The sequence below is a fragment of the Cryptomeria japonica genome, chromosome 10 (genome assembly GCF_030272615.1).
Source record: "Cryptomeria japonica chromosome 10, Sugi_1.0, whole genome shotgun sequence".
NCBI classification, from domain to species: Eukaryota; Viridiplantae; Streptophyta; class Pinopsida; order Cupressales; family Cupressaceae; genus Cryptomeria; species Cryptomeria japonica.
This window is the reverse complement of record NC_081414.1, coordinates 809,055,749-809,127,837: the sequence shown is the minus strand read 5'-3', so window position 1 is coordinate 809,127,837 and position 72,089 is coordinate 809,055,749. Positions and strand designations below refer to the sequence as shown.

The following is a 72,089-nucleotide window of genomic DNA, read 5'->3' as shown; positions in this document are numbered from 1 at the left end:
ATTGATGAAAGTGCAAGTTCTATGATCACGGTGATGTGGTTCTCTATGTGATGATTGATAAGGATTGATTGATTAGATTGATAAGATCAAGATTTAGTCGGGTTTCAGGAATGACACCTCTTGTATAAGACAAAGATGATCAAAGTGTCTTGTTTCAGGAACAATATATCCTATGTAAGACTTGATCAGAACATCTGGCTCCAGGAAAGATACATCCTATATAAGACATGATAGAATAGATTATATGAGATCGATTGATAGAACTGATAAGGTTGAGTGGATAAAGAAATGACATTTTGTTGATATCAGGTTGTAGGAAGATTTAGATATGTTGATGTTGGTTATTTTGAGGGGGTAACATAAGATTTGTCTTGGGTCAACAATATCTGGAGAGAGATGCATCATCATTCTGATTGTGTATACACTTATGATGATGCTTTGATGATTCCTGTGATAGATTTAACCTTCGATAAGATGAGCTTTTGTGATCCCATGCAATAATGAAATGCAAGCTAAATGCAAATGTGAATGCTAATGAAATTCAAAGCTACGATCAGACCAGTCACTGGGTCATTGTGTTTTATCACCATTAAGATTTTTAAAATGTGGGAAGTGAGTGCAAACATCGATGGTATAATTAAACCATGATGACTTGAGCACTTCTTTTCTGGATTTTGATATTGGAAGTTAGCACAAAGATCATGGTATAATTGAACCAAGATAACCCGAGTGTTGCTTGTGTAAAACATGTAGTATTAACCATTGCTATACGTAAATCAAAAATGTCTTCGATAATCCTTCGATGATCATGTCCTAAGACAAATTTGCACATATTAATGATTAATTTATAGATAGCAGAAAAAAATAAATATTGTTCCTTCCTTGTTCCTCTAGTCAGAGACATTGTGGAGTTACTTAGAAATCATGATAGCGAAAATCAAGATAGAAAAGTTGAACCAAAGTGTTAAAAGCATTATCCAAAAGATATCATCCATTGAAAAGTGTGGGATGTGCTTAGACTGACATGTGATAGTTTGATGATTGACAATTTTATTTTGTGTTCAACATTGGATGTGTCTCATTTTTCTCTTGACAAGAGTTGCCTAACTATTATTCTTCATGTTTGATGAAGGCCAAAATGATCAAAAATTTTGCCCCCGGCTAGGTGCACGATTTTGCCCCAAGCCTAGAAACAAAGTCATTATGATATATTGAATGATCCAAACCATGGTGAGAAATCAATTGCGATTCCCTCGTATGTACAAAGGTTTTCTATGGAGATGAATGATGTTGATGGAAAATGCATTCAAGTGGAAGGATGCATGAACTAATAGATGGAAGAGCTAGCCGACATATAGCGCTTGTTTGCTAGGTTTTCACCATTTGTTTTTATTATGCTTTTTCTCATATTTGATTTTTTTTTATTTTTCACTATTTTTTACTGTTTTTGTATTTTTTTATTTTCCATTGTTTTTGGATTTTTTTGTTTTTTCAGTGTTTTTGGATTTTTTTGCTTTTTCAGTGTTTTTGGGTTTTTCTTCTTTTTCAAACATAAAACTTCTTTTGATGCATGTTATTGATGGGTTCCTCGAGCTGATCTTTGTCTTGTGTTGATAGTTGATATGCTCCTGACCCAAATACTATGGTGACCACAAATGGTCCTAACCAGTTTGGTTCAAACTTCCCTTTCTTTTCTTGATCAGACTAGTTTCCTAGATTTTCCTTTAGTACTAGTTCACCAACTTGAAATGCTCTTGGTTTGACCTTGTGATTGTAATTGCGGCCCATTATTTTCTGATATATCTTTAAATGATCAAAAGAATTTTGTCTTCGTTCATGGATGAATTCTAACTCTTGCAAACAAAACAATCATTGTTCTTCATCTGGGATAAGGACTTTTAATGATACTTATAGAGAAGGTATCTCTACTTCTATTGGTAGTATTGCTTCTAATCCATAGATAAGAGAGAATTGTGTGGCACCTATTGGTGTATGGATACAGGTATGGTAATCCCATAGAGCAGAGTTCAATTGAATATGCCAATCTCTACCATCATCATTCACTGTCTTTTTTGGGATTTTCAAAATAGTTTTGTTTGATGCTTTTGCTTGCCCATTCCCTTATGGATAGTAGGGTGTGGAAAATATGTGTTGGATCTTGAATTTCTCTCATAGCTCTTGTACATCCTGATTCTTGAACGGTCAGCCATTATCAGTGAAAATGGTCATGGGTATGTCATAGTGATAGATGATGTATATCAAGATAAATGCAATAATTTGTTTTCCTGTGATATTGATGAGAGGTACTACCTCAATCCATTTTGTGAGATATTCTGTAGCTACAAGGATGAATTTGTGACCATTAGATGAAGAAGGATTTATCTTTCCTACTAGATCAAGACCCCATTGGTAGAAAGGCCAAGATTTTTCCAAAGCATGAAGTTCTTGTGCTAGTGCATGAATCAAATACCCATGGATCTAATATTGTTTCCATGTTTTAGCTATCTAAAAAGAATCTTGGTCCATAGTTGGCCAATAATAGCCCAAGAGTATGAGTTTTTTCAAAAGGGTAAGACCACTTGAATGACTGCCACAATTTCCAATATGGAATTCATTTAAGGCCTTCTCAGATTCCTCTTGTTTGAGACATCTTAAAAGAGTACTGTCCAGACCTCGTTTAAAAAGGGTATCTACGATGAGAGTATAATGGGAGGATTGGCAAATAAATTTTCTCTTTTGGTTCTTTGATAGGTCGAGAGGGAGGATATTATCTTTTTGGTATGTGTAAGTTTGGTCATAGCAGGAGGAATTATGCCCAACAAGGTGACAAATAGTTTGGGAATTAGGACAATTATGTGCAGGGTAAAATAACTCTTCCACTAGGAATTCATAACGCTCTTGATTTTCCTGTGTCTAAAAGAGAGAAGAAAGTGTTGCCATGACATCTGCTACTTTGTTATCATTCCTTGGGATCTATTGAAAAGTTATTTTGACAAAATGTTTCTTGACATCATCAACCATCTTCTTATAAGGCATTATCTTTTCATCCTTTATTTGATATTCGTCATTGATTTAATTGATGACAAGTTGAGAGTCTTCAAAGACTTGTAGTTGTGTAATGTTCCATTCTATAGATATTTTGATTCTTGTGACCAAAGCTTCATATTTTTATCTGTTATTGATGCATGGAAAGCTTAATTTGTATGCCTTTAGAATTGTACAATCTTGTGGTGTGATGAATAGAATGCTTGCTCCTGGACTAATATTTGGGTGATGTATTATAAAGTCTGGATCGAACCCTGGAATGTCTTTATATGACCATCTTTTTATTTTCCTCCTTTCAAAGTGTTCCAAATATTTTTGCCTTTCTAGCTCTGGTAGAGAAGTTGTTGGATATAGATCAATTGCGTCAATGTTAACTGCCTCTGCTAGTTCGATCAAAATGGATGACCTTTCTTGATAGTGCTTAGGTAAAGGGTTAAATCTCCCATCTTTTGGTGCCTCAAGGAGGTTTTCATAGTTAGATGCATCCTTTCTTTTTACTTTTTCACAATCTAATGTTGCCATTTAATGGTTTTTCAGCATTAGACCTAATATTGTTTTTTTTATTTTCACTTTTACGACTAGGAGATTTGGCACCCACTTGATTGGAAGATGCACTGGCAAAATCCCTGGTGGAAGTTGTTGCAGGTTTGATTTCATTAAGATATAAGGATATGACATGGTCATTAGGAAATGTATCAGTTTCAGTAAGTCTTTGATTTTCCCTATCCATAAGTTCAGGATGGATTAAGGGTAAAGGATTCTCACGTTGAATTTTTTCAAAGATATTAGGGGTCATGATAGAGATGTCAAAGCTTTCATTATGCATTCCCATGTCTAGAACGATACTCTCATTAGAATGACCTCGTGCAAGTAGCTCCTAATCATCCTTGATTAAGTCCAAGTCAACCGAATGTGATTCTAATTCATGTGAGCTAACTCCTAACATTTTCTCTACATATGCATGAACTACATCAACACCTATATCTGCTTCTTCCCTTTCAATTTCAAGTTTCTCTTGTTTTTTTTTCCATGATAGTGAATATTCTTTGTTCCCTCGATCTCTTAGATGCATTTGTTTTTCCATTCTTGATAAAATTGATGCAAATGATTATTCCTTGGATGGTGTGCTTGAAGACGACGTCTCTTTGTTATGTGGAACAATAACCTCTGGGACTGGTTTTAGATTACTATGACATTGCAATGGATTTGAGTCTATTGAGATCATGATTTCCTGCCCATTGTATGGAAATTTCAAGCACTGATGACATATTTATGGAAGAGCTTGTATGTCATGTATCCATGGTCTTCGCAAGAGTATGTTGTATGGTAAGTCCAAGTCTAGAACCTTGCATGTTGTTTCTTTTTGCAAAGGTCCCACTCTGATGGGTAATATCACAATTCCTTTAGAGGAGCACTCTTCTTCTTTCAGGCCCAATATGGAAAGCTAATGTACTGAGAGGGGAGGGGTGAAAATGTACTCCAAAACTTTTCTTCAATAATAACTTTAATGTTATGCATAAACCAAATAGTGTAGTAACATAATATAAAGCTAAAACAAATAGATAACAATCATACATGATTCACTCCATAACACATATATTTTGGTTACGCAGAAACTCTTGGTTAGAGAAAAAAACTGCGGTGGGGATGGCACCCACAACTTCACTACTGCAATAATAAAGAGTGCTCAGTTAGAGCTACATGTTTAGCTATTTTTGATATCTTACCCTATTAGGAGTAACAAGATCTATTAGATCTACCTTGCTAAAGGAATTTACAACACTTAAACTAAATGCTACACCTGGTTAGAGGATTTACAATTTATAGACTTGATTAGAGTCTTTTACCCTGTTAAAGGTTTCTCTTACAACTTCAAAATATTACAATAAATCATTACAAATATCTGCAACTTTACATCTAGAATGTTATAGAAGATTCTATGTGCTCAGAATAGATTACCTTGCTTATAACATACCTCGGTAACCCATATAGTAACTCGGTAAACCCTTCTGTTTACTCTGTTCTTTGACTGTTCTCTGAAAACCTTCTCGGTGACCTCTATGTCTCTGAAATAGTCTTCTTACACTCATGCACACACACCTTTTTAATTCTTAACTCATGCTATATAAATAGATCTCTTATGTCAATGATCCATTCATTGCTTCGATCTTACAAACATGTTTTATCGAATGAATAACCATGCAAAATATTTCATTGGTTAGATGACCTCAAAATCATACACAATCTTGAAGTGCAATTCCCATTGTGATAAGGGTTAGATGTTCCTCGATCTTGTAACACGTTTTCATATGTAATGTCCTGGTTCAATGAATTTGGTAACATGTTTCACTCAGTGTATAACAACTCAGTGTGTCATCTTTGCTGCTTGGTAGACATGAAATGATACTTGGTAGACAACTCGGTGTAAACTACGTTCTGAGGCTACTTACATCAATAACCGACTGGACTGTGCATACCGATTATATATCTCGGTAGTAGTAACTGACTAGATTATATAAAATAACTTTGACATAAAACTAATGGCAACTTGATAAGTAGTAACAATCTCCCCTTTTGACATTAGTTGAGATGTTTGACAAAAACTACTTTCAAAGTTATAACTCAATAAACTATATACTTGCAAAATTTGACTATACTGACAATATATATAATAGTCAATGAAATAATATATCTAGATATACTCCCCTTATCGATATACTTGTACAAAACTCTGATTTTGCATGCTCGATGATTAATGTTCTATGTGCAGCTCTTGATCCTTGCTTACTGTCCTATTCACTGCTCGGTTCACTACTCTTGGATACTCTGCTTGCTCTACTCGGTATACTCCCCCTATATACTATACTCCTTTTGTTTGATACTTTGAATACTACACTCCCCCAATATTGTATCACTCCCCCTTTTTGACAAACATCAAAACTTAATTACCATTCGGGGGTGGTAACTAGTCAAAAATAGATTTGTAGTTGGTCTGTGCTTCGGTGAGAGTGACAGAGAGTGTAATCTTTACACTGTCCATTAAAGAATTATGTGCTTGAATATCAGCTAATAATGATATTAAGCCATCTAGAGTGCTTCCCTCTTGTGTAGTAGATAAGGAGGTGGCTTGGTTGATCTATTCTTGGATGGATGAAAGATGAGGAAGGAATAATGTCTGAAGTGTCATTATGTCCATCCTAATCTTGTGTTCTTCATTTCTTAGGTCCAATTGTTTAGCCATGAGCTGTTGTAACCTTGTATCGAAATTCTGAATTGAATTTGGCTCTATAGTCAACTTGTTTGAGAGATCAGTGATCTCTTTCTCAATCGCCTTTATTTTATTCTTAATGTCTTTAATGAATAAAGAAAATGTGCAGAGTTTTTGAAATAAATAAAGAATGTGCTTGAGTTGAGGAGTCAACTCAGCAATAAATTTGACAAGTTTAACTTTGCCAATAGCTATAGCTTTCTGTACCTCTTCTATCATTTTTGCAGTGAGCTCTTTGTCTTTTAGCTTGCTCAAATACTCCGATGCATCTACTCTAGATGTCTCTATCTTTGTTAGGAGTTCATCCAGTTGAATGTAGATGGCTGCATCTGTTGATACTGTAGCTTCAGGTAGCATATCTATTAAGAGTGCTTTCACCTTTTGAAGTACCTTATTTTTCTTTTGAATCTCCATTTGCTTCTCTTGTTTGGCCTTTGCTTTGCATAGTTCATCGAAATCAATGAGTGCTTGCCCCTTTAATTTTGATATATCTATATTGGGCAACACTATTGTTTTTGACAAATCAACTTTAAAACTATGCTTTTTCATCTTCTTTTCTTTACCTTTCACCGATGGAACTAAGACAATGGCTTGTGAGACTTGATGACCCTCGATAGGTTGCTCGGTAGAGGCAACACTTTGGTCGGTTTCTTTAGCCTTTGTAGAGTCCTTTGGTGTCTCTGTACTTGGTGTCTCAGTTGCAACATTCTCAGTGCTAGAAGGTGCTTGAGATGTCTATTCTTGAGTAGTACCTTCTCCTGTTATAGACTTGTGGCCTTTGGTGCCTTGCTCCATGTCCTGAGGGGTTTCGGTTGAGACAGGTTGCTTGATCGGTGGATAAGGCTGAACTTGTTCCAAGACTGATTCACTAGATACAAGTTTTACATATGCATTGCCTTCTATCATTTCTTGTTCTGGTGCCTCTGTATCCATGACATCTTCATCTATTTGAATGGTGTCAGCAGGGTCTTACTTGGTAACATCAGGATCTTGCTCGGTGACATCAACAATTTCAACTGTAGCTTGCTCACCGACATCCTTGATTTTAAAGATTTCCTACCACTTTGCTTTTGTCTCATTTTCCACTTCAATATACAGCCCATTCATCAGTTTTAAGGCTCTCTGTTTGACAAGAAACTTTGAGTTGTAGGTTGTCAGATGTTCTTTTATTTCAGCTATTGACATGTCAGGAAAGAGATGAACTTGACTTCTTTCTTTGATTTGTTTCTTCGAGTCCATTGCATACTTCCACCTATTATCAATATGCAAATAAAGTTTATTTGGAAGTGACTTAGCTAGTTCCAATGGAGCTAACCGGAATTTTAGAAGTGTGCAAATGACAGCTTCTTCAATTTGTCTCTTCTCATCATTATTTATGGTTTCATACTTGACATATCTAAATGAGCCAATTCCTCCATATTCTTTCAGATTAGCACAAAAGTTTTCAACACTATGTACATTTACCTTCTTGCTTTTGACAATCAGAAATTTGCTTGCATCCTCTGATTCGGTATCACTAGACTCTTTTGCCAAAATGAGTCTTTGAGTAGATTTCTTATAGGTCTTGGTTACCTTGGGAATAGTAACACTCTTTGTTTTCTTACTTGGTGAAGCCGCAGATGCTCTAGTGTTAGGTCGCTTTGGAGGTGGAGTTGGTGAGGCCTTTGATGTGTCTTGTTTCTTTCTCTTCAACACTTTTCCCTTAGGTATTTCAGTGCTCAATGTTATAGCTGCCTCTTGGGCTTCAAATTCCTCTTCGGTAATGGCAATGGTGCCTTTGACAGGTGTAGAGGAAGAGTCTTCTCTGAATTTCTCTGATAATGCCTTTATCATCTTTGTTGCCTTTCTTGTAGCTTTGGGTACTACAATGCTCATTTTTACTTTTTCCTTCACTTCCTCATAGGTTCCATACCTCAGCTCGGTAGCATGTCTTGGTAATGTAAGAAATGCATCAATTTGTTGTTGTGTGATGTCAAATTCAATCTCGTAACCCATCAGTGACAAAGATTGAGTTCTTGGTTCCACAACATTCACATAATAGTAATCAGTGTCAACTTCAAAACATATGTCATTTTTGTATTTTTCCACTAGCTGGGGTGGAATCCGGTACCTGTTATGCATTTTCTCTTGGAACTTACTGAATTAATCATCCATAATATCATTGAAATTATCACCTAACTTCTTAATGAACTCATTGATCTGATGGGTGATTTGGCGGTGTAGTTCCCAAACAACTTTACCGACTGATAGAAAGAATTTTTCAAAATAGAAAAACATGCATACAAGTAATGATCCAAACTTTAGTGTATTAGCCGAGTTGTTTTTCTTCGGCTTCCTGATGGTGTTCAGATTCTCAAATAGGTTCTTCAGCAACACCTCACATAGATTAATTTTCATTCCCTTTTTCACAATTTTGTATGCTAGGTCTACTGCTACATAGGGTACACTGTTTTCCCTTGCTGATTGCAGAAATAGTAACCTATTACTCTTATGGAAAATTTTAGTTCTTCATCTGTGACATTGTTCAATTTTAATCCTTTGCAATCTAATTCCACTCCGGTTAAACTGATCAATTCCTTTTGTGATATCATCTTTTGGGCTTGGGCATGATCATAAATAGGGTAACCGGTAATCAGATGAATGATTTCCTTAGTAATCTTAAATGGTTGCTCTTCTAGCCACTTGAAATCATCGTGAACTCTACTTAGAACAAACTTGACCCACTGGGGTTTGAACACACGGGGATAGGTTAGGGCTTTAGTTAGTCCCTTGAACTTAATGTTCTCATACTTACTATTCAATTTACCATCTGTGCATAATTCATCATAGGTGTCTTTAATTTCAACATGACCGAGTTCTTCAACATGAAATTTGGTGAAGAATCTCACATCCTCGACTAACAACACTCTATCCGGGATAAGTGAAAAAGTGGTTTTGTCATCTGGTTCAGATGCAACTTTGGGAGTCAAAGAGTATTTTAGTGAGGGCTTCTCTACATTCTTGACAATAATGAGATCTTGGATCTTAGGCACCATTTTAGATTTCAGATAAAAGCTAATAAAGAATCCTTAGGGTTTTAGGATTTCAAACGGCAGACGCTTCAGACTTAGCAAATAATAGCAACTTGATAAGATCGGTAAACTAGCTTAACAATGCATTGAGATTGATGTAAATACCTTGAATTTGCTTTGTAGGAGGTTTGATCGCCTTAGATTCTCTTTGCTCTGCTTTCTCAAAAACTTGGTGAGTTGAAAATGACCGCGAAAATGCCTTTAAGTACACAATATGCCTTATCGGGCTCTGTGTAGGTTAGGTCAAAAACATTAAATGCACTTTGTTCCACTAGCCTTCTTTCCTTTTTCCACTTTAACTGAGTAACCAAACTTCCTTCATTCACCGACTTGACAGGTTTCCTGTAAAGTGCTTCAAAAGACTTTGATAGAATTTCAAACTTACTATTACATCTTAATTATGCAGATTTGAAGTAAGTACATGATAAAATATGGACTGTTAAGATTTAACCTTGATAGAATGCAGTCCCTTCATACCTTTACCGATTAATTTGGAATAGGAGCACCTAACTTGGTAGGTAAGGTGCTTTCTTCATTTGACACAATTTCCTTCTTTTTCCAAATCATCTTTAATTTTTCTTTTATTTCTTTAGTGTCTTTTCTAGGTTGATCTTTGCAATCTCCAGCTAAATGTCCAACTTTGTCACAATGAAAACATGCCATACCAGGATTTCTCCATGATCTTTGATTGTACATCCCAAACCTTATAAAATAGTTGGCACTTATATGTCCATATCTTCCACAACATTCACACCATATCATTGTATTGTAATCCCATGGTACTGCAGAATATTATCGATAAGGATTTGTGTGAGTTCGGTAACCTCTAGCATTTGCTCGGTGTGCATACCACATATAGTTCTTTTGCTTAAACCAACACTTCTCGGTTCTATGTCCATATCTATTATAGTTTTTACAAAACCCTTTGAATTTTGCCTTTTGATAATTGTTTACAGACTTTGTCCTACATTGTTTAGATGTATGACCATATTTATTGCAATTGTAACAATAACCATTGGACTTAGTGACATTCGGTTGCTTACCTTTTCTGATTTGGCACATGTTGGTAGTATGACCTTGATTTCCACAGTAGTTGCAAATAGGATTCTTTCTTTTGATGTTATTCTTGTTTCTAGCTTGCTTTGATGATTCTCCTCTCTCGGTAGTATGAATTCCCTTTTCGGTAGAGTCTTTTCCTTTGTAACTGAGTCCTGCATCTTTGTTGGGTCTTGTTGTATTCAGTTGCTCATCTAACATCTTTGATTCTTCATAACTCTTCTTCAGTGTTTCTTTGGATTTCTTCTCTTTTTCAAGTTCATCGGTCAACCTTGATACTTCAAGTTTCAATGCTTGATTCTCATCATCCTTCAGAATTGCTTCATGATGTGCATAACCTAGTTGATCTGACAGATTTTGTTGAATTCTAGTCAACCTTGTGATTTCATCATTCTTATTAGATACTAAGACTTCAAGTTGTTGTTTCTCTCTTTGTAGATCTCTTACTTTATCCTCGGCTATCCTTAATGCATCAATATTTTCAGTCATCTGTGTGCTGAAATGTTCATGTTCTCTTTTCATTACTTTTAGTTGATCAGCCAGTGCTTTGTTCTTTTCTTTCAATACTCCAATCATTTCTTTAGTTTCTTCAGATATACTATTCTCAGATGATGTCTCAATTTGTTCCACTAACTCTTGAGAGTCCTCCAAATCATCGGATAATCTTCTTCTTACTTTCAAAGATTTTTGCATTTGCCTTTGCATGTCTGTGATCACTTGATTAGCATGATCCAACTCTTCTTGCAAATACACAATCCTCTTAGATTGTTTATAGCCTTCCATTGATAAGATCTTTCTCTTTAGGTAGTTAAACCCTTTTCCAAGATTGATGCTTTGATACCAATTGTTAGGCCCAGTATGGAAAGCTAATGTACTGAGAGGGGAGGGGTGAATCAGTACTCCAAAAATTTTCTTCAATAATAACTTTACTGTTATGCATAAACAGAATAGTGCAGTAACATAATATAAAGCTAAAACAAATAGAGAACAATCATACATGATTCACTCATTAACACATATATTTTGGTTACGCATAAACTCTTGGTTAGAGAGAAAAACTGCGGTGGGGATGGCAACCACAACTTCACTATTGCAATAATAAAGAGTGCTCGGTTAGAGCTACATGTTTAGCTATTTCTGATAGCTTACCCTATTAGGAGTAACAAGATCTATTAGATCTACCTTGCTAAAGGATTTTACAACACTTAAACTAAATGCTGCACCTGGTTAGAGGCTTTACAATTTATAGACTTGTTTAGAGTCTTTTACCCTGTTAAAGGTTTCTCTTACAACTTCAAAATATTACAATAAATCATTACAAATATCTGTAACTTTACATCTGGAATGTTATAGCAGATTCTATGTGCTCAAAATAGATTACCTTGCTTATAGCATACCTCGGTAACCCATATAGCAACTCGATAAACCCTTCTATTTACTCTATTCTTTGACTGTTCTCTGAAAACCTTCTTGGTGAGCTCTGTGTCTCTGTAATAGTCTTCTTACACTCATGCACACACACCTTTTTAATTCTTAACTGATGTTGTATAAATAGATCTCTTATGTCAGTGATCCATTCATTGCTTTGATCTTACAAACATGTTTCATCGAATGAATAACCATGCAAAATATTTCATTGGTTAGATGACCTCAAAATCATACATAATCTTTAAGTGCAATTCCCAATGTGATAATGGTTAGATGTTCCTCGATCTTGTAACATGTTTTCATATGTATGTCTAGGTTCAATGAATCTAGTAACACGTTTCGCTCAGTGTATAACAACTCGGTGTGTCATCTTTGCTACTTAGTAGACATGAAATGATACTCGGTAGACAGCTCGGTGTAAACTACGTTCTGAGACTACTTACATCAATAACCGACTAGACTATGCATACCGACTGAATATCTCTGTAGTAGTAATCGGCTAGAGTATATAAAATAACTTTGACATAAAACTAATGGCAACTTGATAAGTAGTAACATTCTTCATCATATGCTTTGAATGTTATTTTTTTCTCGAGATCAACTACATCTTCTGAATAACCTAGAGCATGAACAGGACTCAATGAGAAAATATTTAAGCTAGCTCCCCCATCTATTAGGACACGTTTAACAAGTGTTCTATGAATGAGGACTTCAATTTGTAAGGGAGCATTATGGCGATGTTGCAAGGAATCAATGCTTAGATATGAACGAGATGGGATTTGAACATGATCCTCTAAAATAGGGTTGGTGACCATTATGAATATCCCTTGGGAAATTTTTGTTAGGTCCTGGAGACAACTGAGGAGCGGGGGGGGGGGGGGGTGTGAATCAGTTGTCAAATAAATTCAAACCAAAAACAACTTAACCAACCTTAATGCTTAATACCGGTAAGTCAGACTTTATGTTGGTAGATAGTTTATCGGTTAATTACAGTATTGACAAAGATTAATACATGAAAAAGAAAGACAATAACATCCACTACACATAACACCAATATTTGTACATGGAAAGCCTGTAAAAGGAAAAACCATGGTGGGAAACCTTACCCACAATCAGATGATACTACTGCAAATATAGAGAGTAATCAGTCTCTCTCAAAGTAACAGTGTCTCCCCATGAGAGTAACATTTGTTCTCCTTGTGTTTTTCCATATCAATCTCTCTGCCTTTGACATTAAATGCCAAAGCCAATATAAAAGCAAGGTTCAAATACAAAATACCAATCAATTCAATATGCCAACTACTCCCCCTAAGAAGTAGCTCTCCTCATCAAAGCCAGAATAAAAGATTTCTCTATTAGTTCTGTCAATTGATGACAAACATCAACTGTCTAAGTCTCTACCGGTGGGGCTATGACCCCAAGCTAGTCTCTGAGATATTCAAAAGTCTCCTTAGGCAAAGGCTTAGTGAAAATATCTGCAATCTGCTATTTAGTATTCACATAAATTAGTTTTACTTCTTTTGCTTCAACATTCTCTTTCAGAAAGTTCAATTTGATAGAAACATGTTTAGTTTTAGAATGTAGTACCAGATTCTTAGATATATCAATTTCTGTAGTTTTATCACAATAGATAGTTATAGGTTCCTTGCATTTTACCTTTATGTCCTTCAACATTTGTTTAGGCCATAATACTTGTGTACAGTTAGTTGCTACTGCAACATATTCTGATTCTGTTGTTGATAAAGATGTACAACTTTGTTTCTTACTAAACCAAGAAATTAATCTATTTCCAAGAAAAAATGCTCCGCCGGTGGTGCTTTTTCTGTCATCTACATCTCCTGGCCAATTTGCATCTGTGTATGCACATAATTCAAATTTTTCATCTCTAGGATACCATAAACCAAGATTTGTAGTGCCTTGTAAGTACCAGAAAATCCTTTTTACTACTGATTCATGATTTTCTCTAAGATTACTTTGAACTCTTGAAACAATACATAGTGCATTCATAATATCAGGTCTTGTTTGTGTCAAATACAGTAGGCCTCCTATCATAGATTTGTACCTAGTCGTATTAATAGGTGTAGATTCATCCCTTAGTCATAATTTGTCATTTGTAGTCATAGGTGTTCTTACCAGTTTAGAGTTCTCCATCCCAAATTTTTTTTGTAACTCCTTCAGGTGCTTGGATTGACTCAAGAATATACCTTTATCAGTTTGTAAAATCTGCAATCCTAAAAAGAATTTTATCTCTCCAATCATAGACATTTCAAATTCATGCTGCATTTCAATAGAAAATTCTTTACATAATCCATCTTCTCCTCCAAATATTATATCATCAACAAAAACTTCTATAACCAAGATGTCATCATTATTCACTTTATAGTATAAGTTGTTGTCAGCATTACCTTTAGAAAAAACAATCTTCAAAAGATATTTATCCAATCTAGCATACCAAGCTCTTGGAGCTTGCTTCAACCCATACAAAGCTTTCCTTAGCCTGCAAACCATATCTTTTTTTATCTATCAAAGAAAATCCACCAGGTTGCTCAATTTAAACTTCTTCTTCAAGATCTCGATTTAGAAATGCACATTTAATATCCATTTGATATACTTTGTAGTTCTTGTGTGTTGCAAAAGCCAAGAATAATCTGACTGCCTCAATTCTAGCTACCGGTGCAAAGGTTTCATTATAATCAATTTCTTCTTTTTGAGAATATACCTTACACACTAGTCTTGCTTTATTTTTGATTACCTTCCCATCATCATTAAGTTTGTTTCTGAATACCCATTTTGTTCCAATTATATTTTTGTCTTTAGGCCGGGGAACTAATGTCCATGTGTTATTCTTCTCAATTTGTTCTAGTTCCTCTTCCATAGCTTTAATCCAGTGTTTATCTTCACATGCCTCATTAATTGATGATGGTTCAATTTGAGAAATAAGACACACTTCTTGATTTGCCAGTCCTCCTCTTGTCATAACTCCTTGATACTTGTTCCCAATTATCTAATTTTTAGAGTGGTTCAATCTTACATACCCGGGTGTCTTCATTTGTTGTTGTTCCTCAGTTATAGTGGAATTTTCAGATGATACCAGGGTAACTAGATCTTCATTTTATACCGGTGGATTCAATGTAGGTTTATTTGTCAATATCTCTGTTGTCGGTTCAGAGTCTATATACCTTGAAGTTCCTCTAAATTGTTCATCAATCTTCACCTTTGTACTTTCAACAATTTTCTGCAATCTCTTGTTAAAACATTTATATGCTTTGCTCTTAGATGAATAACCAAGAAATATTCCTTCATCACTTCTAGGATTGAATTTTCCAATATACTCATCTCTTCTAATATAGCATTTACTTCCAAATATTCTAAAATATTTAAGAGTATGAGTAATACCAAACTATAGCTCATGAGGGGTCTTACCGGTTTCACCTTTGATGTGAATTTTGATCAATGTATAGACCGCTATGCTTATTGCCTCTCTCCAATATACATGTGGTAGATTTGCTTCACATAACCTACTTCTAGCTGTGTCCAAGATAATTATGTTTTTCCTTTCTACAACTCCATTCTGTTGTGGTGTCCAGGGTGCTGATAACTGTCTTTTGATTCCATTCACTTCACATAATGTATTAAATTCCTTAGATGTGAATTCACCTCCTTGATCTGATCTTAGACATTTGATTTTCTTATCGGTTTCATTTTCTACCATTGCTTTGAATAGTTTGAACTTCCCATGTGCTTCTGATTTTTCTCCGAGAAAAGGAACCCAACACATTCTAGAATAGTCATCAATGATTAGCATGAAATATCTATCATGTTGTAGGCTTTTAGTTCTAGCTAGACCACATAAATCAGTATGAATTAAGTCAAGAGCATTATTGGATTTTTCTAGAATACTTTTAGAAGATGCACTAACTTGTTTTCCAAATTGATATTCCTTACATACCAGATTGTGAGGTTTAGCAATCTTAGGTAAGTCTCTAACTGCCTTAGTAGTACTGATTTTTACCATGCAATCAAAATTTACATGACAGAGTCTCTTATGCCATAGCCAAATTTCATCAATGTGTGCAATCAAGCATGTCTTTTCACTGTTATTTAAATGAAAGATGTTTCCTCTAGTTTGATTACTAGTTGCAATTTCCAAACCAGTTCTGTTCATAATTTTACATTTTCCATTCTTGAATTGTAATTGAAATATTTTCTCAACTTATTGACCAACACTCAAAAGATTATACTTTAAACCTTCTACATAGTAAACATTGTCAGTATTATGCTTACCATAAAGAGATATAGTACCTTTTCCTTTGATCAAACAAGCTTTATCATCTCCAAATCTTACCAAACCTCCATTATATTCCTGAAAGTTCAAGAATTTACCTTTATCACCAGTCATATGATGTGAACATCCTGAATCAATGATGCATTCATCCCTAACTTCAACTTTAGCTGCTAGGACTTGCTCTATCGGTTGAACATTAGGTACCAGTTGATCTTCTGTTTTAGCAACAAAAATCCATCCATTGTTTGTTGGATCCTCATCAGAATCATCAATGACTCCTTCATCAACAAAATAACAAGATTTATCTTTATTCTTCTTAAATCTGTGTCTCGAATATTCAGGGTTAGGCTTTTATGTTCTTCTAGCTTCTTCTCTTAGTCTAGCATGTCTATCAGGGTATCTCGAACCCATATGACCAATCTTATTACAGTTAAAACATTTAAAGGGTGCTTTACCTTCATACTTACTTCCAACTAGACCTTTAGGCATTTTCCTTGCAAATAGTGCTTCAAGTTCTTCAAGTTCTTCATTTTCTCTCCTGCTTTCCTCAAGTTCTCTTGCATAAAAGGATTTCCAATCAGATTTGTCAAAAGATGGTGTAGATGATGTTGATGCTTTAAAGGCTAAATCTGTCTTTATAGTAGCAACATGACCAAATTTCTCAATTTCAAAAGCTGAAAGTTTTTCGATCAATGTATCCCTAGTTACTGATGTATTAGGCATTGTTATCAATTTATTTATAGCACTAACTTTCATTTTATATGTTGGTGGCAATCCTCTTAAAACTTTTGAAACAATTTCATCTTCACTTAGGGTTCCTCCACAATATTTAATACCCAAAACAATTTCATTTACTCTTTCCATAAAAGCAGAAATCCTTTCAGCTTCTTCCATTTTCAGATTTTCATACCTGACCCGGAAGCTTTCAAGTTTTGCAATTTTGACTATGGAATCTCCTTCATTCAATGTTTCCAAATGATCCTGAATAGCTTTAGCAATTGATCTATCTGATAATCCCACAATTTGCTGATCTGATAATGCACTCAAAAGTGCTTTTCTTGCCTTGCAATCATTTTCCTCATCTTTAGCCAAGTTAGGTGGATTAGGTTGACTTTGAGTAGGAGCAATGTAGCCATTCTTTGTAACATCCCAAAAGTCCTTTCCAATGCAATTTAGATGTGTCTCCATTTTGATCTTCCCTATGCCATAGTTGGTTCCATCAAGTTTAGGACTGTCCTTCCTGAAATAGTTTGTAGATATTGGATCTCCTCAAGCGTTAAACTTCTACAAAAAGAGGACAATGCTTTGATACAAATTTTTAGGTCCTGGAGACAATTGAGAGTGGAGGGGTGAATTAGTTGTCAAATAAATTCAAACCAAAACAAACTTAACCAACCTTAATGCTTAATACCGGTAAATCAAACTTTATGCCGGTAGACAGTTTATTAGTTAATTATAGTACCAGTAAAGATGAATGCCTAAAACAAAAATACAATAACATCCACTACACATAAAACCAATATTTGTACGTGGAAACCCTGTAAGGGGAAAAACCATGGTGGGAAACCTTACCCACAATCAGATGATACTACTATTGATAGTATCTGTATACAAATGGTGTATGCACATGCAAAAAGGCCAAGTGCCTAGAGCTCATTGCTCAAACACAAATAGGAGTCACAATAACTACAATTGGATGATTAAATCCAATAATAATGTACTGCTCAAAATAACATCTTCATATGCTGGATTCAGTACCAGTTTAGTTCTGATATGCCTTCACAAAACTTTGCTTCACCTTAAATGATGTTTGAGTGTATAGCTCTGCTTATTCTCACATATACCTTCTTATAATTCTTTTCCCTATTGCCTATCGATCTTACAAATAAGATCTTACATATATACCATAACCTAAGACCAATTTTAGTAGGTCAGCTCTAAAAGATATTACAATAAAATAAATTTACAAGTAATTCAATAACCGATGCAATATCCGATTCAACATGTCGGCTTAATGCATTTACAATAACAAGAAAATCATCTCCAAAGCGTGTCGTGCTGATCTGGAATAGATAAGCTTGCCGATGCTTAATTTGGACCTATTTGCCAGTAATAGCAAATATGCAAACATGAATATACCAATGAACATATCTCCAAGACAAAGTGTCCAAACAATGTTTTCGACATAACCAGATGTTTTCCATGTCATTCTGTAATGCCTCGTCAGGAAACCCCGAAGGGATAAAGCTAAAACACACGAATGGAGTGCAACAATTTTTAAAAAAAAATAAGACACAACATAAAGATACAATAAGATATCAAAGTACAAAGTACATAGCGGAAGACATCAACTATCACCTAAAGAGTTTCCCAACGCGATTACTTAATTCCACATTTAACTTAACTTACACTAATTAATCCAATAAGCCGATTGTATTAATAACGAGAAAATTCTTAAACAAGGATAATTTCTTTCAACAAGACAAAATATAGATCACAAGATAAAGTTCATCCATTAAGGTTTATTCATACCCTTTGTCCATACTTTTCATTAAAATTTTAGTCATGTATCCAATTTAATAACACACTTGAATTTCATCATAAACTAACGAGATCTTTCCATGCATACTTAATTTCCTTAACAATTATAGAATACATTCTGCAAATCAACTACACTCTTTCATGAACCACATTACTGCATAAAGAGATGACTGAAAACATGCATTACAATTAATTTCATCTAATCCACTTACACATTCTATCAAAATGCCATCCATACAAGCTAACACTAAAACATGAAACATAAGAATAAAAGCAACACATAATACCAAAATGATCTTGGAGTTCACCCCTAGAGGGCTACATCTCTGGGTCTGCTCAACTGCAAGACCCCTCTGATAATTAAATAAGTTAAGGGTACATAAGTTTCATATCATTTACATTCCTGCCATCAAGGCGAATCATACCAACAAACAATCTACCACATCTGTCAATAATTACATAAATGATCTCCACAAAGAAACAGATCCAATGGAACATATCAAAACCTAATACAAGGTCCATTGCCCAACAGTACTCTAACTAGAGACTTGACCTACTATGGCCAAAAACAAATCACCACTTGACACCCGCATAAAGGATGGGACCAGTTAAAACACCATCACAAGGCAACAACCAAACTAGAAACCGAAGACATAAACAGGTACCCCAAATCAACCAAATGACAGGGTCCAAACAAACATATCAAGGCCTTGCCATTACTTTAAACAAAAGCGAATACAAAAATTAAACTTGCATAGGCAATAACCAAAAAAGGACAATCTTCTTTCCTATTGGTTTAAACAATAAAAGTCGATCAAGTTTTCTAAATGATCTAAGTTTTCAAAATACATTAACAGAAAAATCACCATAACGAGGAGAATACAATACCACAATTGCAATAGTCCATTTGTCTATGTCTCAATACAGAGGAAAAATATAAACTAACCATTTATTTTACTAAATGAAAATCTCATTAACTTACCAATTTTCCAAACGATACATTATTAAATTTCCAATAATTCCAATAGCATATCATATAATATATTCCTAAATAAAATATTATTTAAAAATTATCAATTTAATAAATATATTTCATTTCAACAATTTTCCAAATAAAATAATATTTTATCTTTTTCCCAAAAAGATACTTCCTCAATAAAACATATACCAAAATTAAATATTAATTATTATATATTTATTTATCCCCAAAAATATAAACAATTAATAATTTAATAATACACAATATTAACGAATTACGTATTAATTAATATTTAATAAAATTATTAAACATTTTAAAACCCACTTTAAATTTTATATGTTATAATATATTTATTATTATTATTATTATTTATTTATTTATTTATTTATTTTTAATTATTATTATTATTTTTTTTAAAACATGTAAATAATTTTCGAATTCATTAAAACCCCTTTGACAAAATTTACATAGAAATAAAATTCCCAATTTGAAATAAAATTCATTCACATAATTTTATTCCAATTACTTTTTCTTTAAACTAGATAAACCAATAAATATAATTCACAATTAAATTTATTTCTAAAGAAATCAACTAATTTCACAAATATTTATTTAAAGGACTATCAGAACAAATCAACAAGAGAGAATAATTTTAAATCAAAACCTGAATTAACCAGAAGAGGGTTTTGGATCTAACAAATAATTTACACACACCATTCAGAGAAAAATAGAATTATTTTCTTAAAAACCAACAAATCAAAGAAGCCACCCAACCTAGTATAGCTTTCGTGGAAGAAATTTGTAGAAGAGCCCTAATCTTTTCAATAAGCTTCCAATAAATTTCTTCACCAAAATTCCTGACCTGTTTCCCGTGTATCTAAAATAAAGACCTATTCCCTATTTAAACTAAAATTCTAGGTTCAATAGCTTTTTCTCAAAAATCTAAATTTAGAATAAAAGTAGTTTTATTTTATTTTCTAATTTTATAACAAAAGATAAGCTAACATGCAATAATTAAATATCATTATTTTTTCATTTCTTTTCTCATGCAAATTAGTTAATTTTCTAAATAAATAATTAAAACAATAGTTTAATTTCAATTAATTGTTTTATTCATTTTTTTTTAATTTATTCTTTTATTTATTTATTTAAAATACTAGGAACAATAAATATAATTAATCTAATTTATTTTTCCACTAAAATAAAAATATATTTCTAATATCATGCAACTTGCAACTTAATTTAATTAATTAATGTGCATCTCATGGAATGTAAGAGGGCTGGAAGCCCCCAATAGAAAATATGTTGTTAAACGTTTCCTTGACTCTCATAAGGAGATTGATCTTCTAATGTTGCAAGAAATAAAATCTATTAACTTCACTCTTGAAGCGAACCTAAACTACATTTGGAAAAATTCTATAAAGGTTTGCTCAAAGCACTGCAAAGGTAGGGGCGGTGTTGGGCTGCTTATCAGTTCTAGATTAGGCAATCAGATCATTGATAAAGGTTGTTCCCCTTGCAACAGGGCTGTCTGGGCCACCCTTAGCATTGACAACACCCTCTTTGGAGTCTGTTCTATATATGCTCCGAATGACTATAAAGACAGAATTACCTTATGGGAATGGCTCACCTCCTTACTAGACATTCCTTGGATCCTAGGAGGGGACTTCAACATGGTTGAAGATTGTGAAGATAAAATGGGGGGCAACCCCTTTGAGTGGAAAGGCTCGGAGAAGTCTTCCTGGGACAGAATGAAAGCCTCTAAAAACCTACTTGATCCCTTGCTTTGAAATAAGGCTGAATCCAAAGGTCTTTGGAACACATGGTGCAACTACCAAAAAGGTGAGCATAGGATTTACTGCCGGCTTGACCACTTTTATGCTGATAAAGATACCTTCTCCTTTACCCCTTCCAGCCAATGCAACCCTGTTGTTGTCTGCCCCTTCACCCTTTCTAACCACCATCCCATATCTGCTGAAATCAGACTTTTTGGCTCCCTCCCTGCTGTCAAGAGTAGGAAATTCATCCTTAATTGTGATTTGCTTCGTGACTCCGACACCCTCATGGCTATTAAACTCATTAGCATTTTTAATAAAACCCATAATCACTCGGCCTCCCAGATTGACAAATGGAATCTTAATGTTAGCTCCTGGCAAAAGCTCCTTCAAACTATTGGACAACAAAGGGCCAAGGATTATAGATTTGAAGAAAAATCTCTCACCTCTGAGCTGACTCGGCTAGAGAATGACCTCCAAGCTAACCCCTCCTACCCATCTCTTGCCACCCTGGTGGCCAATGCCAGAATTGCTCTCCGCTCCCACCAACAGGTCAAAATCAAAGGTGCTAAGATTAGAGCCCGTACCCATTGGCTATAGCATGGGGACAAGGGTTCCAAGTTTTTCTTTAATCTCCTAAAGTTTAAGCATGCGAGAGAGAGGATTGGTAGACTTAACATTAATGGGACTGAAGTTACTAACCTTGGGGAAATTATGGAGGCCTTTGCCCACTTCTACCAATCCCTCTTCACCTCTGAAGATTCTATTTCTGCTAGAGAGAATAGGTCTAAGTGTAGAGCTATCATCCCTAATATGATCTCTGAAGAAGAGTCCACCCGACTTAAATGTCCTCTTACCCTTGAGGATATTCAATCTACTATCAATTCTCTTCTCCCCGACAAGGCCCCGGGGCCTGATGGACTCCCCATTGAGTTCTACAAGGCCAATAGTGAGTGGATTTCCCATGATCTGCTAGACTTGTACAGAGAGTCTATCTATAAGGGCTCCCTAGGTTCCTGTATTAATAGGGGCATCATAAAACTCATCCCTAAACATGGGGACAAGGCTCTCATTAAAAATTGGCACCCTATTACTCTCCTCAATGTCTCCTATAAAATATTGGCTAAAATTCTTGCTACTCGGCTGGAGAAACTTGTTCCGAGGTTTATCTGCCCTACCCAAACTGGGTTTATCAAGGGAAGATACATCCTTGAGAATCTCATCACTAGTTGGGAAGCCATGGAGTGGGCTAGGACATCTAACTAAGATGCTGCCATGTTCCTCTTGGACTATGAGAAGGCCTACGACAGGGTGGAGTGGGAGTTTATCATCATGATGCTTGAATCCTTCGGCTTCCTGAGTGAATTTTGTCAAGTTGTTAAAGTGCTTCTACATGATGCCTCTGCTCAAATCAATATTAATGGATCCCTCTCTGCCCCTATTGTGCTATCCCAATCCATTAGGCAAGGGTGTCCCCTGGCTCCCTCCCTGTTCGTCATTGCTTCCGATGCCCTCTTTTACCTTCTTAGAGATAACACTTTCTCCCCTGAGGTGGAAGGTATTAGACTCACTGATAACAATGAGCTTCTAAACATTCAATTCGCTGATGACACTGCTCTCTTCCTCAATCTTTCCAAGATTAACTTGGATAATCTGAACTTGAAGACTCAGTTCTTTAGCTCCATCTCTGGATCCAAGATCTCCCAGACCAAGTCCACCTTCCTTAGCTGGAGCACTCAACCTCTTGACTAGTTTGATAGGTCTAACTACCAATGGGGAGGTCGCAACAAAATTGTTCAGTACCTTGGTGCTCCCTTCTCTGTCTCCCCATCGCTCAAAGATATGTGGCTCTGGGTCAAAGGGAAAATAGACCAAATGTTCAATAAGTGGAACAATAGGTTCCTCTCTCTGGCTAGTAGAATGCAAGTCTGCCAAAAAATCCTCTCTACCTATAGTATTTACTACTCTTCCACCTAGATGTTTAGCAACTACCAGATCCTGGAAATCCAAAAGGGCATTAGACAGTTCCTCTAGTCTGATGGCAAAGGAAATAATAAAGCCCATGCTGTTAAATGGAATTGGTGCTATGCTAAAAAGGAGCTTGGGGGTCTAGGCCTTAAAGATCTCAAAACTCAGGGCATTGCCCTTGCGGCTAAATGGATTTTTCATGCCCTTGATGGGCATGAACCTTGGAAAGTGCTTGTCAAGAATAATATCGAGAAGACTGTCCCTCAGAAGCCTAAATCTTGGAAAGGTCTACCTCTTACTAACCTAGTGGCTGGAAGCTTCCCTGTGTCTATCTAGGGCTCATGTGTGTTCAGATCCATCTGGAAGGCTTGGGAACATGTCAGAGGGTTCTTGGTCAACACCAGTGTCTGCAATGATGAACATATTCATGGTGAAAGATCCCTTTGGTGGAACTTGACCCATGCTGGTAAACCCCTGGCTTTGATCAAGGGGTGCTCGACTAGATCTTGGGCCAGTAAAGGGATCAAACTATCTCCCCTGAGGTGGAAGGTATTAGACTCACTAATAACAATGAGCTTCTAAACATTCAGTTCGCTGATGACACTGCTCTCTTCCTCAATCTTTCCAAGCTTAACTTGGATAATCTGAACTTGAAGACTCAGTTCTTTAGCTCCATCTCTGGAGCCAAGATCTCCCAAACCAAGTCCACCTTCCTTAGCTGGAGCACTCAACCTCTTGACTAGTTTGATAGGTCTAACTACCAATGGGGAGGTCGCAACAAAATTGTTCAGTACCTTGGTGCTCCCTTCTCTGTCTCCCCGTCGCTCAAAGATATGTGGCTTTGGGTCAAAGGGAAAATCGACCAAATGTTCAATAAGTGGAACAATAGGTTCCTCTCTCTGGCTGGTAGAATGCAAGTCTGCCAAAAAATCCTCTCTACCTATAGTATTTACTACTCTTCCACCTGGATGTTTAGCAACTACCAGATCCTGGAAATCCAAAAGGGCATTAGACAGTTCCTCTAGTCTGATGGCAAAGGAAATAATAAAGCCCATGCTGTTAAATGGAATTGGTGCTATGCTAAAAAGGAGCTTGGGGGTCTAGGCCTTAAAGATCTCAAAACTCAGGGCATTGCCCTTGCGGCTAAATGGATTTTTCATGCCCTTGATGGGCATGAACCTTGGAAAGTTCTTGTCAAGAATAATATCGAGAGGACTGTCCCTCAGAAGCCTAAATCTTGGAAAGGTCTTCCTCTTACTAACCTAGTGGCTGGAAGCTTCCCTGTGTCTGTCCAGGGCTCATGTGTGTTCAGATCCATCTGGAAGGCTTGGGAACATGTCAGAGGGTTCTTGGTCAACACCAGTGTCTGCAATGATGAACATATTCATGGTGAAAAATCCCTTTGGTGGAACTTGACCCATGCTGGTAAACCCCTGGCTTTGATCAGGGGGTGCTCGGCTAGATCTTGGGCCAGTAAAGGGATCAAACTCCTAGCCGATATTCTTGAGCATGGTTCCCTTATATCATGGGAGGATCTCAGTGCTAAGTTCAATATCCCCCCCGCCCAAAAAAGAACGTATTACCTAACCATGCATGCCTGTACATTGCTCGGTCTCCCTAATGATTGTGATATAGACTCTCATAGGTTCTTGGCTTTTGGATGGGCGGATGGCACTCTTCTAACCAAAATCAAAGCCCGAAATATCTACTCTCTCCTGGCTTTTGATACTTCTATTATTTCTCATGTGAATAAGATCTGGTATACTAACCTCTCTGTTTTGCAGTGGAAGAAAAACTTTCGCAGGTTATTGGAAGAACGCTATTGATCCCAACATCAAGTGCTTTAAATGGCTGCTCACTCTTAACAGGCTCCCTATAAGGGGGAACTACGACTCACATGATATTTGTTCCATATGTAAGATGCCTGATACTGGCAGGCATATCCTCTTTGAGTGCTCTATTGCTAGGGAAGTATGGCTGATGTTTGGTGTTTCCTCTCCCCACTTGATTAATATTATGGAAATTATTTCTGGATATATTCAGGGACTGACGAAAGATGCTAATATTTTCTGGCTTATTTTATCTGCATACATCCTATGGTTCATTTGGAAAATTAGAAATGCTAATAGATTTTTTGGCCAGTCTAGGGCTCTTACTGAGTCTTTTTGAAGACTCACATTTCATAATATTGCCACGCAGGTCTCAGTCATGCTGAATGTGGAAAGGAACAAACTAAGAAGATTCCTGTGGGATGGTCATGGTACCATGTTTTTCTTTGAGCTTAAAGGCGGCCTCGACTGGAGGCGCAATCTTGATGACCTTTCCTCTTTTGAGCATGCTTTGTGAATGCTAAACAATGAAATCAGGGAAAATAGGCAGTCGTCCTTTGAGCAATTGGAGATGTTGAGTTAGATCTAGAGCCTTAAGAACATCGTTTGGATGGAGGGACCCCAGGGATGGACCGCCTGGGTGGATTGTTATGATAACATTCTCAGCTAGTGCCTTTCTCTATAGTTTATCTTTTGTGGCTCCTTTTTGGTTTTACTATCTGCTACTGATTATTTTTGGCTTTAACTGAACTCGGGATAGGCTCGTGGTGGTGTCTGCTGTTCCTTTTTGCTGGTGAGGCTCTGCCTCTGTATTTCTGCTCCCTCTATCTTTAATATAAAAATTTAATTAATTAATTAATTAAGTTTATGGAATTATCTCATAGTTGAATTGTTTATGCATTGAGATAATAAATTTAGTTAATTAAAAGAAATGATTTTCTCCCTCATTTAATTTTTAATTAACAAAGCTAATAGTTGCATTTCACAATATTAATGAGGGTAAAATATTTTTAATTAAATTAAATTCTCAAAATCAATCTTACACGCTATATAAAATAAATATGAATAAAACTCACTTTTCTAATCAAAATTGATTTTCTTAAATAATTAAAATTAATCTTTCTATTCCAAAAATCAAAAGGGATTAAATTATTTTTATTTCAAATAATTTAAATCTTCTCTTTCAAAATGTATAACTAAATAAACTCGTGATTTAAAATTAACCATTAAATTAAACTTGCTACTAACATGAATAGGACAATTTTTAAATAAATGATTAATTATATAAAAGAAACCTATTTACCTTAGTTTCTTAATTACTAATGCGTAAATGAACACATTAAATCAAAATAAATACTTAGGGTTAAATACTCTATTTACCACATGCCAAACACACAAACCAAGTAAGCCAACCAATTACTCGACCCGCAAACCCAAATGAAAAGGAAACTGGCACAGGCGACGCTCACTTGAGCATGACTAGGGTAAACTGAGGGTTTTATGACCACCTAACCTAAATTCTAAGGACGAAAGAGGTATACTCAACCTTGCGAATCCAGGTGAAGACGAACCTTGCACCTAGACGGTACTGTATCTGCAATCTCCTGCAACCAAGAGTCACACAAGCATACATATATATTTAATGAAGATGTTAGCTCGAAATTAATAACAAGAGTCAGGAGGACAATTTAAACTTACATAAGAATCGATGTGAAAGCACATTAATAGATAAGCACAATAATCAGAATATTTGACTACAACATTACCTCATTGTAATTCAACCATTCAAGATTGCCACATAAAAAGTCAACCAAGGTCAAAGCAGTTTTACAAAGCTGACTAGGGTAGGGGTACTACACAATCCAAGTGCCAGTGAATAATATATCCTGCTAGTGTACCAGATATCGGTGATTGTGCATAAAGTCATTTGGTTGTTGGTGATCATAACCATTTCTCCAAAGTGCCAAAGTTGATAAGTGTTGATAGGTGTTGACATCAATGACAAAACATACCAAAATACCAACAATTTCATCCTTGGGTGTATTATTTGGTGATGATGCTATGGAAGTTTCTTGCAAGCTTTCAAGAGGTGTAGGAATAGATGCCTTTGGAGAGTCAATTTTATTTTGGGGGGATGAGCCATTGCTAGACATAGGTGTGTGATTTTGATCTTCCTCAAAAAAATCTCTTAGGGTTCTCTTTAAGAGTTGCATAAAAGAGCCACCTTTCTTTGGAGATGTATTTGAATCCTTGTGAGGTTTTGACATAGTTGTATTTTGATTTTAGACTTGTTTGATTTCTCTGTTATGTTGACCTGTTATGTCTTCTACTTGTATTTTGCTTTGGTATTCCATGTTTCTATGATCTTTAGCTATTTCGAATGTATATATTTATATTTTTGGGATTCGATTGTCTAAAACGTGTTTCGATAAGTGATGAATTATCAATGTAGATATGATAGAGTGATATGACATGAAAAGATAATTCAAGTGTTTGAAAGTTTGCAAGTTTTTTTGATCTTCAATTTTGGAGTGCAATGATGATTTTGATAAAACCAAGTCCATTAGGAATGATATATCCTCTGATGTGGGACAAGGTTATCCTAACCAAATGTTGTAGTTTCGTGATAGAGGATGATAGATCCTGATGAGAAACTATGTTTGAGTGATCAGTTTATCAAAGATGGTGATAATGCACTTTGAGATGTTAGATCATGAACTCAATGAAGGTGAATACTTGAAAATCTTGAGGTTTCTATTTCTAGAATTTGATTTGACGAAAGATAACTTGACCAAGTGAACCAAGAAGACAATCTAAGCACAAAATGACAAGTATTAGATGTTTATGCTCACTGTAAATTGACCAAGAAAATATGATAGATTTGAAAAAGACATGCAAGAAGATAGCTCTGGACTGACAGAGACAAAAATTCATACGATAGTTTAGACAGCCCTAGACAACAATTTAGATAGGCCCATATGACAAACTAGAAATATTGCATGAAAAAAGGTATAAAATCATACAAGCTTTCTCATTAAACCAGATGATAAAAGATAACAAAAAATCATTTGTTAAACTAACTCGTATAACAATTTTGATTGGACCAGATGATAAAATAGATTTCTCGTATGAAAAACTAGAAAGCTCGTATGACTTAGGAAAGAATAGAGACAAATTTTTTATTTAGACATATTTTTTATCAATGAAGTTTGATGTTTTGCTTCTGTTTTTCAGTTTTAGATGTCTGATTTTTTGTTTCAAGGATGAAGACATAACAAACATGTGATATGATAAGTGACCTCAAGCACAACACACTAAATCCTAAGGAAGTTGGCTGAGAGAGAAAACCTTTGCTTGGAAACTTAGGTACACACCCAATAGCTAATCAGAATACGACCACTGAGTCTCACGCAATGGATTGTCGACACCATATTATCCGACTCCAAATGCTAATGGGGGCACAATATGGCAAGTGTCTTTGTAGAGTTACTATCTCTCTTGCACAATCATTATCCCCCTGTTGGAGGTGAATCGGGTAGCTTCTATCTTAGGGTTCGTAGTAAGGGTTTCCATTTGAAATTATCCCTTGTAGTCATGCAAGTGTGATTGAGCCCGCAAGGCCTTACTAAATATACGATATGAGAGATCTCAAAAGAGAAAACTCAAATAATCCCATCCTCCGAGACTTTAATCTCGAGAGGCCTATTTTTTAAAGTGAGTTAGAAAGCTTAGGTCTAGTTGTACTCACTTAGGTCATTCTCACAGGGTGATTACTTTTTCCACTATGTCAAGCCTGCTAAAGGTAATCAAATAAAAAAAATAGAAGCGCTTCAAGAGTTGGTATTTCTGATTATCCAAATCGACAAGAGTATACTCTCCCACCATTTAGACAACTTTTCAAACATAGAAAACAAGATGCTCATTTACCATTAGCAAAATAAGTGTGCCTAGAAAACTTAAAGAAGACACAAATTTTGGTTGAGTTCTCCTTAGGCAACCTGCAAAACAAATACGTTAGTAGTCATGTTGTTTTGATGAAATGAAGCTTTGACTAGTGTAATATTCGACAATCATCCTGCGAAAACCAGTTATGCTGCTAGAAAATTTCACAAATAGACTAGGGTTAGCATTAGTAATAGCCAAATTGAAGCATGAAAACCCTAAAATGTAATTTGTTTTTAAAACATAGAAGCACAAATTCGTACGAGTATTCTTACCTGCTCGTACGAGTATTCTCACATGCTTGTACGAGTATTCTCACATGCTTGTACAAGTATTCTCACATACTCGTATGAGTACACAAATAAACTTGTACGATCCTGAAAAGGTACTCATATGAGAGTTTGAATTAGACTCGGCCAAAAACCCAGGAGATTGAAAATTTGATGATGCTAAGAGGCCAAAAATGAGATTTTCAGTCCCACGGTGGGCACCAAAATGTCGTGTGTGTGAAGTAGGGTACCTGCAGCTGCAACAGAAACACTCAATAGATCATTACAAGAATGGTTAAAAAATTAAAAGCAAATGAAAGATAAACCATGACAAAGCAACCTATCGCCTCCTAAGAGATGCGAGTGTGGATTTGCTCTCAAATCTAGATAAGCAATACCAATGACTTGACTACACCTAGATGGAGGATTTGAAATGATAATGATATGCAAGCTAGATGAGATTGATTATGAAATATTTATCCAAGAGTCTAATTAAGCTAATTATATGCATGATTAATCTATGATGATGATGCAATGAAGCTAGAAAAGAGATTGATTAAACTACATGATTCAATAATTATGCTCGAAAATGATCATATTAAACTAGATCTAAGATGCAATGCCTATAATAAAAATGCTCAAATGATATGCTAGAATGGATATGCCTATAGTAACAATACTTAAATTGATATGAGATGGGATCATTTGTGATCCAAAATGGGGGATATTTATAGGATTTTCAAGGCCAGGGGTGAGGTGGCAGGAATCAACGATCAAGATTGAGTCTGAAGATATCAAGGGTAAAATTGGGAGGTTGGAGGGAGGGACACTTGTCATCTCTGTGATGACATGTGTCAAGGAGCCTTGCTTATAAGAGGGCAAGTGTCCAAGGGAGGAGACATCTGGCGAAAGTGCCAGGTGTCTCAAGGGGAGAATATCCACACCATAGGAGGTTAGGATGTGCAAGATAGGATAGGGTTAGTTAAACCCAAGGTTAGGTGGAATGGGTAAGGTTAGGGGACTTTTAGGTTAGGTGGTTAGAAGTTAGGAGGCATGTGGATAATGTGAATTTAAAAATTCAAATAATAGGAAAAGACTAATTAATTTTCAACAACTCATAAATTGATTTGTTTTAATTAATTAGGGGATTAGAAGAGTTGATTTAAATGGGGGGATGATCAATTAATTTGGATTAATTAATCAAAGGGAACCATTGAGATGAACCTATTTAAATAAATCCTTAGATTTATTAATAAGTAGATGAAAGGGATTTAATCAAATTGCTAATGAATTGAATTAAATTAGGAAGGGGGATTAATTAAATAATTTCTTATTCAATTAATTATCTTTAGACCATTTTTAGGTGTATAAGCAAATGATTCATCAACCTGATACCCAGTTCAAAAGTCACGGCGTGTGGAAGTTGGGTCTCCTTAAATAGGAAATATAAAAATGTTTTAGGCACATAAAGGCACATAAATAAGTTGTGAAAGGGAGTCACACATGTTAGTGTGTTTTTTCATGCATAATAGGGCATCATGGATTGGAGATAAGTTAGGCATCAAGTTTTGGATGGTTTCATGTCTACGCATCCTAATCTCTTATTTGGAAAGTGGTGTCTCACCCTTGCATTTATATATGGTAACTTTTTATAGTATGTTTTTCATTTGAGCTTAGATTAGTCTACAAATTCCTTCAAAGCTTTGAATTGGCCAAATAAGCATGCCAACAAAATTTTGTTGTAAGATCATATCTAGATTTGAAGATAGACACTTTAATGCAAAATTTGCAAAGAAAATTCATCGACAAGTTACTTCAGTTAAAGAAGTAGCCGATATCATCCCTAATGAAGGTTAGTTATTATAACTAACCCTGTAACAATTTTAAGATATTCCATTAAATACATATCACAGAACTCTCTCAAGAACTTCTTAGCAAACCTAACTATCAAGATCATGGTAGGAATGAAAACAAATCCTAAGCCACATCTTTGACATGAGAGTTAGGCATATAATAACGAGGTGTAAAGGTGTAATAGATCATTCATAGATGCATATGCAAAATGTGAAATGATAGCTAATGTACCTCATTTGTTATACAAAATATCTTAAAGAGCCATCATCTCAATGATTGAACTTAAGTGATTGTAGTATGAACACTTGATAGATTCGGCAAGGGAAATCTCAAAATATTTGACTCACTAAAGCTTGCACTGGAAATAAAGTGATTGTTCGATAACTACAAAATGGATTTGTTGTAAAGGCTTTAAAAAGACTTTCAAGCAAATGTAATTGGTAGGTGCATCTCCAAATCCAACAAACTTGCCAACATTCTCATTGCCTGCACAAAATGGGAGCTTGTGAAAAGATTATGGTCATGCATAAAAACATAGTGGAATGAATATTTCTATCAGATATTAATATTATAAATATTTGGTCTAACATGTATATAAGTGTGGAAGAACAGGCAACGCATGACCCAATTGAGGCAAGATACATGCAAAATATGGAGCATAGCTAATACACTTGAATTCTTTCATAGATTTGCCCAATCAGTTGTCATCCTATCAAATACCATGATTGAAAGATTTGTAAGAAATGGATTCAGTGGAAAGTTTTAGAAACTTCAGACACATGAAATTGATAAAGGACACCGCAGGTCAATGTATCACATGGAACGTGACTGATTTGTCAGAATGCCTCGAGAGAGAAGAGTATTTTGTCAAAGAATAAAACAAGATGATCATAGATGATTGTAGGAGATGCTCGAATTAAGATGCAATTGGATGCGGTGTATGTGTGGATGTGCTCTCTTGATGCATGCAAATTTTACATGAATATGAACTGATGATGTTGAAAAAGCTTTAAAAACCTTCATGAAAGAATTTTCTACAACCTATGTCAGCATCCTTGGAGCCCTTGCTAAAATAAAGTATTGATATTGTAACGTCATAAATTGTACGCACTTGCTAAAGCAGTACAATTTAACACCTGGTTTAGCACCCGCCTTGGCGCAGTTGCATTTTGCATTGCATTTCCCCTTTAGCACTTAATTAATCAAATTAATTAGGTCTAAAGGTTCTATTTCATCATCTTCCACATCACAAAGTCGGGCCCTTTCATTAAAGCATGCCCCTTTCATTTTATTCCTCCAATACATCACTTAATCAAAAACCCTAATTAGGCCCTATTCTGAGCTTGGGGGCTTGATTTCGGGGGTCAAAACATCTCGAAATCACCTATAACTTCGGGATTCTCTCTAAAATCATCATATCTAACGGCCCTGAAAATTTGGTGAAAAGTTGTTGGGACAGTGGCGCCCGGAGTGCACACGGTCCCGGACATTTTTCTCGAAATTTTAGGAGCGTGATCCAATCATAAAATAAAGCTTAACCCCAAGGAATTGGCAGGATATTCGATCTCTAGGTCGGCCAAAAGATGAAATTGAGACCTAGGGTTTCATACATAAGAGCTCTCTTTCTTCATTTGAGAGGATGGGATTTTTGTTTCCAGGAACCTCATATGCAGCGAAAGAGTAGATCTTTGAAGACTTCAACATCTTACAACATCCCTCTATCAAGCATTCATCAATTCCATTCATCCATTTAGGGCTTGGAAGACATTGAAGAACAATAGGAGATTACCGACTGAAGATTGGCTTGTACCTCTCCCTTGAGGGTTGGGTATGATTTCATGTTGTTTTCATGTCTTTGCATAAAGCTTCAATATATCCTTCATTCATGCTTTAGATCACTTTGCATCTTGATTTAGAGCATTTACATTATCATTTACAAGCAATTAGGGTTTACTTTCTAGGTTGCTCTAGTTTGCTTTCTTGCATTTTAGGACCTTGCACACACACTAGGTCTGCACACACAATACATTTTACAAAACAACTTGGCTATTCGTGGAGGTAGAAATCACCGAAGCGGGGGTTTGACTAAGGCAAAACCCTATATAGCCGCCCATACCCCCTTTTTCAGATATAAGTGCAGGTTTCGGGACTCGGACGATGCCGCAGGATACAGATCCGGAGAGAACAGGTCGAGACAGCACTCTGTATCAAATTGCAGAGCAGAAGACTGGGACAGGAGCGCTGGGTGCCCTGGTCCTACCAGGACAGGGGCGCTGGGTGCCCTGGTCCCTGGGACAGAGGCGCTGGGTGCCCTGGTCCTCTGGACAGACAGCTTTCAGACAGCTTCCCGAGAGTGTTTCAGAGTGCAGAACGACAGTTTTCATTGCAGTTTTCAGGACAGTGGCGCCCGCGCCCCCGTCCCGCACATTTTCAGTCTGATTTTGACTCTGAGTACACATCTGCATTCTTATTTCATCCTTGTATTTACAGCTTTCCATTGTTTAAAGTTCAATTCTGTAATCTTGTTGTTAGCTCATACTTGCATTTTAGGGTTAGGAATTGAACTTGCATAATCTTACCTTTCAATTACAACAAAGGAATAGAAACCCTAATAGGTAGCCCATGGCTCTGTCTTTCACAAAAAGAAGTAGCCAATTGTGCAATACCTCTAGGCTCTTTCGTATTCCGTAATGTGTGACAAGAGGTAGGATTAAGGCATGATAACCTAGTCTCGCTTTTTCCCCCACACATTTTGGTGAACCCGACGTGAATCTATCATTGCTTCTTCTTGCATTGCATCTATTAGATCTAGATCTAGATTTAGTGTGTTTTCATTTCATTTTCATAGAAAAAAAAAAAAAAAAAAGAGTGTGTTGTGTGTTTAAATTTCATGCACTTTTTATTTCAAAATGTCAAACTTTTATTTGCAAAATGTTCATGCTTATGATGATTATTATGAGTATAGCCAAGATGAATTAGATGAAGCTTTAGATGAGTTTTTGAACCCTGAAGATGCCAAACCTTCATTTTACCAAAAACTCATAAACCTTGTTACTATGCCATTTCATTGTGATGAGAAGGATAAGTTGAATGAGTCCCCTCAAGGGTACATTCCTATCAACTCTTCCACCAAATCTAGTAACATGGTTGTTTTCAATAATCCCCTCTATGAGGAGATGTCTCCTTTTGAATCAAAATATGAACCTTTTAATAGATATGATCATGCTTTGTTGGATGATGCTCTTGATGACTTTGTGGCTTTATCAAAATCTCTAAACAAAAACAAGACTTCTAAATTAGTTAACATGATAAACTTAAATGAGCATAAAAAGCCTCTCTTTGAAGTCCAAGGAGCTTATCCTTCTCCCACCTTTCAAGGTCCTAAGACACCTCTCCTTACTATCCAAGGAGGGTATGATCATGATTCCTTTCGTACTCCAAATAAACCAATCATCACGGTGCAAGGAAGAAAACCTATAAGTCCTTATAATTATGCCAAGCAAATAACTAGAGAGAGTTATCATGCGGTTGCCCATACTTATCATACCAGAAGTAATAGGCAACCTAGTCCTCCTCCTGTTATCCTAGTTTCCCTTCCGAATCCTCAACCGATTCTTCCACAAGCTCCCCGTATTTTGCAAGTTCTTAGCAAGGAGTATGATCTCATAGAACAACTTAAAGCTACCCCTGCTAAGATATCCCTTTGGGATTTGATTCAAAATTCTTCCGCTCATCATGGAATGTTACAAGATGCCTTGAAAGATTTGAATGTTCCTCCACCGAATACATCTAGTAATATAGCATCTTTGGTTAACTCTGTGATGAATCCTAAAGCTCAGATTGTGTTTACCCAAGATGAGTTGCCTACTAGTGAAATCCAACATCAATATGATCCCTTGATGATTGTGGTTATCATGAAAGACACTGCTATAAGGCGAACACTAGTAGATAATGGCTCTGGTCTTAATGTGTGTAGCATTAATCTTTTGCATAAGATGAATGTGGATACATCCTTAATTGAACCGAACTCTCGTCCTATTTGAGGCTTTGATAATGTGGCTAAAACTTCATTAGGTACTATCACCTTACCCATCACAGTGGGGCCTGTTACTTTGCCTACACCTATCCATGTTATGTCGGGAAATCTAATGTACAACTTGCTACTGGGGAGACCTTGGATTCATAGTATGCAAGCTGTCCTTTCTACATTGCATAGACAAGTTAAATTTATTTATAACAATAAGACATATACCTTGATAGGTGATACTAATTTTCAAGCTTGTTTGCAAACATCCACTTCCAAGGGGGGTTCTTCTAAGACGTCCTCATCTAGTGATGACTCTTTAAATAAGATACCTATCGGTGAATCCTCGCTCTCCGATGATCAAAATTCTTTGGATGAGTCTAGAGCTCTTGGGGAAGATTCTTCTCGACTTGAAACTACACATAAGAAGGATTTTGATCCTGGGAAGATCCTCGAAGACGACGATTGGGGATCCCTTGATTTTAATCCTACCTTTGTGGGTGAATATAAGGTTCCTTCTAGAGAGCTTAAAGTTGAAAAGAAGGAAGAAGCTAAAAATCAATCAATCTTACCCAAACCTATGAGTAATAATTTTGTGGCCGCTTCTCAAATGTCTTCTCCTCACACGTCTAATTATGAAGAGTTTGATTCTTTGTCTTATGAAAAACCACCTCCTCTTCCTGAAATGGCTGATCGCTATGGTCATGGTTTTCGCATTTTTGCTAAGCATGGGTATCATGGAAATGGTTGCGGTGCTCATGAACAAGGGATAAAAGTTCCTCTAGAGACTAATTTTCACAGTTATGCCTTTGGACTTGGCTATAATCCCTGCAAGCGCACTAAAGTTTCTAAAAGACCATGCATTAGTGTTAATGTTATTTCTACTTCTCTATCAATGCAACACCCGGAGTACATTGATGGGGATCCTTCGTGTGCTTGTGCTTTTGACGTTTTCCCTACCGATGATGCTTTAGCTGAATTTTTAGGAGCATATGACACTCTTCCTCGTTATCATCATAGTAGGGGACTCCCTTATTGTTTGAACACTGAAGCCTACGTTGGAAAAGAGACGGATAACGATGAGATTGTGAGAGAATTCCCTCAGCTAAAGGATACTCCTCAACAAACTAACCTTCTCATAAGTGACACCACTAATGTTAAGATGGACCCTTGCAATAAAGAGAAAGTTATTAAAATTGGAAAATGTTTGGATGGAGAGGAACAAAAACAATATGAAGATTTATTGCATGAATTCCCCGAGATCTTTGCTTGGACATACTCTGACATGCCTGGTATAGATCCTAAGATTGTTACTCATAACATTGTCTTAGTTCCTGATGCTAAGCCCGTGAAACAAAAGATTCGAAAAATGAATCCTAAGGTGGCTTTGCTTGTTAAGGCTGAGATTGAAAAGTTATTGGAGGCTGGATTTATCCGCCCTATTGACTATTCCCCATGGATTTCAAATATTGTCGCTGTGGCTAAACCAGATAACAAAATAAGAATGTGTACCGACTTTCGGGATCTAAATAAGGCTTCTTTAAAAGATGATTTTCCTCTTCCAAACATTGACATGATAGTTGATTCTACGGCAGGACATGCCTTGTTATCCTTCATGGATGGTTTTTCAGGATACAATCAAATTTTTATTAACCCTCAAGATCAATTCAAAACCCCTTTCACTACTCCTTGGGGTACGTTTTGTTGGATAATGATGCCTTTTGGACTTAAAAATGCCAGTGCAACTTATCAACAAGCGATGACCCTTATCTTTCATGATTATATGCATAAGATTTTAGAGGATTATGTTGATGACATTTTAGCCAAATCCTTTCTTCGCATGGATCATATTAAAACCCTTCGTCAAATCTTTGAAAGGATTCGTAAATATCACATGCGCTTGAATCCCCGAAAATGTGTTTTTGGTGTGGATAGTGGAAAACTATTAGGATTCATAGTTTCGCATCGTGGGATTGAGGTGGACACTAAGAAAATAGATGCTATCGTCAACATGCCACCTCCTAGAAAGGTGTCTCAACTTAAAAGCTTACAAGGGAAGATTCAAGCTATTCGTAGGTTGGTATCTCAACTTGCGAATCGTACTTTTCCTTTCACTCAACTTCTCAAAAAGAATATCACTTTTCAATGGAATGAGGATTGTCAGCAAGCATTTGAAGATTTAAAAATGTATTTAACTAATCCTCCTATCCTTCGACCGGCCGAACCTTCTCAACCCTTCCTTCTTTATATGGCTGCTTCCTCTCATGCTCTTGCAGCATTATTGGCACAACCTGATAAAGATGGTAAGGAGTGTCCGGTTTATTATATAAGTCGTACCTTACTCAATTATGAGACCCGATATTCTGCAATAGAAAAACAATGCTTGGCCTTGGTGTTTGCGACTCAGAAATTGAGACATTATCTCTTAAATTTAGAAGTCCATGTCATGATAAAGTTTGATCCGTTGAAGCATCTTTTCTCTAAAACTGATTTATCAGGATGCCTAGCTAAGTGGGTTATGATGTTAACTGAATTTGACCTTAAATTTGTTTCACAAAGAGCAATTAAAGGGCAAGCGTTGACCGATCACCTAGCTAAGGCCCCTTCACCTTTCTCCTTCCCTAACCCTGAGTCTTTTCCTGACGACTTCATTCTTTCTATAGAGAAAGATGAAACTTGGGAGTTATACTTTGATGGCTCTAAGTGTCGTACGGGATCGGGGGCAGGTGTTGTTCTAATTTCTCCTACAAAGAAACCCATTCCCTTATCCTATCGTCTAAATTTCCTGTGTACCAATAACATTGCTGAGTATGAGGCTCTTATAGCGGGAATAAAAGCAGCCTTAGCTCTGAACATAAAACACATACATATCTATGGAGATTCGCAATTGATTATAAGACAAGTAACAGGAATATATCAAGCAAAACAAGACAAATTATCACAATATAAAGATCTTGCCATCTCTTTATTACAAAAATTTGATTCTTATACCATGGAACCTATTCCTCGAAAAGATAATTGACATGCAGATGCAATGGCATGTGTGGCTTCTCTTGTGTCTTTAGAGGACCCTGTGGTTGATCTTAAATTCGGTATTCACAACCTTATTTCTCCAGCTATTGTAGACGATCCTACTCTGGTAACATGTTGTGACTTTATAGACTCAGATGAATGGTACTCGCATATCGTAAGATATTTGACCGATGGTACCTTTCCTGATACTGCTAATAGAAACACTAGGGCTAGAATCCGCAAGTTGTCTGCTAGATATATCATTCTTTCTAATGTCCTTTACCGAAGGGGTTATGATGGTCTTCTCCTTCGCTGTCTTAACAAATCAGAAATCCCCGTTTCTCTTGAGGAGGCGCATTCAGGTGCCTGTGGGGGGCATTTTGGAGGCAAATCCTTGGTTCATAGATTGCTTCGTATGGGATACTATTGGCAAACTATGCAGAAGGATTCTTTTTCATTTGTTAAGAAATGTCATCAATGTCAACAACATAATAACCTGATTCATGCTCCTGCCCAAGAACTCCGTTCTCAAGTAGCTTCTTGGCCTTTTTCCGCATGGGGTTTGGATCTTATTGGTAAAATCTCTCCTCCTTCATCTCAAGGACACACCTTCATTATAACCACAACAGATTACTTTACGAAGTGGGTAGAAGCTATTCCCCTTCGCTCTACCACTGCTGAACTGATTTGTCAATTTCTTCTAGAAAACATCATTTCTCGATTCAGGATACCTTCTACTATAATCTTAGATAATGGGACATCATTTATGATCAAGGACGTGAAGAAATTCCTCGAGAAGTATCATATCAAACATCGATTTTCTACACCATACTATCCTCAGTCAAATGGTCAAGCTGAATCATCCAATAAGATAATTGAACAAATTCTTCACAAAACCGTGAATAAGCATAGTAAGGATTGGAGTAACCAGCTAATCTATTCTCTTTGGGCTTACCGAACGAGTGTACGAATTGCCACTGGAACTACTCCTTATAATCTTGTTTATGGTGCTAACGCTATTATGCCTTTAGAGCTAGAGATTCCATCACTTAGGGTTTCTCTCAAAGGTATAGTAGATGATGACTCTTATAGAGAACAATGACTTCAATAGCTTGAGATTCTTGATGAACAGCGTATAAATGCTCTCGAGCATATTCAAGCGTATCACAAAACTCTACAACGAAGCTATAATGATAAGGTTATTCAACGTTCCTTCTCAGTAGGTGACTTAGTCCTCTATGAGAATCAGGGCAATGTGAATGCCTTACCTGCAGAAAAGGGAAAATTCAGTCCTAATTGGCTTGGACCATACATCGTTATTGAGGATTATGGATCAGGTGCTTATAAAATAGCGGATGTAGATGGTACGCCTCTTAAAGAACCTATAAATGCTATGCACTTGCGTAGATATTATGCTTAGTTCTTCATTCCTTATTATCTTCTTTTCAGTTCTTCAACATTGGATAATATGTTAGTATCTCCTAATTAGAGCAAAATAGAATTAAATGTTATGATGTTTAATCTATATTGCTTCGTTCTTGACAAGCGTGTTTCTTTACTTCATGGTTTGTCTTGAATTCATTTATGTAAGTTGTAAAAGATTTACATTTCCATTGTGCTAGCATATTATACAGTGTCTTTATGTGTTAAGTAGAATCGTATCATGTTGTGTTTAAGTTCAAAATTAAATCACGTTAGTTATATGATTCTTAGACTTAATGCATATTTCTTCCCGATCATCAATGTAGTACTTGATTAAATATTTAATTAAGTCACACATGTATCAATTTAATCATAGTGCATTGAGAAATCAATCATATGGAAATTAAATTCTGAACATATATGTACATTTACCAAATGTATTAGATTTAATCAAAGCAAAACATACATTGTTTTAAGCATTAAAGGTAACACATTTGAAACAAAAGAGAAGCGTGTATATATACATATATATATGTGGATCGTATACAAATATAGGTCACTATACATCCAAAATGTGACCTCTCCTACATCATAAAATCATCTCCTATCCCTAGGACTAGTGGCTGGAGAGTGTCGACTGGACGCTCCCTCCTGATCTGGCCATGAAGGTGGACCCATGGGTGTGTAGCGAGATACAGACCGTGAGTGACTCCGAGAGGAACTCCTACGATCCCTATCCATAAGGATCACGCGATAGGTGGTAGCCTTGGCCTGAGCTGCTGCTAGATCTCGCCGTGCCTGCTGAAGGTCCTTTGATGGGACTCTCTCTCTCTCCCTCCATATGTCTACCTGAACTCGGAATGGGGAAAACAAGTCCTCGTGCCGACCCGTGTTCCCCTGAGGCCTATAGGCAATCTGTGAGGAACTGGGGATCTGTGCTATCATGGAAATGTCTGTCACTGCCTGCTGAATCAGGGAACGCCACTCTTGCACATTAGCTGTGGCAGTAGAATAGATTTTTGTATTAGTACCATTCTATATCATCAAAACATTAATAATCAATTTAAACCTACTATACCTGGGTCTCCCTCACGCCAGTAGGGATCATGATACGGTAGCATCTGTGATTGGGATCTACTAGGCTCCCCTTGCTCGACTAATCTGTGCACGATGGGTGTAGGCTGGATGGTACTAGGAACAGGTCTCCGTATCGCCCCATGTTCCCCCTGTTGGGGAATATGAGGAGGATCCAGAGCTATGGTATCATCCCCTGAATGGTGAGGAGCTGCATCTGACTCCTCCTCATCATCTCTATCCTCATCATCTCTATCCTCATCTGCATCTGACTCCTCCTCATCATCAGTTCTCTCCTCCTCGTCCTCATCTCCATCTGTGTCCTCCTCCTCCTCGGCGCTGGACTGATCGCCTGTAGGTGGATCAGGATCTCCCACCTCCTCATGACCCTCTCCCTCCTCTGGCTCCTCTAACCTGGATCCCTGGTCCTCATCTCAGTCTCCATGTCTCCATGGGCCCGGATGGCCTGTCGGGTGATCTGGTGGAAAGATAGGACCTGGATATGATCTCATAAACCATGAGACATACCTGCGCTATGCTCCAGGCTCTGCAGAATAATCAGTGACTACATCCTAATCAGATCCCTCTATATCTGTAGTCTCGATGTCATCTATCGTCGGTCTCGCTACTGCTCTAGGTCTAGGAAGGACCCGTGAGTGTCGAGTATAGATGGGCACATCGGCTGGAACACACTGCTCTAGCCCGAACTGCCTCTGTACTCGGTCAAAGTAGAAAGGGACTATGATGTGTGAATATCGTCGCTGTAGTAGGCGGTTCCTCTGTAAGCATGCTAACTGCCTCTCCATCCTATCCCATCTGTGCATCCGCAGGTAAGGTCTCCACACTGTCACCTCGGCTGTCAGTCTATCAAAAATCACTCTCCAATATAACAAATCTCCAAACCTCCACTCGCTGGTAAGTGGATAAGCAAACACCCTAGGTCGCTCGCTAGCCGTACTCAGCGGAAAGCCAATAGGCCTGGTGCATGTGAAGTGCTCTAAAATCCATACCTGCAGAAGTGTGCATGTCATCAAACTGCAACCCTGTCCAAATACATACTCCTCAAGGTCATGATAGAGATGTGCAAGCATACTCCAACCCCAAGCATATACTCTCCTGTGTCTCTCCATCACTCTGATGCACCATGTGAGACCCCCATGCATGTGCGTGCCTCGCCCATTAGGGTAGACGGCTAGTGCTATGATGGCGATCATAAGACATCTCAGAAGGGGTACCTCCCCTGTAGGATGTAAGAGCTAGCTGACCATGATGCGACCTCTTGTCTCGCTCGGCATGACTCTCCCTATGCAATACACCTGCTCCCTTTGATGATCCTCCGTGGACCGATCGGTCGTGTATGTAACAGTCGCTCCTCTGATAGGAAGACGAAGTATACGGTACACATCCTCGAGTGTAATCGTCAGCTCCCCTACTGGAAGATGAAATGTGCATGTGTCAGGATCCCATCGCTCCATCAATGCCATCAGCATCGCAGGATGGAACCGAATGGCTGGCATGAGGATCACATACCATAATCCTACTATCGACAGTGTGTCTCTCTCTGACTGAGTAAGCCGCGGAATCTGATCTCGCAATCTGCGAAGAATATGTCCCACTGTATGCTCTCTCATGTACGGAAGGCCCTGCAACACAAAAACATAACCGTAATCAGTACTCGATCATCAAAATCACTCATGAAAACTGTCAAACATCGTATGCCAAGCCCTGTCAAAGACCATGGCACCCTGTTAGGGACCATGGCGCCCTGGTTGGGACCATGGCGCCCTATCAGGGACCATGGCACCCTGAGGGGACCATGGCGCCCTGTCAAGGACCATGGCGCCCTAGGGGGACCATGGCACCCTGGGTGGGGCCCGGGTCAGCCTTCAAGGCCCGCAAACAATCACAGAAAAGTCAAAATGCAGAAAATCAAAAGTCAAAGTTCAGTCAACTCACCTCGTCCAGTGGCTCGTCGTCAATCACGGCCTGGCGCAGGATCTCAACCCTCGTGGGACGCTCTGGTCGTCGTGAAGGCATGATGATAGCTATGTGGGCTCCACTGCAATGAACAGTACTCAGAATCAACAAAGTGACAAATGCAAGTGTCTCTTTCAAGGTATATACGTTCATTCCTGTACCTTTATTTTCAAAACCCTAATTTTCCTCTTTCACTCATTTCATCATAACTTGAGTTTGGGAGATGCGATTTTCAAACTGTTTGTTGCGTAGGAATCGTATTTTCATTCCCCTACTCTCGGGATGTTCCAAAAAGTGCTCTGATGAATCCTTTTCAGTGAACATCCCTCATCAATACTCTCTTACACAATTTGTCGTAAGTAAACATGCTACCCTGTTTCACCTCCCTAATAAGCAAGTCGAAATAGGGGGGGGCATACAGCTACTCACAAATTTCATCACTTTCCTTAGTAAGCATTAGGTGATTTTTGTGATCTAACGTGTGTTTTGTAGGGTGCGGTTCCTAACTGTGTACTGCAGATACCGCTGGGGGCTTCGTCCGACAACTTATGGATATATCCTTTTCCAAATAATGTTTACTTTCTGTACTTTAGCTTGCATATGCACATAGTACTCATATGACCGCTAAAGTAGGGGCTAAATATAACGTCATAAATTGTACGCACTTGGTAAAGCAGTATAATTTAACACCTGGTTTAGCACCCGCCTTGGCGCAGTTGCATTTTTCATTGCATTTCCCCTTTAGCGCTTAATTAATCAAATTAATTAGGTCTAAAGGTTCTATTTCATCATCTTCCACATCACAAAGTCGGGCCCTTTCATTAAAGCGTGCCCCTTTCATTTTATTCCTCCAATACATCACTTAATCAAAAACCCTAATTAGGCCCTATTCTGAGCTTGGGGGCTTGATTTCGGGGGTCAAAACATCTCGAAATCACCTGTAACTTCGGGATTCTCTCTAAAATCATCATATCTGACGGCCCTGAAAATTTGGTGAAAAGTTGTCGGGACCGTGGCGCCCGAAGTGCACATGGTCCCGGACATTTTTCCCGAAATTTTAGGAGCGCGATCCAATCATAAAATAAAGCTTAACCCCAAGAAATTGGCGGGATATTCGATCTCTAGGTCGGCCAAAAGACGAAATTGCGACCTAGGGTTTCATACATAAGAGCTCTCTTTCTTCATTTGAGAGGATGGGATTTTTGTTTCCAGGAACCTCATATGCAGCGAAAGAGCAGATCTTTGAAGACTTCAACATCTTACAACATCCCTCTATCAAGCATTCATCAATTCCATTCATCCATTTAGGGCTTGGAAGACATTGAAAAACAATAGGAGATTACCGACTGAAGATTGGCTTGTACCTCTCCCTTGAGGGTTGGGTATGATTTCATGTTGTTTTCATGTCTTTGCATAAAGCTTCAATATATCCTTCATTCATGCTTTAGATCACTTTGCATCTTGATTTAGAGCATTTACATTATCATTTACAAGCAATTAGGGTTTACTTTCTAGGTTGCTCTAGTTTGCTTTCTTGCATTTTAGGACCTTGCACACACACTAGGTCTGCACACACAATACATTTTACAAAACAACTTGGTTATTCGTGGAGGTGGAAATCACCGAAGCGGGGGTTTGACTAAGGAAAAACTCTATATAGCCGCCCATACCCCCTTTTTCAGATATAAGTGCAGGTTTCGGGACTCGGACGACGCTGCAGGATACAGATCCAGAGAGAACAGGTCGAGACAGCACTCTGTATCAAATTGCAGAGCAGAAGACTGGGACATGAGCGTTGGGCGCCTTGGTCCTACCAGGACAGGGGCGCTGGGCGCCCTGGTCCCTGGGACAGAGGCGCTGGGTGCCCTGGTCCTCCGGACAGACAGCTTTCAGACAGCTTCCCGACAGTGTTTCAGAGTGCAGAACGATAGTTTTCGGTGCAGTTTTCAGGACAGTGGCACCCGCGCCCCCGTCCCGCACATTTTCAATCCGATTTTGACTTCAGGTACACATCTGCATTCTTATTTCATCCTTGTATTTACAGCTTTCCATTGTTTAAAGTTCAATTCTGTAATCTTGTTGTTAGCTCATACTTGCATTTTAGGGTTAGGAATTGAACTTGCATAATCTTACCTTTCAATTACAACAAAGGAATAGAAACCCTAATAGGTAGCCCATGGCTCTCTCTTTCACAAAAAGAAGTAGCCAATTGTGCGATACCTCTAGGCTCTTTCGTATTCCGTAATGTGTGACAAGAGGTAGGATTAGGGCATGATAACCTAGTCTCGCTTTTTCCCCCACACAGATATCTATCAAAGCATGAAAGGATGCCTACAAATTTTGCTGAAAGGAGATCCAAAAGATTTCATAGAAATGTGTAGATAATGAGTGTAAATTTATGTTATCTAACATTTTCCAGCTTGTAGCTACACTCTGTAGTGTAAGCAGAGAAGTGATGATGACATTGTTACAAAGATAAAAGATGTAGATGAAGACATGGAGGGAAGCTCAACAAAATCAACAACGAGTTCTTTCTTGAATTTAATGGGTTTCAAATTGCCTTTAAAAAAAAGTGACTTATGTCACTTATTGTAATTAAAGTTATCTTTTTGGCTTACTTTTGTAAAAGTTAGGTAAATCCTAACTTATCTTAAAAAAGGTAGTTATTTTGAGAATTGGCTTAGCTAGTTATCCGAAGTGATTAAGTTAGGTAGTTATTTTAAGTAATTCTCCTAAGTAGTTATACAAAGTAGTTACCTAAGGTGGTTATTCAAAGTGGTTATGAGTTGGTTATCAAGGTAGTTATTATCTCAAGCCTATAAATACAAGGCTATTTCATTTATAAAGGAGGAGTCATATAGAGGGGAGATGCTGGAGAACTTTTGGTTTTCACATTTTGTGCACAAAGCTTTTGGACTTGTATATTTTCAAAAGAATAATCAAGAATGCATTAAGTTCATTAGTGTTGAATGTATTCATGATTTATTATTAATAATTTATCGTATGTTAAATTAGTAATCCCTTTGTGTATCGGTGCAATCTATTGGTTTTCAGTTTAATAATCTATGTAATTGACTTGATGAAATAGGTCATTTCTTGGTATCTTTACTTGTTTGTGCTAGTATAGCCTACTCTTGGTATGTTGAGAGTTGTTGTGATTCTTTCATCATCATTAAATTTTTTATACCCATATTATGCTTAAACCCCCCTTGTAATGATTTTGAATTGTGAAATCTCAGTGTGTATTCGTGTGTTTTCCATTAGGGTTTCTGTTATCTATTTTCTTTCATTTTGTGTTTTCTTTCCTTTTTGTACTTTGAGGTCAAAAGTACATGAAAATCACAAATAACCCTATCATACAAGGGAGATACCCCTCTCAAACACAGAGTAAGATTGCATTTTGATTGCAATCTCACCTACTCTTTAAATGATTGTCACTTCTCTTTGGGCGAACAGGGTGAATTTTGAAGGAGAATTCACAATGACAAATATGTTTACCAACAGAGTTTTGGTGACTTTGTCGGGGAGAGAAATACCAGTGTGTTTTGTTCCTCAAAAATTTCAAGGTACCTTCTTCAGAATGAGGGTTCGCAACTCTATTTGAAAGATAAAATTTAGAACAATGGTTTGGTAGAAAGAAAAGTTAGAAAGTGACAGTGAAAGTGATGATGAAGACTGCTCATATCAAAAGAAGAAAGTTCTTAATGAGCCCATACAAGTTAAATTCTTGAAGAACTTTTATGGTGGCATGTGGTTTACTCCTGATAAGATTCACCCTACCTTACATCAGGTGTTGCAAAGCATTGAAGAAAAGTATGGAAAGGAGATTGGTTTTCTTGTTTGGGATGATTTACCCAAATCAACAACAAGCAAAGAGAAAAGTGATCTTTCTCGTATACCAGTTTCTCAACATAATCAAAGTCTTGATGATCCTGAACAAGTCAACTTCTTGAAAACTTTCTATGGTGGAAAGAAACTTGATCCTGACAAAATGCATCCTTCTTTGCTTCAAAAATTGCAAATGATTGAACAAAAAGAGGAGGGAGAAAATTATTTTCTTGAAGATGTGCACATTCCTAATGAGATGTCTTGTGATCCAAGTTTTGAAAAAGATCCATCATATTATGCATATGTTGAGGAAGATGAAGCCATATCGGTTCACAAGGATACATGTCAAAAGAAAGATCAAGAGAAAGTGTGTGAAGAAGAAAAAGAAGATTTAATCTATCTATGCAATGAGAATTATGAATATTACCACAAAAAATAAGAAGTCTTTCATCAATATTAAGAAAAGAAGCTTGAAGAAAAGGTATCAAATGCTTTCTAGACATGAGTGTAGAATTGTGAAGAAGAGATGCATAAAGATGAATCTCAAGAATTATTTATTCCCAGTTGGTTTCTCAATGCTTCAGATGATGATTTCCTTTGTGGAGAAGACATTCCTATTATTCCATCACCAATCAATGGAGATGACAGTAACATTGATGATGTCAAAGTTTCAGTAACTTTTGAGAAACCTTTCATTACCATGACTAATGGAGAGGCAACTGCAAGTGAAACTTTATAAATATCTTCTTTTCCTTCAGAATTGGAGGCCTTTACTTTTGAAGATATTGATGAACTTCCATATCAGCCCCAACTGAAATAATATAAATCACCAAGAATCCACTCTTTATCATAAATACAATCCGATTTCAAAAATTTCAGATTTCATGAAGAGTTTCATATAGAAGAACTAGTGAATCAAGAGAATATAGAAAACTATACAGATATTGTTAAGCAAGATGAAAGTGAAAGCTATGTAGGTGTATCAACCTTGGTGGAAGTGAAACCTATGCCTTATGGAGCATTCAAGGTTCAAAGCAATCCTCTTTTCGAATCTCTAGATCAAGAAGAATCTCCTATAGTAGATAATATCTTTGGGATTTGTGCCAAAAGTAAAGCAAGGAATGAGGTAATGGATGATCTAATGAAATAGTTCATGAAAGTTAACTCTCATGATGATTGTATCTCAGGTTGGTGCTTGAAAGGTTATGACAATGATTCCCTTTGTGGCCAAGTTATTTACTTCAACCCTTTATTTGTGGACTATCAGAGGGATATTAAGATAGAGGATATTGGTATGCTTGAGAATATTCCAAAAGTTGCCAATAATGTTTAGGATGGTAGCAATTTGATTCAAGAGAGCCCAAAGATTTATGATGAGAGATGGTTGTTTGGTTCATTGGTCAAAGATATTTCTCATCTTATACATGTTGATTTACTCCACCTATCCAACTTATAGGTGTCACATGGATTCATGTCACTTTTCCGTAGAAGCACCTATTTCTCTCAGCCTATAAATTGCTTTGTATGACCATATTAGAGAAATTTGAGGTAGCCCTTACCTACAATGTACATATTTAGTTAGAATTTTTGTTGTGTTCGTTTCATTTTTGGTTTGTGTCTGGTTTCTCCAGTTAGTCCCTTTTGTTGTCCCCTCTTTGTGTCACTCTTTTTCCCACTGGATAATGCATTAATCTCTGAACAAGATTTTGGGTTCTTTTTGCATCCCTTACAGTCCTTATTTCCAGTCAGAGCCAGCTGTTAGCCCTATTTTTAAACTTTAAAAAGATCAACTCTTGTCTCTTCTCAGTCTTAGGCTCATAGTATTATTAATAGTGTGACAAAGTTTCAAGGAAATATGTTGTGTTCTCAATTTATTCACTTATCTCTAAGTGTTAAAGAAAAAGTCATTCCTAGCTAGTGGCACTTTCATATAAATCAGTGAATTGCGTAAGAAGACAAAAAGACCAATACCATCTCGCAGATGAAAGGAAAGAATCACTAATGTGGAAATTTCATGAAGATTTTAATATAAAAAGCTTGATGAGAAACTTGGTATGTTTTCCAAAGTAGCCAAAAATGTTGAAGTCATCAAATAAAAAGGAGGTGAGTCTCACAAGTTCAGCAACTTGTGAGACTCACTGAAGGAGGATTTTTTAGTGTCATTTATAATTGTCATTGGCTGTCAAAATTGCCGTTGACAAATTTGCTAACTTTGTAAACTACAAAAAATCACTGATGTATTCTCGCTCATGGAAGAGTTAGTCATTCGAACTCATACATCGACAAGTTGATCAAGTTGTCTAAGACATCGATGGATGAATACAAATGATTATTAAATCTAGTATATTGGCCCTCTAACCTTGTTAGCCAAATAAAACAAAATGTCGACGTACTTGTGGGTGGTAATTGGAATCAGGAAATCCAATTGGAAAGATAGCTAACTTTAATGCAAAGTTTCCAAAGAAAATTCATCAACAAGTTACTTCAATTGAAGAAGTAGGCGATATCATCCCAAAGAAAGGTTAGTTATTATAACAAACCCTGCCACAATTTCAAGAATTTGCATCAAATACATATGATAGAACGATCTCAAGAACTTCTCAGCAAATCTAACTAACAAGCTCATAGTAGGAATACAAATAAAACCTAAGCCACATCTTTGACATCAGAGTTTGGCCTATAACATCGAGGTGTAAAGGTGTAACATATCATTCATAGATGCGTATGCAAAATGTGGAATGATAGCTAATGTACCTCATTTGTTATACAGAATATTTCAAAGAGACATCATCTCAATGATCAAATTGAAGTGATTGGAGTATGAACACATAATAGATTCGGCCAGGGATTTGTTGTTCCACAGCTACAAAATGGATTTGTTGTAAAGACTTTAAAAATACTTTGAAGATAATGTAATTTGCAAGTACATCTCCAAATCCAACAAACATTCCAACATTCTCACTATCTGTGCAAAATGGGAGCTCTTGAAAAGACTATGGCTATGCATAAAAAAATAGTGGAATGAAGATTTCTATCAGATATTGAAATTATAAATATTCGGTTTGACATGTATATAAGTTTGGAAGGACAGGTAGTGCATGGCCCGATTGAGGAAAGATGCATGTAAAATGTGGAGCATAGCTAATACACTCGAATTCTTTGATAGAATGCCCCAATGAGTTGTCATCCTATCAAATGCCATGATTAAAAGATTTGTAAGAAATGGATTCAGTGGAAATTTTTAGAAACTTCAGGCACATGATATTGATAAAGGAGACCTCAGGTTGATGTGTCACATGTTACTTGAGTGATTTGTCAAAATTCCTTGAGAGAGAAGAGTATTTTGTCAAGTAATGAAAAAAGATGATTATAGATGATTGTAGGAGATGCTCAAATTAAGATGCAATTGGATGTGGTGTATGTGTGGATGTGCTCTATTGGTGCATGCAGATTTTACATGAATATGAACCGATGATGTTGAAAAAGCTTTAAAAAAATTCATGAAAGAAATTTTTTTAAATGTAAAGCTCATCCTACAACCTATGTTAGCATCCTTGGAGCCCATTCTAAAGTGAAGTATTAATATCTATCAAAACATGAAAGGATTCCTACAAAATTTGATGAAAGGAGATCCAAAAGATTTTATACAAATGTGTAGATAATGAGTGTAAAGTCATGTTGTCTAACATTTTCCAACTTGTAGCTACATTTTGTAGTGTAACAAGAGAGGTGATGATGAAATGGTTACAAAGATAAAAGATACAGATGAAGACATGCAGGCCACCTTGACAAAATCAACATCGAGTTCTTTCTTGAATGTAATGGGTTTCAAATTGCCTTTCAAAAAAAGTGACTTATGTCACTTATTGTAATTGAGGTTATCTTTTTGGCTTAATTTTGTAAAATTTAGGTAAATCCTAACTTATCTTCAAAAAGGTAGTTATATTTAGCATTGACTTAGGTAGTTATCCCAAGTGATTAAGTTAGGTAGTTATTTTAAGTGATTCTCCTAAGTAGTTACACAAAGTAGTTACCTAAGGTGGTTATTCAAAGTGGTTATGAGTTGGTTATCAAGGTAGTTATTCTCTCAAGCCTATAAATACAAGGCTATTTCATTTATAAATGAGGACTCATATAGAGGGGAGATGTTGGAGAACTTTTGGTTTTCACATTTTGCGCACAAAGCTTTTGAAGTTGTATATTTTCAAAAGAATAATCAAGAATACACTGAGTTTGTATGTGTTGAATGTATTCATGGTTTATTATTACTAATTTCTTGTATGTTAAATTAGTAATCCCTTTGTGTATTAGTGGAATCTATTGGTTTTTAGTTTAATAATCTATGTAATTGACTTGTCTGTGCTAGTATAGCCTATCTCTTTGTATGTTGAGATTTGTTGTGCATCATTCATCATCATTGCATGTTTCAAACCCATCTTATGCTTAAACCCCCTTGTAATGGTTATCAATTGTGGAATCTCAACGTGTATTCATGTGTCTGCGATTGAGATTTTTGTTATCTACTTTCTTTATTTTTTTGATTTCCTTCTTTTTTGTACCTTTAGGTCAAAATTACACAAAAATCACAAATACCCCTATCATACGAGGGAGCTACCCCTTTCAAACACAGAGGAAGATTGCGGTTTGATTTCAATCTCTCCAACTATTGGAATGATTGTCACTTGTCTTCGGGTGAACACGGTCAATTTTGAAGGAGAGTTCACATTGACAAATTTGTTAACCAACAAGAGGCAGATTAGGTTGGAGATGTTGATGATTGGAAGAGTACATCCAGTGGAGCTTTCTTTGTTGGAAAGACACTTGTTTCATGGATCAACAAGAAAAAATCATGTACTTCTTTATCTACTAGTAAAGCTGGGTATGTTGTTGCTCAGATACTAACTATACACAAGTTCTATGGATGAAACAAATGTTGAAGGATATAAGGGTAGATTTTAATGAACCGATAGTTATTCACTGTGATAACTCTGCTGCTATTGACATATCAAAGAATCCAGTATTTCATTCTAAGAAAAGACACATATCTATCAAGTATAACTTTTTGAAGGAGAAGGTGGAAGAAAAGGAAGTTAGAATGGTTTATGTGAACATTAAAGAGAAAATTGCAGATATCTTCACTATACCTTTGCCTAAGTAATAACTTGAGTACTTCAGAGATAGATTGGGGGTCTCTGCCCATCAAGTAGAGACTTGAGTGATGTTGATTGGCATCAGTCCAACTTGCATCTATTAGAGCTTCTATTCATTCTAGATTGATGTGTTGCTGCTACTACTCAAGGGGAGTAGTCAATTGTGTGGTTTAGTGGATTAATGATTTTTCTTTGATGTTTATGTCAGAGTTTTGGCATTGATGTTAAAGGGGGAGAGATATTTGTGAAAAATAGAGCTTAACAAAAATATCAGTCAAAGGAGAGAGATTAGAGCTTAACCAAGATATCTTTCACAGGGAGAGTATGGTCTATTGGTTCAGAACTTCATTGTTATATCAGTTTGGGGAGATTGTTGTCTATCTTCCTTTGGGGGGCGACTAGTTTGGCATTTCTTGGCACTTGAATGTTTTTCACATCTAGTGTTGCCATCAATGCCAAAGGGGGAGATTAGTTTGGCATTTCTTGGTAGTAGAATGTTTTTCACATCTAGTGTTGCCATCAATGCCAAAGGGGGAGATTGTTGGCGAATTGGAGGAATTAATTATGTGTTGCATTGATGTTTTTCATGTATGTCAACACTAACTATTTTGGTTGTTTATCGGTTTCCTGTAGGTTGCGGTAGAGCTGTTGGATTATGATATTGATCCGGTATGCTCCGATATTATTTGGTTTATGGAATTGGTTTGGATATATCATTCATTCTATTGAGATGTATATCATGATCAGTTGGTTTGGGATTTGATGACTTTGAGGCTATCATTTCCTCTAGTAAGCCTCTTGTTCACCGGTAAGGGTTTTACCGGCAGAGCTTTGTTGAAGATATTTTGATGCAATTGATAAGTGGTCTTGGTTTGGCTTCTAGATGGTTATTGAGATGTTGTTGGTTATCATATTCATGTTCCTGTTGATCGATGGTGTTCGATTTTGTTTATGGCAACCTATTTTTGGTCTGGTCTTATTCTGCTAGGTTATGGACCGATTTATGTAACCTTTTGGTGGATGATCCCGATGCGTTATCGATTAGTTTTTATTGATTGGATTATATTGTTTCGGGCTTAGGCCAACTTGGGTTATTATTGGATTGCAATTTTATGTTATGAAAAACACTAATGAAGATTTCTCATCCCAGCCAATGAACAACTATAAAAATGGCAGAGTTGTGGTACGTGATGTAAGAATGGATGTTTTGAAAGAGTTAATTCATCAAGTGATTGGTCTAAAGTGTGATGGAAAAAAGGTACCTCAACCAATCCAAAAATAGACTTATGAGAAGTATATTTTGATGTTTCTAGAGGATGGTGAGAGGCTAAAGAGGCACTAGAATGGATTTTGTAGAGATCTTCTATCATCATTGGGTGGGTTAGCTACCATCTCATAAAGTACTCCACACTAGAGTGTATATTTGAAACTATCTACAGGTGTCATTTTTATCTTATTAATAACTTAAGACATCATAAACTTGTAATATTTTTGTTATTTTTATACTCTTCCATGGACAAGTGTGCTTCTAAAGGGGTTTAACCACCTCTAAACCAAGCCTTAATTCATGCCATTTATAATTACAACTTAGAGAACACCCTACACTCAATTCCACTCTAACCTAAAATTCTCATTTGGGCCATGAGCAGAACCTTCCTCCTCCTCCTAGAAAATCCAAGAGGAAAATAGACTTTAAAAATGAAGCCCCATCTTCCTCCCATGCCATTTCTCTGCGCAATGTTCTCCTCTATCCTCCAAAGAGGCATAATTTTCCCTAGGGTATAGTACACCCCTACTTGTGGTTGACATTGGCCCTAAATAGACCCTAGATAAGGGGAAAAACTATGTGAGTGCCTCTAGTAACTTAGGCCCCAAGTTTACGTGTGGCAAAGGAAAAAATGTGATTAGGTCTCTAAAAAATTAACCCTGCTACTTTCCCCTCCCTTTCTATTGACATATCTGATAGTGAGGTAGCTAAAGAGCATAGAACCACCTCCTCTAGTGAGGAAGGTAAGCTAGGTTGGCTAAAATTTTGGCTGTTGCTAAGATTGTTGAAGCATTAGAAAAAATCCTTCTAATGAGAAAATAGAGGAACAATAAGATTCTACTTTTAATAGTGAAAAAATATAGAGCAATGAGGATACTCGGGGTGATCCTCTCAACCTAGTTGTTTAATTCTCTCTCTAATTTCCCTAACTTTAACCCAAATGCACTTGAGGGGTTAAATAGTCTTAAATATTATGGGGATGATGAATCTCTAGAAAAAAATGTTGTTGGTAGTATTGAGTCCAATAATTTGCATGTGTTGGCTATAGATCTAGAGGATATGATTGCTAGGGTTGATATCTTGGAGATCTCCCATAACTATGTGGGATCCGAAAGAAATAGTTAATAGATTAAATACCTAGAGAATGGTGTGTAGAACCTAGTAAGCATAAAAAAAATATTGATGTAGAAAGTAGTTATGGAGGTGGTGGCAATAGGCAAGAAGATTGAGAGAAAGAGAAAGAATAAGGCTCTTGGAAAGGTGGTGGATGCTCAAGCCAAAATAAATGAGACATTTGCCTCATACACCAAGAGATTGGAACTAGAGAAGAGGCTTGATGGATGGGGCTATATCTCTTAGTGCCCCATTTGTTGTTTCCTGGTGTTGTTTTCTACTATTAATTATTTTTTAGGTTGTTGTTCATAAAATTTTCTAGTAGTAGTTGTATCATGAATATTTTATAAACTCTCCATTTGTATGGTTCGTCGAAATGATTCTGAAGCCCCAGTTTTATTTTTTGAATGATGGTTTTTAATGTGGATGTATAATGGGTTGACTCCCTTCCCCACTTAATCTAATAAAAAATAATTCACTCATAATCCAACTGCAGTTCTTAATATACACAAGAAAGTTGAGAAATGCAACTACTAAGTTAATAAGCCCAATAATAATTACCAAAATTATCCAACATTACTACTAGATACTTATTACTATCATAAGATAGATAAAAAAGAATGTGGATGTAAAGAAGTAAGATGTATCAATTATCATATAATTATTTGTCAATATAAATTGAATAGACAAAGTAAAGGAGTTTGACTTTATATAATATTGTATCATGGTTATGTATAATTATTAAGATATACTTAAAATATATACAAAATTGAATGGAAAAATGCATCAAAATGCATTTGTAACAATTATAATTAGTACATGGGAACATCTACTTGAAAATAAGGTTTCCAATTAGGGGACCCTTGTGAATAGTATCTAGGAAATTATTGATTATTGCATGGATTTTGCCAACAACATGACCACTGCCATTTAGGTCTTCTAGCTAGAAATCATAAGAAGAAAGGAGTTGTGGTTGAGAAGGGATGGAGTTCTCTTGGTCCAAGGTAGCCCCCACCAACAAGTGCACAAAAGATCCAAACACTCGACAATGATCCCTGCTCTCCTCATAGTCTAATAGCATTGTTGGTTCTTTCATTTGCTTAGGGAGGTGTCTTTTGAAAAACATCTCGAGTTCATACAAAAAGAATGGAAGGCCATTAAGGGTGTAAAAGTCCCTCAACAATAGTTTTTTGTCTACTGGTCTTTTGTTGACCTTTTGTCTTTTTATAACACATCTATTTAGCCGGTTTTTTAGTTTTTAGCGTTTTGTTTATACCTTGATGGCTGTCATGTAATAAGGTTTTTTAAACAAAAATATAAATCTTTTATTCAAATAAAAATATATTATTGAATAAAACTAAATGATGTAATTACATAATTTGTTGGTCAGAATATAACTGTATATACTCCAAAATTGAATGTGATAATATAATTCTTGAAATAAATGCTTAAAAAAAACTTTGGCATGTCAAACACATAAGTTACATATAATACAGTAACAATATTCAAAAAGATGATATCACTGTGCATTTGACCTATTTTATAAACCCTCATAAATTTCTGAGACCAAATATTATCTTCACAGATTGTTTTCTACTTTGTTGAATATCAGTGTTTTTGTGGGCCACTTCTGCTAACGGTCCTCCTTGCTTGAATCGTTCTCCCGGTGAGAAGTAGAGATAATGTTTTTATATTTTCATTTCGAAAATGATCAAAGCCCAACTCAAACCCAAGTGTTTGAACATCTTGTTTCTCTTCCGCTATTTGTTCCTTTGAATTCTCATTAGCATTGTGGTGAGAATGGTGGGAAGGGGAGGGTGCATCCGCTTCAATATCATATTCAACCTGCTCTAAATTTTGGGCACTTTTTAAGTCTCCTGAACTTAGATACTTGCGAAGAAGATGAACCGGAGAAGATCCTTCATATGGAGTAGTTGGTCCACTTGACAGATCATCATGTCCTTTTTGTCTAAGGTTCTTCTTTGCTCTCTGGTGCCACTTCTTCAAAGCTGTAGCTACTCTTTCATCAAATATAGTTGTTTTCATGTTTGTTCCTAGCTGCAAGCACAAAACCCATATTTCATCTCACAGTGGTATTGAAAAGACCATAAATCAAATGTGTTTGTTTCTATCTTAATGCATACCTGTGTAACAAGAGCGTAGAGAGGGAGAGTTACATAACTACCGAGTATTTGAACTGCAACCTTAATGTAAAACAAATGCATGTTGAGCTAGCAATATTGTGGATCTAGAAATAAGTATAATATTGATGATAGTGGGTCTTCTAAATATTGATGTTAAAAAATCTTATAATGATATCAAATTTTCACAATCAATCAATATGTTTCATGCTTTCATTTCTAGACTCAAAATGTTGATACAAAATTTCACAAACAATCGAAAACAAAATCAAGAAAAAAAAATTCTTTTCAACTTTTTCTTTGATCTTATGATACTGTGAAACCATTTTCTTGAGATTGATATTGCCTTTTGAAAGCAATTTAACACGTCAATAAACTTACCCATAGGTTATTCTAACTACAATATCTGCCACCCCATCATGGAAGCACGATTGCAGACCATATTCATACTGCATCAGTAATGACATGTGAATTTACGTTTGTTAAGCCAGGGAAAGTTCTATCAAGCCAAGATTTCAAATGAACTAAAAGTAGATATATGAGGACATTTGGATGATGATTTTCCTTCCTTACCCATGCCCAAAAGAAGAAAGCGAACTAGAAAGTGCTCTGGAAAATGAACGTTCTATGATTACAATTTGTGAAGCATAGAAAGATAAACAAAAGATTGGTATAAAAAAGTCTTGTCTAGCTTGAAATAGGGTAAAATGAATAAGATATAGAATCAACTTGGGTCGACCAAACCAGAATAATTGATCATTGGGCTTCAGCACTGGAGCTCCTTGCACAACAGGATTTCTATCTTGGATATATAATGCCATTCTAGTTATTATGACTTGCAGCTTTGTTCCCACTATCAAAAGAATCTGTGAATCAAAAATATTTTAGCCTTTCTAAGTTACTGTTCAAATAAAAAATTTGATACGTTCACATTGCATATTGTTAAAAAAGAGGTGAAGCAAAGTATTCCTTTCACTTACAATCAATGGAATGAAGGAGAGCCAATTAAACGAGAACCACCCTGCACAGTTAGCTTTCATGCTTATCAGCCTCCTAAACAATTAGAAGTAATATAAATTAAAAAAGAATGTACAATGGCATCAAGTATTTAAACAATCAATTTTAATTTATGGAAATGAACAATACAAAATATGCTGTTCTAATTTTTAAATTAGAATTATGAAGCATACTCATCATCCAATGACGACCTTATATATTTTTGAAAATCAAATCTCTTATGTGGAGTAAAGTGAGCCTACAAAATTAAAAAATATGCATAATAAGAAGTCTCTTATTAACTATACAATGTTACAAGTCTGTTATTAACTATACAATGTTAAATTTTAAAAGTATGGTATAACAACTTAGCTTACCAGTATGAATCCATGGCGCAACGTTAAGTAATCTACTTTTGAGCACAGATCTAAAGAATTGTCTGAAAAAACATACGTAGAAATCCAAGAGTTATGACTTTAGTACATAGAAATTGCACTTAAAATTACTCAGTTTATTTACAATCCAATTAAGAATTGGTGTTGTAGACCAAAGGCCATATGCCTCCTTTCAAAAGTTTGATGAGTAAATCTAAATCTCGAAGGATCTGCAACATAATATTTATATGTCTATTTACTTTCCAAATCCAAGAATGATCTATAACAAACATAACTAACAAACAAAAAACAAACAAAAAAAAATAAAATAAAATAAAAAATAATTTATCATTTACAGTCTAATTTTGACAGTCAATCCAGCATATCAAGTGAACTTTTGTGATAATTATTCATTTAGTGTTTCCTTTCATATCTAAAATATATTTTATGTTAAAAATTATATAATGAATCAATCTATATTTTAGATTGACCTAAAATCATTTGTTTTACATGTTCAAACATTTTTTTTGTCTTATATGATACAAGTTTCCCAATTTACAATAGAAATTATTAAATGCAATCATACTTATTCGATTTTCCTTATTTATTCTACATATTCAAACTTTTCTCTCTTATACCACACAAGTTTCCAAATTTACCACAAAAAATATTAAATGTAATCATACTTGCTGAAGTTTCCTTATTTGTAGGACACGCTGGTAGTCCTCCAAATCTATAAAACCAGAGAAACCTCCCTGTTGAGTAATAAAGAAAATGGAATTTCTTAAACTAACCGGTTGAAAATTCATAATCCAATGTTTTAGTCTCTTCCTCCCATGCTTTCCATTTCTTCGTCTGCCCAGGGATTCTAATTAATAATCCTGACTATTTCACACCTTACAACAAATTTCTTTTGCATATAACAATAACAGAAAGAAACTTATTGACTCCTACCTTTATCCATCCTAGCGTCATGATTACAATGCAAGACAAGACATGAAAAACAGCCAATACAAAAATGAATATGTGCAGTTGATGGAGTCAATCTTGTGATATCAGAGGAACCTTCCCCTGCATCAAAATAACACATGAAATAAAACACTTAATCTCTTTTCATTAGAAATAGCCCCATTTCGTATGAATATCAAGCACAAATTCCTACCTTATCATCACAATGACCACTTTGAATGTCGTATGTGGCCAAACTACGCCTTAATGATATTTCAGGAGCTAAGAACATAAGCTTACGATGGTGCACAGGCAATGAAAACTTTTCAGTCTCTTCAACTTCTGAGGACTCCTCCTTTGGACAGGGAAGCAAAGAGTCTCCTAAGCTCTCAGATATACAAATCTGAGAATTTTTTGTCTGCCCAACAGTAAGCAGAAGCGAGATAAATCTCAACAGCATCAATTCTGCATACAAATCAGAAGAATCAAGCTAAAATTTTCCCACCACCTTTGATCTTATCTAATGCTTTCCCCAGGGATTTCTTTCGGCGTTTCTTGAGCCACTACAATCCAAACACACAAAAAATGCATTCCAATTCATCAATTATTTGAAATTTCCGCAATTTACTGTGGTGTGCATATCAATTTTAGAATCGATTGTGTTGAAGTTTTTGCATGTGATTTCCGATCTATCATCAAGATATCTCTTCTAGCTCTCTATTATTCCAATTCATTAATGATTTCAGATTTCTACAATCCGTTACCCTGTACATATTATTTTTAGATTGGATTGAATTGACGGTTTTGCATCGTTATCTATTGTCTATCGTCAAGATCTCTTCTAACTCTCACTTATTCCAATAACGAATAACAGAATGTGATCCAAAACATCAATACAAATATTTTTTTTAACTAACATATGATAAAAGATAGAAGAAAAGAATACCCTTGAAAGGAAATGTATAGCTTGTTCAAGTAATATAGAATGGCCACAGCCCAGGCAAACAATGGCGACAGCCCAGGTGGGCGTTTGTTCTAAAGATCTAGAATCTGCATCGCTGCCTCCTGCCATTCTGAAATAATTGTTATATTCCTTCTCTGATTGTATGGCCTGTTTTTATAAGCTTGTGGCTATTATTGAATGCTTTGATAGATGAGTCTTCCATAGTCAAAAATCAATGCATTGACTATAATGCTATGGTGAAATATAATTTGTTTTCAAATTTAATAAAAAATAATTAAAGTGTAGACTTAAAGAGATACACCTGACTTGGACTACGTCAAATGAAAGTGATTAGAATACATGCAAGTTACATTTCCACGCAGGCGTTATAAATTCAACAATTCAAGCCGTATTTCAAGTTGAACAGTAATAAAGTTGGCTAGTGAAGTCGTATGCGGAGTCTACTTTCATGATAAAAAATAGTTGCACCAAAAAATTAGTAGGAAAAACCATGCGGTCTTTGGGACCCGTTCGTGCATTTTAAACTGTCAATTTTGGAATAAACGAGTGCCATTGATTAACACATCGTTATCACGTTGTAGGAAAAGTCTGTTTTGGAGTCAGAATAGCTTCGACCTGGTCTTATAAAGTAGCGAATAGAGTCTTATAAAGACAAGTTTATAATATAATATGTGATAAACTTTGGTTTTACATTAGGGTCTTATAATATAATATCAATACTACCTTATTGTTATATAATACTATCTTATTTTCAAATGACTTTAGAAAGTAGCATTAGGAAATTATTTACGTGTTAGAAATTCTAAAATTTTAATCTTTTTATAATAAATGTGTAGGTGTTTATCAACACAAGCTAATTGACATATCAAAAATCAAAATGGGAATGTGAAATTTAGTGATAGGTTATTTTATATTACATATTATTTTTATACATATATTAACAAATATTATAATAGGCATACTATAAGGAAGCAAAGGTGTGCGGAAACGCTTCCTACACTAATCTTGAGAGGACGATTTTGCAAATTTCAACTTAACTATCATAGAGATCACAAGAATCAAATAGAGTAGAAATAAAACAAGAAACACATAACACAGTGATTATCGTGGGGAAAACCCATACGGGTGAAAAACCCCACACTCTAAAACCTGCATAGTATATTAACAAATCAACAAGAGATTACAATACACTTGCAATACAAGTTCTTACAAGAGCATCGCCTCAACTCAAGCTTAGAGAGACTTCACTAGCATCCTTCCAGCACCCAGCCTTGCAAACCAAACTCCATCATACAAACTCCTCTCCAAGCCCTCATTATATAGGAATTTTACAACCTGGAAACCATTTGTGGTTTTACAATACCATGGGCAAAACCTCCATGACACGTGTTGCCCACCCTTGACATTTGTTTTTCCAAGATAAGAAAACCAGGTAAAATATAGTTACTCACGTCCAAACTCTTATCGGCTATTTTTGGCCCTCATAGCTAACATGAAATGTGTCATATAATCTCTAAAAAAGGCTCTCCTATATTATACTATGGACAGGGCATCTTTTGATAGCTCATATACCTTTTTTCAAGGCACCGACACACAGAAAACCTCCCAACTACATTTGGAACAATTTACTAAAAATTGCAAGGTTGAGACACATGTATCTCAACATTCTCCCACTTGTTAAATACCTTGCAAGAGTCAGGGGATTCATATTACCATGGACTCAACAGTCAGGGGCCAAGAGGCCCATAGACTCCGAACACCATCTGAACTTCTCTGTGCTCATGGGCTTAGTTAATGAATCAGCAACATTCACCAAAGTTTTTACCTTCTCTAGCTTCACCCTGCCATCCTCAACCATTTCTCTCACAAAATGATATTGTACATCAATGTGTTTGGTCCTGGCATGAAAAGTCGGGTTCTTCGCTAGGCAGATTGCACTCTAACTGTCACTGCACCCTTTTTAAACTCTATATCTGAACACAATCTCTTAAGCCAAATGGCTTCTTTGCAAGCATGATTAGATGCCATATACTTTGCCTCTGTAGTGGACAAAGCGACCATAGCCTGTCGCTTGCTCATCCAGCTAATTGCACCACCAAATAATGTAAACACATATGCACTGGTGGATCTTCTTCTATCAACATCACCTGCCTAGTCTGAATCCACAAAGCCTCTAATATCCAAGGAATGTTCATTTCCTATTCCATGAAAACATATAGAGTACTCTGAGGTACCCTGCAAGTATCTAAAAACTCTTTTTACTGCATCCCAATGTGCTCTTCTTGGATTAGACATGTAACGGGAAAGTACTCCCACTGCTTGGGCAATGTCTGGTCTTGTACAAACCATAGCATACATCAAACTTCCAACAACACTTTGGTATGGTACTTGACTCATCTCTTCCATCTCTAATGGGGATGTAGGACACTGTGAACTAGAAAGTTTTGTTCCCATTGTAACAGGAACACTCAATGGTCTAGAATCTTGCATATTAAATCTTCTCAGAATAGTACCAACATACTTACTCTGGCCTAGCCAAAGCTTTTTGTTTTGTCTATCTCTTACAATCTCCATTCCTAGAATGTGTCTTGCTGCACCAAGATCTTTCATATCAAATTTTGCTGAGAGTTGAGATTTTAATTCAGCAATCAAACCTTTTCCTTTCCCAATAAACAACATGTCATCAACATACAAGGCAATAATCAGGAAATGATCACCATCAGATTTGAAATATATACAATGATCAGATTTAGACCACACAAACCTCAAACTCAATACATATGTATCAAACTTTTGGTACCACATCCTAGGAATTTGTTTTAAACCATACAAGGATTTCTTCAACTTACAAACCAAATTACTTTTACCTTTTACCACATAGTTCTCTGGTTGTGTCATATAAATTTCTTCCTCCAAATCTCCATGAAGGAAAGCAGTTTTTACATCCATTTGTTCGACCTCTAGATCATAAGCTGCTGCAATAGAAAGCAAGAAACGAATGGATGTCATTTTGGCTACAGGAGAAAAAATCTCACCATAATCTACTCCCTCAACCTGGGAGTAACCTTTTGCAACCAAACGTGCTTTGTACTTCTCTATTCTTCCATCTGAACCTATCTTCCTTTTGAACACCCATTTGCAACCGACAGGCTTTTGTCCTTCAGGCAATGGTACAAGGTCCCATGTGTCGTTCTTCTTAAGAGCTGCCATCTCTTCATCCATGGCAACTTTCCAAGACTCTGAATCATTCATACCAAGAACCTCTTCTACAGATTTTGGTTCATCAATATTAGCATTCAAAGCAAATATACATCTCCAATCATCAGGAGAATATCCATACCTTTTAGGTGGTTTTCTTTGTCTAGTAGACCTTCGAACAAGTTCAGGTTCAGGTTCTTCTTCTTCCTCTGACGATTCAGAACTCGTAGAGCTCTCATCAACTTCCTGTCTTTCTAAGGGCCTCGGTTCAACTTTTTCGGGTGTAGCAGGCAGTTGAATCATATCTTTCTTTTCTTCCTTTTGTTTTGGCTGTACTGTAACAGAAGAAGACTTAGTTTCTCTAAAAATAACACTTCTGGAATAAAATACCTTTTGTGCAACAAGATCCCAAAGCTTGTATCCTTTCACACTATAACTTTATCCAATGAATATACATTTAACAGCTTTGTTATCCAATTTTGTCCGCTTCTCCTTTGGCACATGAGCATATGCCTCACAACCAAAAACTCTCAGATGACTAAGTGAAGGCTTGTGGCCTGACCACGCTTCCATTGGCATTTTATCAATAAGAGCTGATGTAGGAGACCTATTTATCAGGTAGCGGGCAGTGGCTACAGCTTCAGCCCAGAAATTTTGTTCTAGACCAACACCACTTAGCATACTCCTAGCCTTCTCCATCAAGGTCCTGTTCATTCTTTCTGCAACTCCATTCTGTTGTGGAGAATACGGAGTTGTCTTCTATCTCTTAATACCACAATCTTTACAAAATGTGTCAAAATCATTGGAGCAATATTCACCGCCATTATCTGTCCTTAAACATTTTATTTTCTTTCCAATCCGCAACTCAACCATTGCTTTAAATTCTTTGAAATGACTAAAAACTTCAGCTTTACTCTTAAGAAAATTAACCCATGTTCTTCTATTGAAATCATCAATGAAAGAAACATAATAAACTGATTTACCAATAGAAGAAACATCAACTGGACCAAATACATCCGAATGGATTAGATCCAAAACACTTGAAGACTTATAAGAACTGGAGTAAAACTGAATGCGATTTTGTTTTCCATAAATACAATACTCACAAAAATCAAATTCAAGATTGCAATCATTCAACCCATTAACAAGGTTCTTATTTTTCAAAGTTTGTAGACCCTTCTCACCTATGTGACTGAGTCTCAGGTGCCACAACATTGTCTTCTCTGCAGGCAACTTTGATTAGGTAGACAGAGCACCCTTGGGTACCCAAAAACCATGACCATCTGCTGAAAGAGACACCCTCTCCTTTTCCAACATAGTCTTTATCACATTCTTATCAGAAGTGCTATTGCACTCAACTGTACATGCATCAAGCTGGTACAATGTTCCCATTCTGCTTCCTCTTGCTATTACCATAGCACCTCTCACCATTTTCACACCTACTTTAGAAAACTTTACATGCACACCCGCATCTATTAGTTTGCTAACAGATAACAAATTTCTTGCTAGTCCCGGGGTATGCAAGACACCATCAAATCTTCTAGTTCTACCATCAAAAAATTTAACATGAACACTTCCACGACCAACAATATCAAGAAAGGAGTTATCACCCAAATACACCTTACCACCATCAAACTTTTCATACTTACTAAACCTGTTTCTAATAGGAGTCATGTGGAAAGATGCACTCGAGTCTATCAACCATGCATTGTCACCTGCACGAGTGGCCAAGGCTACAATAAAAGCATCTCCATCTTCCTTCTGGGACTCAGAATCAGAATCTTGCTTCTTCTTCTTTTTCTTCTTTTCTTCTTTACAGTCCTTTTAGAAATGTCCAGGCTTTCCAGAATTCCAGCAAATTACCTTGGACTTACCAGGAGATTTTGATCTCCCCTTATTCTTGGACTTAGAACGGCCATTCTGCTTTTCATTCTTGCCTCTTTCTTTTGGTCTTCCTCGAACACTCAGAGCCTCTTTGGCATTTAGAGAAATCTTCCTTCTCATCTCCTCAGAAAGTAGAGAACCAACAACATCCTCCATCTTCAAGATGACTGCAGTGCTTCCTATGGCCATCACAAGGCTATCCCATGAGTCTGGCAACAAACATAGCAGGATTTGGCACCTTTCTTCTTCATCCATTGGTACCCCAACTAAGGTCAACTGAGTCACCAACATATTAAAACTTTCTAGATACTCAGAAATTCGTCCACCTTCTTCCATTCTCAAGGAATGCAACTCCTTCCTCAAGAAAATTTTATTCACAAGTGATTTTGCTTGGTAGATCTCACTTAGCTTCTTCCAAAGCTTCTTCGCAATAGATTCTTCGTGGACATTAATCAAAATTGAGTCTGCAAGGCACAATCTTATGAGACCTTTAGCTTTTCTATCCATTACATCATATTGTGCAGCTAAAGTCAGATCTGCGGGCCTCGACTTATTCTCATCCACTGCATCCCATAGATCTCGATCAATCAACAGATCTTCCATCTTCAACTTCCACATTTCAAAGTTTGTGACAGAAAACTTCTCTACATCAATCCTCCCTAATATACTTTCCATCTTTACGATCTTGTAATACAGAAATGAAATACTCTGCACAAGCTCCCACTCAAACCTTGATTAGCTTAAAAAACCCTATACCCAACAAATAGAACCAAAACTTGCCAGGCTCTGATACCACTTGTAAGGAAGCAAAGGTGTTCGGAAACGCTTCCTATGCTAGTCTTGAGAGGACGATTTTACAAATTTCAACTTAACTATCACAGAGATCACAAGAATCAAATAGAGTAGAAATAAAACAAGAAACACATAACACAATGATTATCGTGGGGAAAACCCATACAGGTGAAAAACCCCACACTCTAAAACCTGCATAGTATATTAACAAATCAACAAGAAATTACAATACACTTGCAATGCAAGTTCTTACAAGAGCATCACCTCAACTCAAGCTCAGAGATACTTCACTAGCATCCTTCTAGCACCCAGCCTTGCAAACCAAACTCCATCATACAAACTCCTCTCCAAGCCCTCATTATATAGGAATTTTACAACCTGGAAACCATTTGTTGTTTTACAATACCATGGGCAAAACCTCCATGACACGTGTTGCCCACCCTTGACATTTGTTTTTCCAAGATAAGAAAACCAGGTTTATAGTTAGTCACGTCTAAACTCTTATCCCCTATTTTTGACCCTCATAGCTAACATGAAATGTGTCATATAATCTCTAAAAAAGGCTCTCCTATATTATACTATGGATAGGGAATCTTTTGACAACTCATATAACTTTTTTCAAGGCACCGACACATGGAAAACCTCCCAACTACATTTGGAACAATTTACTAAAAATTGCAAGGTTGAGACACATGTATCTCAACACATACAATATGATGTATGCTTTAATATTTTTAAAATTTTATAGAAAGGAACATTAGGGTTTTATTTAGGCATTAGAAGGTCTAAAATTTGAATCTTTCCATAATGAATTTACAAAAGTGTTTATCAACATTGTTTTGTTGATATGTCAAAAATCAGAATGAAAACATGAAATCTAGTGAGAATTGTTTTTATATCAGATATATTTATAAATATATTAATAAGTATTATCGTATACATATAATATATTGTATGACTTTAAAATTTTTGAAAATTCTAGAAAGTAAACTCTATGGATTTTCTTTTTGGAGGAGAGGGTGCTAGGGTTTCAAGCAACAAAGGGGTTACTAGTGAGGTTGTAGGAGACATGGATGTAGAGGCAAGGGATGTAGACATAGAAGATGGGGACCCTATTGTGTATGTTGTCCTCTAGTCAATGCCTTGTACGGTTGGTGTTGCGATTGAAGGCGTTGCACTTGTTGATGGAGAAGTCAATGGTTGTGTTGTTTTCCTACTTGGGGGTTTTGCTTTTGTGGGCTTCATGGATGGTGTCTATCTTGTGGCTTGAGTCTCTATTGAGTCTTCTTTGGCTCATTCTTTTAGCATTTTATTTTTACTTGTCACTCTTAGGCCTCCATTACTTGATTGGTACATTTGGCCTACTTTCTTTGTATTGCCTTGGTTTGTTGTATGCTCATTCAGTTGACTGGCTACAAGTGTGGTGAGTTTATGGAGGTTGGAATGTGTTGTTAAGGGTTCAGGGTGTTTTTATGTTTGTTTCTTGGGCCTTATCTGTAGAGGATTCCTCTATCCCTACTTTTCTAGTATTTTTATTCAAGGCTTTTGTTGTTGTTCCTAGTTGTGATGGCCCTCTTAAGTTTCCTATTGTCTTCAAGAGAATGGATGGTGCTTTTATTTCTTATTTTTCTTGTATCATTAGTTTGGTCTTGGTCCCTATTGACACTATTTCATGTCTCTTAGAGGTGGCACCTTTTGGCTATGGATTTGGTATGGTGGCTATCTGTCTGGTGGCTTCTTTTGGTGTTTCTCTTTTTCTTCCAATGTTCTTTGTTTTGAGCCCTTCTTTTGTAGATGTTTCCACTTTTGAGGAGGTTGAGGTCTTTGGGGCTCTTTTGCATTTGGGTTCTAGTAGGAGCTATTGCATGTTTTGAAACTCCTTGATGGGCATCATGTGTGCTTTGGAGGCTTCTTTAGTTACTCTTATAATTTTTGTTGTTTCTTTTGGGTTCATTTTTATTGTGTTTAGTTTTTGGTTAAGGGTTTCTTGTTCCTTTTTGGGGGAGAAGTATGATAATGATAGTTTTGAGAGGGCCTTGATTGATGTTATTGCTTCATATCTGATGAGGACTATATTGTTTCTTCCCTAGCATTCCATCATTCTACAACTATTAAGGTGGAGAAGTCTCCTATGGGGTTTGGCTAAGGGTTTGTATCTTTTCCAATTGTTAGAGGTGTGGAAGAAGTTGGGTCCCCATTAGGGGGAAGTGCACATGCTGGGAAGAGCACTGTAAGAAACGGGGACCTATTTTTTTGAAAACATTCACTCGTTATGCTTCAGAAGCCTGAGCCAAAAAATCACAAAACATGGCCCCCTCTTTTAAAATATATATTTTTAAATAATGGGGCCTCATTTGGTAAAAGTATTTTTAAAATAAAAAATCCTACACACTCATTTTTGCACTTTATATAACAAGCACCTATTACATTTAAATAACGAGGACCCATTATAGAACAGGGCCCCGTTATTTAAAATTTAAAAACCAACTTCGCCATGTGCCTTGCTATTTTGGTCAGGTAAGGCTTGGAATGCCCAAGCCTAAGCCTTGTACCTACAAGTACAAGGTTTATTTATGTGAGTAACAAAATACTAACTTCTGGCATATATTTGATGCCCTTTTGGACACAATTATCAAAAAAGAAAATTAAACCCATTAGAGATTATGCTTTGTAGATTCCAAAAATATATTTTTAAAAATATTTGATTATTTTTTCTATTTTTTAATTAATTTATACATGATCTTATCCATAAACTTGAAATATTAAGTTTCCTTATTTATTTAATAACTTTTTTAATTTTTTATATTTTTGAAAACAAAAATATATGACATCCATCTACATAGAATTATCTTCTAAATAAAAAAATGGTAATTTTAGGTCAACTTATGGTGGTTGTACACGAGGGGTTTTTAAAATAGCAATTAGGGCCAATAAAAAATTAATAATATAAAAAATATTAAAAAAAATACAAATAAATATCCTCATCAATATTCCTTGTCTTATAGATCTTTTACCAAAAGGTTTTGAAAAAATAAATATTTATGTCAAAAAGTGGTGGTCGTACACGTGCATGGTATGGTCCTGAAACCGACATTTTTAAATAGTGGCTTTGAAAGTTAATTTCTATTATCTAGGTATTAATATAAATTACATATTTGGAGACTAGAATCTAAGTGTTGCATTTTGTATTGCTAACTTTTTCTAAGATTCAATCTTTAAGTGCTTCAAATTTTTAGGTTAAATGTGGCAAAATTTGAAAGTTAAGAAAACACTTCTACTTTTTGGCTAAAAAGTGGACTCAACTTCTTGCACATACATAATTTACATCAACATCAACATTCCCTTTTCTTGAATTTCCTATCTAGGTGGGTCCATCTCCTTTTGAGGTAAATTTTGGTTATGTATGTGAGGTTTGGTTCAGTTGCAAGGGAGTTGTTGCTACTCTCTCACTGATTCCTAGCTACAAGGATGTTGATGTTGTCCTTTTTCTTGACTCCTTTCTAAACTCTACTATTAAGATGGAGACATAGCTTGGCAAGGAGTTCTCTAGACTATTTCATCATAAGGTTATGGGATCCTTTTCAAACTCATTGTTAATGTGCTTCTTCAGGTAATTTGTGGGTTGGCTTCAACCTTCTTTCTTGAGTAGATAGTTTACTAATATTCAGATTCTTTAGTTCTATTATATTGGAGTTATTGGTTGTCTAAGTGTTATCTATTAGTAGAAAATTTCTTTTGTACATGATTTCAGGTCCGTTCAAAACTTGTTGTAAGGGGTTATGGGTCCCCTCAAAACTTGCTTTAACCTTAATAAAAAGTACTAGGCTTTTATTTAGGTGTTAGAAGATCTCAAATTTTAATCTTTTCAGAATATTTCTATAAAAATGTTTGTCAACACTACCTTGTTGCTATATCAAAAATCAAAAGGAGAATATGAAATTTAGTGATAGCTAATTTTATATGGCATATTGCTTTTACACATATATTAAAAAATAGTATAGTAAACATACAATATGTTGTTCTTTTATTATTTTAAAAAATATCTAGAAAGTAGAATCAAGTTTTAATCACGGGGGCTTTACTTAGTGAACCTGGGTTATAGCATGTGCATTCATGGCATACTAAAGAATCATCCTATTTTAAAAAAATGTTGCCCTAAAATCCTTTTTGGTCACCCTCTCCCAATACATATATCGAATTAAAAGACCCCCTATTTTCACCAAATAATGTATGTTTTCATAGCGAGAATTAAGAACTCTCCTATTTTCACCGATAGGAAATATATTGCACCCTCATTTTTGAGATATTAAACCCCCCTATATGAATGCACCTGATATAATATTGCCTGTCTAGTGAAGGCCCCATGCTTTTATTTAAGTTTTAGAAGGTCTAAAATTTTAGTCTTTTCACAATAAATTTACAAAAGTGTTTATCAACGTTGTCTTATTGCTATATCACAAATTTGAATGAGAGTATAAAATCACATATTATATTTTTACACATGTATTAATAATTATTGTAGTAGATATAAAATATGGTGTATGCCTTTAATATTTTTAAAAGTTTCTAGAAAGTAAAATTAAGGCTTTATTTAGGTGTTAGAAGTTCTAAAATATTATTTTTTTTGATAATAAATTCATATAATTATTTATCAACATAGCCTTATTGTTATATAAAAAATCATAATGGGAATATTAAATTTAGTGACAAGTATCACATATTATTTCTACAATTATATTAATAAATATTATAAGAGACATACAATATGTTGCATGTCTTTAATATTTTCAAAATTTTATAGAAAGTAAAAATGGGGTTTTATTTAGGTGTTAGAAGGTCTAAATTTTTAATCTATTCATAATAAATTTACAAAGTGTTTATCAACAATTTCTTTTTCTATATCAAAAAAATCCGAACATGAAATTTAGTGACGATTAAAGTTTCTAGAAAGTAGTATTAGGGTTGTATTTAGGTGTGAGGTCTAAAATTTTAATCTTTTCACATTAAATTTGCGGAAGTGTTTATCAACACTACCTTGTTCATATATCAAAAGTTAGGATGATAATATGAAATTTTGTGACAGATGATTTAGGCATATTATTTTTGCACATATATTAATAAATATTATAGTACAAACAATATATTGCATGCTTATAATATTTTTTAAATTTTCTAGAAACTAGTATATATGTCTTCAATTTTAATTTAATCTATATAAAATACGCCAAGAGATATCCTTCTCGAGGCACCTATTTTTAATCAATTTTACACCCTAAATTGAAATAGGCACCTCGAGAAGGATATATCTCGGCATATGTTATATAGATTAAATTAAAATCTATGACATATATGCTAGTAGCAGTTGTGTGGCGCTGCATGGAAAACATAAAATAAATTAATATATAATTACATAGTATATTTCTATTAAAAAAAATTATATTATAATATTATTATATTATTTAATCATTATGTAGAGATATATTAAATTTTATATATCTATTTAGACTATTTTTAATAATATATATGTGTTGCAAGATCAAAGCAAATACTAAAATCTAAGATATATTAAACTTTATTTAATGGCATGTATTATGGTTATGGTTAGCATTAGGGTTAAGGTTAGGGTTATGGTTGAGCATAAGGTTTACATGATGGTTTGGATTAGGGTTATGATTAGGTTTAGGGTTATGATAATGGTTAGCATTTATATCATGGTTAGGGCTAGCATGGTTAGGTTTAGGGCTAGCATAGTTTAGGGTTTATACCATGGTTAGGTTTAGGGCTAAGGATTATCATTAGGGTTAGGGTTTATGGTTATGGTTAGGTTAGGGTTAAGGTCTAGAGTTATGGTTAGGATTATGGTTATGGTTATGGTTTGCATCATGGTTGGTGTTGGAGTTAGGGTTAAGTTTATGGTTAGGATTATGGCTAGGGTTAGGGTTTACATCATGGTTAGGGCTAGGATTAAGGGTTAGTGTTAGGATTAATGTTAGTATATATATCATGGTTATGGTTAGGGTTAAGATTTGCATCATGGTTAGCATTAGGGTTATTGCTTGGGTTAGGGTTTAGGGTTTGGGTTCTAGTTAGGTTTAGGATTATAATTATGGTTATGGTTATGGTTATGGTTATGGTTATGGTTATGGTTATGGTTATGGTTATGGTTATAGTTATGGTTATGGTTATGGTTATGGTTATGGTTACGGTTATGGTTATGGTTATGATTAGGGTTAGGATTTACATCATGGTTAGGATTAGGGTTTACATCGTGGTTAGAATTATTGATAGGGTTAGGGTGTACATCATGGTTAGGGTTAGGTTTAGAGTTATTTTTTAGGAAAACAACTATCCTGCCCTTTTGATGCAACAAGATATTAATACCCTTTATATATTAGTAATTTATTATAGTAGATGATTGGTGCATCCTAAGGGTTGTAGAGCCATTCCCCATTTTTAGTGTTAGGGTTTAGGGTTATGATTATGTTAGGTTAGGGTAAGGGTAATGGTTTAGAGTTGTGGTTAGGACTATGGTAAAGGTTATGGTTTACATCATGGTTTCGGTTAGGGTTAGGGTTAATGTTAGTATTAGAGCTAGGGTTATGGTTTACGTCATGG

General features: G+C 36.0%; 1 pseudogene; it reads right to left on the bottom strand.

Annotated features, from left to right (window-relative positions):
* Positions 1-55,785: 55,785 nt before the first annotated feature.
* On the bottom strand, positions 55,786-59,708 carry LOC131070353 (MLO-like protein 6; annotated as a pseudogene).
* Between the last annotated feature and the right edge of the window lie 12,381 nt (positions 59,709-72,089).